The sequence below is a fragment of the Corythoichthys intestinalis genome, chromosome 13 (assembly GCF_030265065.1).
Source record: "Corythoichthys intestinalis isolate RoL2023-P3 chromosome 13, ASM3026506v1, whole genome shotgun sequence".
In the NCBI taxonomy this organism is placed as follows: domain Eukaryota; kingdom Metazoa; phylum Chordata; class Actinopteri; order Syngnathiformes; family Syngnathidae; genus Corythoichthys; species Corythoichthys intestinalis.
The window spans coordinates 25671951-25744039 of NC_080407.1; the positions used below are offsets into that span (position 1 = coordinate 25671951).

General features: G+C 40.5%; 1 pseudogene; it reads left to right on the forward strand.

Annotated features, from left to right (window-relative positions):
• The first annotated feature begins 2551 nt into the window (after positions 1 to 2551).
• Positions 2552 to 55471, forward strand: LOC130928000 (zinc finger protein Xfin-like; annotated as a pseudogene).
• The last annotated feature ends 16618 nt before the right edge of the window (positions 55472 to 72089 follow it).

Sequence of the window (72089 nt, forward strand, 5' to 3'; positions counted from 1 at the left end):
TCGACATGGCTAGCGCGAGACAGACTGTTGTCAATGACTCGTGTCGATGTGTTTTTGGTCATTTAAAACTGATTTTACCATGGATTGGAACATACTCTCGGCTCTACCGTTCACCATCTGTGTTGTTGAAGAGACGACTTTCGACGCGCAAGAGTGACGTTGCTCGTGAAGAACACGCCACACAAATAAACGAATCTGATTTGTCGATTGATTTTGTATCTGGTCGAAAAGGCCGTTAATGGGATGGTTCCCAGACTATTTCTCTCAGTGTTTGAAAAATACAGGGAGAATAGACCCTACCCACGTGACGTCACAACTCCGCTCTCCTGACTGGTGCCGCCCACTTGTCCGGCAACACATCGTGTTGACCTGTTACGGCTACGTACATTCCTCCTATTTACGGCGTGTTTTTCTGCTCGTTAACATTAATAATCAAAATGGTGAAGGCGTGTGTGGTGGTCGGTTGCAATAACAGAGAAGATAGACGGAGAAGACTGAGAGACTTGAAGTTCTACCGGATTCCGAGAGACCCGGAGAGAAGAGAGCGAGATGGGCTACTGCAATTCGACGAGAAAACTGGGCTCCAAACGATTACCACAGATTATGTAGTAGTCATTTTATATCTGGTAAGATGCATTTAATATATATTTAGAGGGTTTTGGGCTGACAACCACAATTAAGATCATTGCTACGCTAATCGCCGACAACATACACGTATGTATGTAGTGAGTGCTATCGCTAAACCATATAAACATTAAAAGCCCTAGCTCCATTGACAAATGACATGAAATACATTAGACTTGACAGTGGATGTTAGCAAGAACAAAAGATTTTGAATTGAAAATTTCGTAACTCACCTTTCCAAGCACAAGATTCCTGCCGAATTTTCGTGTACGAGGACCTGTTTCACCCAACCAGCAACGTAGCATTTATAAGCCTCCAAGCTCTTAAAGTTTTTCAAACTTTCGTGAGAATAGGCTGATTTTGTGTGGACAAGATAGTTGTAAATATCAGGGTCAGGCAGAGACGGTGAAGGCAGCCGGTCAAAAATCATCGATTTAGGCATCAAATATGGATCTGGCGACTGTATAGAACGAAGCTTTTCCACATAACGCCTTTTATGCAACACATCCAGTGAGTTTACGGCATCAGAAAGCACCGGGTCTTCTATGAAATGCATTTTAAATTCCTCGATCAATTGAAACCAATGCTAATAGAGAGACAAAATGACGGACAGGTGGGCGGAACCATACATCGAGCTCGTGGTTTTATGACGTCGGTGGGTAGGCTCTATAGTCTGGCAGAGCTCTTAAAGTTTGAAAAACTTTAAGAGCTTGGAGGCTTATAAATGCTACGTTGCTGGTTGGGTGAAACAGGTCCTCGTACACGAAAATTCGGCAGGAATCTTGTGCTCGGAAGGTGAGTTACGAAATTTTCAATTCAAAATCTTTTGTTCTTGCTAACATCCACTGTCAAGTCTAATGTATTTCATGTCATTTGTCAATGGAGCTAGGGCTTTTAATGTTTATATGGTTTAGCGATAGCACTCACTACATACATACGTGTATGTTGTCGGCGATTAGCCTAGCAATGATCTTAATTGTGGTTGTCAGCACAAAACCCTCTAAATATATATTAAATGCATCTTACAAGATATAAAATGACTACTACATAATCTGTGGTAATTGTTTGGAGCCCAGTTTTCTCGTCGAATTGCAGTAGCCCATCTCGCTCTCTTCTCTCCGGGTCTCTCGGAATCCGGTAGAACTTCAAGTCTCTCAGTCTTCTCCGTCTATCTTCTCTGTTATTGCAACCGACCACCACACACGCCTTCACCATTTTGATTATTAATGTTAACGAGCAGAAAAACACGCCGTAAATAGGAGGAATGTACGTAGCCGTAACAGGTCAACACGATGTGTTGCCGGTGTTGTGCCGAAAAATAGCCGCCCCGCGTGAAATGTCCCCCCTGACGGGAATGCTTATGTATAACGCTTTATTGAGCGTTTATTTGATTTATTTGTTTGTTTATTTTATTATTGAGCGCCCACACGTCACTCGTACAGCTTTTTCATACCAATCGATGGACATGGAAACGATTTTCTTGTCCCGTGAATATATGTATTATTTTACTCTGCTTAAACTAATAAATGTCATACCTGTGTAATTGTCATTGAGATATGGTCGTGAAAACCTGTAGACTAATACATTTCTGTTCAAAGATGGTTATGTGGCCCAGGCCACGATTTGTTACTAAAATAAAGTACTAGTATTTTGTCTAATTTATTTATTTAAAACTGATTTTACAGTCGTAAATCCATTACTGTAATGCGTCCATGAAAACATTTGATGTTTTCACCTCAATAAAGCGTTACAAATAAGCGTTCCCGACAGGGGGGGGACATTTCACGCGGGGCGGCTATTTTTCGGCACAACACCGGACAAGTGGGCGGCATCAGTCAGGAGAGCGGAGTTGTGACGTCACGTGGGTAGGGTCTACACATTTGCATATGCGCGCCGCCATCTGGTCGCCACACACACGTGAGTTACTCTTGCGGAAAAGAAAACGTTCTCAGCAACACGCAGCTTTCTGTGCGGAGTTAACCCACTGAGTAAGTTCGCGACGCAGGAGGTTCAGAACTACTTGACTGCAACCATCCATCTTCAAGTGGTCTTTGTGCGTGTTGAAGCTTCGGAGCATAGTTTGCTTAGCTTAGTTTAGCTTAGCTGGCGAACACAGTACAACGTGGTTCGACGCTTGAACATCAAGTTGGAGCCTCCTAAAGTGTGCAAAATGTGCACAAGAAGGACGCCAGCCACAAAGTTCAAGGCTGAACTTTGTGCCGCGAAAGATAAGCGACAACATCAACTCTCGACTGCTTGTAAAATGCAAGTAAAAGTTGTTCTTCGCAGACTACCAGGTTGGTTCACCGATTCGGGAAATACAGTACTATTCATTTTTTTTGTCCCCATGGTGTTGAATTTGAAATGAAAGATTAGCTTTCAATTCCAAACCTCTCTGTTTAAATAATAATTGTACATCTATCGTTTTGAATCATAAAGATAATTCTTGATTGATCCTCCAGAAGGGAAATTTGGGCATGGCGGAAAACACTCGGGTGGTTTGAAGTTCCGCTCTTCCGACCCTAAATTGACTAGATTGACTTAACTTTGATTTCCAAAAAGAGGACACTCGGTCTGGCCTCGAGATACTTCAATTTTTATTAAGTTCACTTTAAGGTGCTTTATTATTAAAGTTGGTAATCTTGGGGCACTAACCATTCGATTACGATTACTATTCAGAGGCTACGATTCGATTATAAATCAATTATTGATGCCCCTCCTCCCCCAGCTATTACCCGCTTTATTGTTTCGTACATTAGATACAAAATTAAATTTAAAAAAAATCCTCTTAGGCTTAAATAAACTTCTATTTTAGTATCAAGATAACTATTCTAAACAGTAAATAAAATACTTGAGTCCCCATTCTGTATCAGCAGCTTTAAACTACATTCAATTAATTTAACGTGAGTCAACCGTTACAGTTGCTAAAATTGCTCCTGTTATTTCATAATTTCCCTTCTGTCTACTTTGGACATGTGAAAGTTTTAAAATTGTTTTAAAGATATTCAAGTCAAGATTTTGCCGAGTTAGGATTATTTTAGATAAAAAATGAATTAGCTTCGCTTGGAAGGTTAGCTACAACAGAGCCTTTCTGAGAAATCTACAGATTTAAGATGGCGGCCGTTTACTAATGCCGGCGAGTCTGTCATTTTGCATCTAGTTCTATATGATGTAATATCTACCGTAGCACTATGTGGACGTAGTTATTAGCAACTGGGCGTTTTTCTGTAGCGGCTGTCGGCGATTTATGTGGATGTTTACTCTTGGTCCGTTCCTCATTTCATCCCAAAGACCGCACTGATGGTGTTTTAGTTCGGCTTTGTTAACCTTTTTTAAAAAAATCAGAATATGGATTTTTGTGAATTGTTCTCGAATCTTTAGCAGCTGAATCGCGAACAATCTAAGAATCGGAAATTTCACACAGCTTTACTTATTATGAAGGTGGATTTGTGTCTTTATTCAATCAACGAAAAAAGTTGCTTCAATCATAATAAGTCTAGTTTCCCTTGGCAAACCAGTTCGTTACATTACAGCGAGCTCGTCGATTTAACCGTGAAGGTGTTTTTCAGAGAAAAAAAAAACGCAATCTTGTGAGCATGTGTGAGTAAATGGAAAAACATACTCACACTGGCTCCAATTTTAATCGCAAAAAGCTCCCATTTGGGGGCAAACTGGAGCCATGGATTTAAAAACCAATTTTTTTTTTTTTTTATTGAAGGGATTTTTGTTTGTAAATATTTTTTCTTTGTTTGAAGCTACTGATTTTTTGATGGAATTACAAAGACACAAATGTCCTGCCCAAATTGTGGCCCAAAATCAACACAACATTCCCTCAATCAAAAAAGTTGTTCCAATAAAAAAAAAAAAAAAAAAAATCAAGGGCTGTCCTAAATGAGTATTTTTCTCCCGATTAGTCTGCAGACTTTAACGATGAGTGGACTACTGTAATTTCCCGTATATAGGCGGACCCGTGTATAACGCGCTCCCCAAATTTACTTGTAAAATCTAGGGGAAATTATTATACCCGTGTATTACACGCACCCTAATTTTAGCACCAATAAATAGAAGAATACAAGAAAACTGAGCTTGTGTACAGATAAAGAAATGTCATTTTACTGACTGGTGAAACACAGCACAAGCATAGCACATTGGTGGTTCAAAACATTACCGTAAACTGACAATATGTTCGGTAATAATATGATTTGACAACTTCTCCAACTTAACCGAATCCAGGAGAAAACAAAACAGATATGACTTTTCTTTTAAAGGCTGCTGTAGAACTTGCTCGTTTCATCATGATGATAAATGTTTCTTCCATGGATTGATACGGTAAAATAAAAGTGAGGACGTAAGTCGGAAATCGGAGAGCGCGCATCGCTGTAGACTAGACAGTAACAATAGGAACTATTGTTTTTTGGGTTTGAGTTTCTTGAGGGACAGATATAGTATACGGGCACGGGAAGTCTGTGTTGTTACATTTGTTATGGTCCGAGTTGCAATAAACGTAGACTCAAATGAGTTCAAGAAACAAAATTCTGTGCTTTATGAAAAGTGAATAAAGCAGAATTTAACACAGACGAGGGGTTGGTGGTGCGTCCCCTCATGCCATCCCTGAGGGCCGGTTGATGGGTACGTGGCCTGGATCCGGGGGGCGGGGGGCAATGGCTCCTTCGCCGGGCTGCGGGAGGAAGGATGGGCTGCGCTGTTTGGGCTTCTTTGTTTGAAGAAACTTATTTTTTTATTGAAATATAACATTACTTGAATCAAAAAGTGGTTTCAAACCCCCAAAAAATTCACTTCAATCTAGGGCAGTCCCAAACGATTATTTTTCCCCCAATTAGTCTGCAGACTTTAACGATTAGTCGACTACTTTAATAATATATATATATATATATATATATATATATATATATATATATATATATATATATAGTTTTTTTACTTGCATCTATATTTTTGTTGATGATTATTAATTCACATTAACATTTTGAAACACTTTAGTTCTTGAAGTACAAATAAACACATAAATGACAAACTATGAGGTCAAATGCTGCTGGCATTACTAGTGCAGAAGAACGGAATGCAAACACATTCAAAAGACTGACTTCCCTTTTACTTTCTCTTTTTGTGCTATGTTTATATTGTTGTCAGCATTACAGCGAGCACCAGCAGAGTAGATAGATAAATGTCACGTATCAGTGGAGTGAAGTACGTGAAAAAAAAAACTAATGATGCACGTTATATATTTTTTAAAATTACTATTACTACTCTTGGTTGAAAATTATGTTACGACAGATTAGGGCCAAATAAATAAATTAAAAAAAGGACTTCAATATTAAAGTCGTGTGATTGCTGTGAGGAAAAAAAAGTCCTCCATCCCAGCATCGTCGCTGCCGTCCTGCAGTTCCTGAGGGCGTCAGGGCCGTGTCGCTGTCATCTCCAGTACTTTTTGCACAGCGCCCTTTTCTCTGAGCAAAGTGACTCACCTGCCAGTAAAGCTGTAAAAGTCATTTAATATCGTAACAGCATTTAACACAACATACCTCACAGTCTTATTCTTTACTTGATCGTATTAATATGACATATAGTCCATGTTTTTGGACAGTTATTTTATATTTAGAGGTACTTAAAAGGTTCATTCACACATACGCAGAAATTCGGGTTACGTCACCAGCCTAGGAACGAAACTCATTCGTAACCCGGGAAATACCTGTATTTGCAGATTGAAAGATTTCTTTCTATGTAAAGGAATTTGCTTTGTTTGAAGTAATTACATGATGTAGATATATTACGTAATGCTGTGTGAAACACACTGGAGCCCAGTGGAACATTAAGTCATGCAGGATACACTTTTGTTTACTTACACTAAATCTGTTGACCCTTTGTTCGCCATTAAAGGGAAATAGATTTTCTCAGGGACTTAGGCAGCTTGTAGAGCGATGAAATTTGGCACACTTGGTCGAATTGGCCCAATTAGAAGGTATATTTTGGTTTGAATAAAGGCGTGGATGCACAGCTCAGTAGCGCCCCCTTTTTTGTAGGACCCTTTTCAATAGTGTTTTTTCTCCTAGGTGTGTGTGAATGTATTTGTAATCCCCAAAATAGAGGCGAGTTTCGAGGAAGTTAGGTTCTCATGAGATGACGAGAGGGGGCCGATCTACCACCACCCTGACCTGCGTGCCGTCTGAATTGCGTGACGTCCCAGTTGCGCCAAAATGCGCGGGCCCATTCAGTCCTGCTTGTAGGGTTAGTTTAAAATTGATTTCATTTCATTTATTTCTAATAAATGTCCTTTGCATTGGCAATATTCCGAGAAAATGTTTCCACCCTCTCAAAGCCTCCACTGTGTGCTGGGAGCAGTTTTGTTTTGGTCATTTTTTCATGTTGATGTCGTCACGATGATGCGCTGAAAACATGTCTTGGGAGAGACAAAAACATAACAAAACGGATGCGAGTTGTCATCTGACGAGACGAGATGAAAACTCGCCGCAGTTCCGTCATGAGTTCACAATCTGTGATTTTTTTTCTTATCGCATGTGTAGTTAGTACGCATCTTAGCAGCGATTGGTCGTGTCACTAATGTGCGCCTCCCCCGACCCACACACACGCTGACTCACCGGTGTTCTGCAATTCATTCAGTTCATTCTTGCGTGAACAGATAACACCCAGTGCGCTTGCTTGCACACATGCCCCACATTAGTTCCATTGGTGAATTCTGTTACGAGGAGGTAGCGGTCACTTCTTTGAGGCGCAAAAGCTCAGCGACGACATCAACTCTCGACTGCTTGCAAAATGCAAGTAAAAGTTGTTTTTCCCAGACTAGCTGGTTGGTTCACCGATTCGTAAAATACCATTCATTTTTCCGTCCCTATGATGTTGAATTTGACTCGAAAGATGAGCATTGAAGGCCAGGCCTCCCTGTTTGATTGAATTGTACGTCTATTGTTTGAATCATAAAGATAATGATTGATTAATCCCAGTGGCGTCGTAAGGGGTGTTTTAGCAGAGCTTCAGCCCCCCTAAAATATTCTTAAACCAACCCAAATAATTTGGTATTGTTTTCTTAAAAAATAGCATTTCAAAATATGCTAACATATTCACTATGAAGATGCCAGAATATAAATTTGAATCAATAATCATTTAATACGGAAGCGTATTGCATTCACATGAAAAATAATTAAATGGGGGGCTGTTTTTTGAATTAATTTTGTTTCAACTCCGTTTTTATTACTAATATATTTTAGAGGCTGTTATTTGAATTTATTTTTTCAACCCTCTCTTTTTCTGAGTAATTATTTTTTAGGTCGTTAATTGAATTAAGTTTTTTATCCAACCTTGTTTTTCAAAATAATTTATTTTCGTGTTTGTTTTTTGACATTTTTTTGCAACTTTGTTTTTCATAATAATTTATTTTTGGGTTAAAAAAAATCATTCAAAAACAGCCACCCATTTTTAAAAATTTTTCATGTGAATGCAGTACGCTTCCTTAAGATAACCTGTCATTATTAACTTAAATCTGACTATAAATACTTCATAGAGTAAGGTAGTGAGCCCCTTCAGTGCGACGCGATCCAATCCATTCCACTTGTGCATATAGAGAACGGCCACATCGCTGAATACCCAGTCCACATTTTCCCTATGACTTACAGTGCCTTGCAAAAGTATTCGGCCCCCTTGAACCTTGCGACCTTTCGCCACATTTCAGGCTTCAAACATAAAGATAAAAAAATTTAATTTTTTGTCAAGAATCAACAACAAGTGGGACACAATCGTGAAGTGGAACAAAATGTATTGGATAATTTAAACTTTTTTAACAAATAAAAAACTGAAAAGTCGGGCGTGCAATATTATTCGGCCCCCTTGCGTTAATACTTTGTAGCGCCACCTTTTGCTCCAATTACAGCTGCAAGTCGCTTGGGGTATGTTTCTATCAGTTTTGCACATCGAGAGACTGACATTCTTGCCCATTCTTCCTTGCAAAACAGCTCGAGCTCAGTGAGGTTGGATGGAGAGTGTTTGTGAACAGCAGTCTTCAGCTCTTTCCACAGATTCTCGATTGGATTCAGGTCTGGACTTTGACTTAGCCATTCTAAAACCTGGATACGTTTATTTTTGAACCATTCCATTGTAGATTTGGCTTTATGTTTTGGATCATTGTCCTGTTGGAAGATAAATCTCTGTCCCAGTCTCAGGTCTTGTGCAGATACCAACAGGTTTTCTTCCAGAATGTTCCTGTATTTGGCTGCATCCACCTTCCCGTCAATTTTAACCATCTTCCCTGTCCCTGATGAAGAAAAGCAGGCCCAAACCATGATGCTGCCACCACCATGTTTGACAGTGGGGATGGTGTGTTCAGGGTGATGAGCTGTGTTGCTTTTACGCCAAACATATCGTTTTGCATTGTGGCCAAAAAGTTCAATTTTGGTTTCATCTGACCAGAGCACCTTCTTCCACATGTTTGGTGTGTCTCCCAGGTGGCTTGTGGCAAACTTTAAACGAGACTTTTTATGGATATCTTTGAGAAATGGCTTTCTTCTTGCCCCTCTTCCATAAAGGCCAGATTTGTGCAGTGTACGACTGATTGTTGTCCTATGGACAGACTCTCCCACTTCAGCTGTAGATCTCTGCAGTTCATCCAGAGTGATCATGGGCCTCTTGGCTGCATCTCTGATCAGTTTTCTCCTTGTTTGAGAAGAAAGTTTGGAAGGACGGCCGGGTCTTGGTAGATTTGCAGTGGTCTGATGCTCCTTCCATTTCAATATGATGGCTTGCACAGTGCTCCTTGAGATGTTTAAAGCTTGGGAAATCTTTTTGTATCCAAATCCGGCTTTAAACTTCTCCACAACAGTATCTCGAACCTGCCTGGTGTGTTCCTTGGTTTTCATAATGCTCTCTGCACTTTAAATAGAACCCTGAGACTATCACAGAGCAGGTGCATTTATACGGAGACTTGATTACACACAGGTGGATTCTATTTATCATCATCGGTCATTTAGGACAACATTGGATCATTCAGAGATCCTCACTGAACTTCTGGAGTGAGTTTGCTGCACTGAAAGTAAAGGGGCCGAATAATATTGCACGCCCCACTTTTCAGTTTTTTATTTGTTAAAAAAGTTTAAATTATCCAATAAATGTTGTTCCACTTCACGATTGTGTCCCACTTGTTGTTGATTCTTGACAAAAAAAATTAATTTCATATCTTTGTTTGAAGCCTGAAATGTGGCGAAAGGTTGCAAGATTCAAGGGGGCCGAATACTTTTGCAAGGCACTGTAGCTAGCAGTCAGAACATGTGTGTGATTATGTACTTTGCAAAAAAGGTGAAATAACTCAAAACGTATAATATTCTAGTATGGCAGGTAGAACCAATGCACTGCAAATGGTCAACTGATTTCCCATATTGGTGCATACAGGCAACACACTGTGACTTCATCTTTCCAACATGATTCTAAACAATTCTTTAAAAAAAAAAAAAAAAAACATATTTAAAATATGTAGCATTACTATTATCGTATACTACTTCATGTTCAGTTGTGTAACTAATTATTGAACCCCCAAAGTAGATGGTGTTTTTGCAAGTTTGGCATTCATTATTAATCTTGTTTATTATCACATCAAATAATGACATGTCAAATAGAAAAATACACCTGATATAACCAAAATGTTCTTGGGAATATACCAATTTATGACCTTTCTGTGAATACTTAATTGACAAAATTATTTAACCCCTCAGGTATGTATAACTTTAGTACTTAGCACAACATCCTTTGCAACAATAACATTCTTTAGACGTGAAGCATAGCTTGACACAAGTTTCTTGCAGTGATCCACATATATCTTTGCCCATTCTTCTTGGGCAAAGGCCTCCAGTTCATTAACATTTATGGGCTTGCGTGCTAGGGATGTCCCGATCCAGGTTTTGCACTTCCGATACCGATATTGTTTTGCACTTCCGATCCGATACCGATACTGGCCGATACCGAGACCGGCCTCTCTGAGCATGTATTAAAGTTTAAAGTTATTTAGCCTCCTTACTTAGTTGTCAGACTCAAGTTGAAAAGGGTTTTAGTAATCTTGATGACAACTTGCCAGCTGAATTAGGTGAGTTGGAATAACACAATGGTTGGTAACAAGAAACTGACCTGTTTATTAAATGATAAACATTAGAAATAACAAACAGGATTGACATATTCAGACAGTAAAACATGCTAATAATTAGAGGTGTGCAAAATTTCCGATTCTTAGATTATTCGTGATTCGGCCGTGGAAGATTCGAGAACGATTCACAAACATCCAAATTCCGATTATTGAAATATGCCAAGTAAAGCGGAAGTACAACACACTCAGCGCGCCGCGCGGTCTTCGGGGCGCAACGAGGAAGAACGCAGCGAGAGTAGCTAAACATCATGCTTCTCATTACCCGGCCCCTCGGGTAATGCCAATGCTCAACTCACGGCTCTAGCTCAACTCATGCCACGAGATAAAAAAACACAACAACATACCTGACTGCTGCCGAAAACCTGCTACAAAGTACGCCATCCACATAATGTAATGGTAGATATCGTTTATATAGGACTAGATGCACCATTGATTCGGTAGCGTGAGCAGCACATCTACAAAAAGCTAGATGCGGCCGTTAGTAAACGGCCGCCATCTTAAAGCAGTACACTTCCCTGCAAGGCTGTTGTAGCGAACCTTCCAAGCAAACCTAATTAACTTTTTATCTAAAATACTCCTAAATCCGTAAAATATTGACTTGAATCTATCTTTAAAATAGTTTTAAGACTTTCACATGTCGAAAGTAGACAAAAGGGAAATTATGGAATAACGGGAGCAATTTTAACAACTTTAACAGTTGATTCACAACATTAAATTAATTGAATGTAGTTTAAAGCTGCTGTTACAGAACGGGGACTGGAGTTTTTTATTTACTGTTATTTTTGTATATTTGTTTACTGCTATATGTTAACTTGATACTGAAATAGTAGTTTGGTTTAGCCTGAGAGGATTTTTGAACAATTTTGGAACTAATGTACAAAACATTTAATTAAAAAAAAAAAAAAAAAAAAGGAGTGGTAGGCGCATCAATAATCGTTTTATAATCGAATCGGAGCCTCTGAATCGTAATCGAATCGTTAGGTGCCAAAAGATTCCCAGCTCTACCAATAATATTGTAAACTGTCTTAAAAAAGCAAAACACACAAACAACCTCAAACTATTAATCATTACACACTCCCTTTGATTTGCTTGCCCAGCCCGCAAACCCCTCAAAATGTTATGCTTTATTTGTAGGCACGAGCCCGAAAAAAACAAAATTTTATGCTTTATTTGTGAGGACTCAGGAGCGATGCGTGGTTACGTTTTGTGTGATCACGTTTGGTGACGCCAGTGCATATATGCATAATGATAGCAAATTATAGCCTGTCTTTTGTAACAAATTCTCCCAGTTAAGACTGTAAGATGGATATTCAATAACCATTTATATATTTTATATTTGCATGTGTGTTCTAACAGGTGGATAGTGGATTTGACCTTTATTTTAATCTCCTCCAGTTGGCAGAAAAAAAACGCAAGTTTTCTCAATGTTTAAATACTCTACATATTTTTATCATTATAAATGCATTTACACCGCGAAATAACGCTGTAAAGTACATACATACATACATACATCGTTTTAGGATGAATATATGATTTTTTTTTTTTTTTTTTTTTTTTTTAAAGTCTGCCCGATGCGTCTAAATCCCACTTTACTCACGAGAGATAATGGCTTGTCATCCAGAATGATTCCTTCGGCAATGACTCTTCCCTGGGCTTTGAAACGGTCAAGTGCCAGTTTGTCACGCATAGCAATAGTTTCTGCCAGTGTTCGTTGCGTATGACCTTTCTTTGTCTTCGGTTTTCTCCTTATACTCCTCATATACTCCTCATACGCCTTGTATTGTTTTTGGTGGTATTTCGATAAATGCTTGATTAGTTTGGTTGTATTAACACTTCTTACAGCTTTACCACCACGCTTGACTTTATTGTGGCATATGTTGCACTCTGCCTCTTCGTCTTTTTCGTCCTCTAAAGTGAAATAATCCCACACAGCTGACATTTTTACCTAGAGTCTCTCAGTCATTTGGGAGACGGTAATGTAGTGTGTTGAAGGTGTGCGTAAAATGCAGACCGGACTTTAGGGAAACCGAAGCAAAAACTGGAATGGATTATGCAAGGCGGTGCACGGGAAAACTCGGACCGGACTTGAAAAAAACTGGATTGGAAGTCTGGATTGGAATTTTTCCGTGTTGGCCGATCCGATACCGATATGCATTTTTTTGCCCATATCGGCGTCCGATCCGATCCAGATATCGGACATCTCTATTGCGTGCTGCAACTGCCTTCAAGTACCACACCAGAGATATTCAATGGGATTTAAGTCTGGTAATTGCAATGGCCACTCCAGAATCTTCCAGCACTTCTTATGCAACCAAGATGTGGTAGATAATGACGTTTGCTTAGGATCATTGTCCAACCTCACCCAAGCTTCAGCTTTGTCAATGACTACATGACATTTGCATCCAAGATCTCCTGGTGTTAAATTGAGTTCATAATACCTTGCACAGGCTGAAGATTCCCTGTAGCTGAAGAAGCAAAACAACCCCAGTGCATGACTGCCCCCCGCTGTGCTTCACAGTAGATAGGGTGTTCATTTCTTTATAATCATCATTCTTCCTCCTCCGCACGTACCGTTGATCACTTGACCCAAAAAGGTTGTTTGGTCCAATCACTCCAGAGAACCGTATCCCAAAACCTTTGTGGTTTGTCCACTTGGTTTTTGGCATACTTCTTGTGCTTTGGAGTCATCAAAGGGGTGCGCCTGGCAGTTCTTGCATGGAAACCATCATTTCCCAGTGTGCGTTTTATTGTCTGGGACAAAACTTGAATACCTTCCCACGACATGTCCTGTCATAATTCCTCAGCTGTAGGCATGTGCCGGTATGAGATTTTGACGGTACGATAACCGTGAGCAAAAATACCACGGTATCACGGTATTGCAATTATAGCTCCAAAACATTTTTTCCATTGAACAGGATTTTTTTTCAGACCATAGTTGCAAATTGGAACATGAATACATTGTTAAAATATCAATAAAAAATATATTTTAAATAAAATTAAAATAAATATAACTTATAAACTATACTCACAGCCACAGCTGAAGTTGCTCAAGATTAGAGCAAGAACAAAATAATTTCTACAAAAAAGTAAAAACACTTCTGAATAAAATTTTTTAAAATTTATACTGCATGACTTTTTTTTTTTTTTTTTTTTTTTTTTTTTTTTGAGGGTGGAAAAGCTTAAGTGAAGTGTCGCCATTTTCAGCCACTGTGTCAACTCTAGTCTACATGATGTCATGCCTTTTTGTTAAAAAGAACATAAAGAATTCATAAGTTAGTTAAAAATGTATAAGTTAGTTAAAATGACAATATTGTTGTAGAAAGGTTTCATCTAAAAATTAAAAAAACATTGGGAGTGAGACCTCTCCTTGATCCAGCGAACGTGGATTTGTGCTTAGGGCAAGATCATCTATCGCAATTAGCGATCTTTCACGCCATCACTTTTTCCCCTTCATTCAAGCGAATCAAGCTTGTTTTCTCACTCAGCTGTAACACTCAACGAAGTTGCTCTCCCAGCTAAGCCTAGGCTAACATTCATCTTTGTAAGCTTTTAGTTAGTTTGTATATTGAATTTGAAAGGAAATGTGTGTTTTATTTTTGGCGAACCTTTTCCATGGTGCTAATCTGTTGAAGCCAGTCACATGGAAAAATCTAATTGTACAACGTTTTAAATGTATTCATTTTGTATATTACACTTACCACGATTTGAGAGCTCAATAAATAGAAGAACAGTACGCCTTATGTTTGGAGAATTTGTTTTTGGGTTAGCTGGCTGTCTAGCCGATAGCGTCACTCACACACAGCAACAAACGGGAGGGGGTGAGTGCTGCTGCGCCAAGCCGCTTCTGGCTGCATTTTTGACACAAGAAAAATAGCGAATACCGTACTACGGTCTGACAGAAAACTAGTGGTTTTGAAACCGCGACGTTTTCACACCACGGTAAAACATGAAACCGGTAACCGGCACATGCCTACTGAGTTGTCACCTGGGGATTTTTCTCCACCTTTCGCTTCAGGTATCGCACAGCAGTTGCAGACAGTAACCTCTTTCTACCACGCCCAGGCAGCGTTTCCACTCTGCCTTTAACTTGCAGACTATGCTCCCAATTGTATCTCTTGAAATTTTAATCCTTTTGCTGTGCGTTTTTCTGTGAAAAATAACGAAATCCGGACATTTTCATGAATTTATAAAACCCCGCCTGGCACCCCGGTTAGGATGTAAAAACGGACATGTCCAGGCAAAAGAGGACGTTTGGTTCAAGCCTGGGCGATATGACAAAATTGTTATCGCAATAAAAAAAAATCTTATCAGTCGAAATCGTTAATTATCACACACAATCCTTTTTTCTTTCAAATATGAAGTCTGAAATCAGGGTTTCCCCTACATATATCAGATAAAAGCCGCTACTCCCTGCAAATGAGATGTTTTTATTTATTTTTTTAGGCCATTTCAAACTAGCGGCGGCCGATGTGTGAAGGGTTCAGCGGTAACCTATTCATTGTATATTGTAATGTATGTAACAAAGCGCGGCCCCCCTGAAGACTGGGAAGATGTGACGTAGGGACAAGCGAGTTGGGAGAATGGGCGAGATAACGATAGCATGTCGCAGCAGCCCACTGTTATTTTACTGTATTATTGTTTTTCTTTATCATTGTTGCCACAATAAAGTGTGTAAGCCAATACTGGCTCCTCTCTTTCTTCCCCCCCATCCGGGGTATTCCAGTATTTTGGATCGGACTTTTCGGTGAGAGTAAGCGGTGGACGGCTGTTTTGGACGGAACAGCAAGTTTGAATGAATTTGCGCCGAGAGGCGCTATAGAAGTACTGTCCATTTACCATTAACGTGGAAATGTAGTTCACGAACAAGAACAAAAAAACTATTCACCTTCTCACCGAAACTAGTAACTCTTTACACAGGTATTAGAATTTCCCACCACTCCTTGAAATGGGTTGTCCGTTAACAGAAGGACTATTGTTGTTGTGGTAATGTAGTACTATTAAATTCAATTTCAATTTATTCACACACAGATTAATATTCACAAAGCGTACATTAAGACAATCATAAGAAAAATTATAAGAGCAGAAAGGGTGAATTATCGCATATTATAGAGTCCTCATACAATAAAATACAAACAATAAAATTAAACACTAAATATATATATATATATATATAAAACACACACACACACACAAAGAAAGAAATACCTCCGGACAAGAGGGAAATGTATAACCTAGATATGTTGGAATTTTTATATTTACTGATCAGAATGCTTTTTAAGCATCATTTTAAAGGTGGAGATGGGTATCAACACTTTTAGCTTGTTGTCGAGCTCATTCCAAGTTAGGACCAAATAAAAGAAAAAAATAAGACTTCAACATGTAAGTCGTACTATTGCTACGAGAAAAAAGCCCTATTACTAGGAAGGGTAACGTAGCTGTAATTAGTTATGCACTGTCCGACTCCCGATGCAGCCCACCGCCACAACTTCAAAAATCCTAGGGGAAACCCTGGATTTATTTATTTGATCATTATTTATACTTCATTCGGGGACATTGTTGAGTCACTTCCTTTTCAGCAGAGGAGGGTAGAGTACACAAAAATTTGACTCGAGTAATAGTAGCGTTACTTCACAATAATATTACTCAAGTAAAAGTGATCATCCCAAAAAAAAATGTACTCAAATACAAGTATTTGGTGAAAGAAATAATCGTCATGATTAAAATTGTAACTGCTTACATTTTTTTTAAATCAATGAATAATAATATTAATAATATAAAAATTAATTTGCCACTGCTTGCGCCTGAAGAATTAAGGTGTGTCAATGCACGATGACTAACAGCCAATCGGTGCATCGTTGTCATGGGAATGACAGCCCAGAATGTATCTTGTACGCCCGTATATACTCAGCCAGTCTAACCTTACGGCCTAGTGGCTGGATAGACGGTCGATGAAACATATCATTGTCTTCTTTTGTCTTGCAGGTTTCAGCAAATATCTTGGTCCTGACGCTCAAAAGCTAAAGAGAGAAGTACAGCTTTTAATCAAAAAGGAGGAGGGCGAGCTGCCATACGTTAAAGACGAAGAAGAGCATATCACCATGTCGACTGGTGAGCCCTTGAAGAGCGAGGATGATCCGAGTGAGGCCAGCAGAGGGACGGAGCCTCCAAACAGCAGCTCAATGGAAGGATCGCTAGCACACATTTTCATCGCACCTTCAGATAGAAATAGCGCCACGTCACACTCGCCTTACAAAGATGATTGTCATAAGAAATCTCACCGTGACGACAAACTCTGCAAATGCTCTCAGTGTGGGAAAACCTTCGTTAATAACTATAGTTGTCATATGCATGTGAGGAGCCACGCTGGTGAAAATCCTCTTGTCCGCTTAGTTTGTGGTAAAAAATTCACTCAGAAGAGCCACTTAGACAGACACACAAGAACCCACACTGGTGAAAAACCTTTTTCCTGCTCAGTTTGTGGTCAGGGATTCACTCAGAAGAGCTCCTTAAACACACACACAAGAACCCACACTGGTGAAAAACCTTTTTCCTGCTCAGTTTGTGGTCAGGGATTCACTCAGAAGAGCTCCTTAAACACACACACAAGAACCCACACTGGTGAAAAACCTTTTTCCTGCTCAGTTTGTGGAAAAAGATTCACTCAGAAGAGCTCCTTAAACGCACACACAAGAACCCACACTGGTGAAAAACCTTTTTCCTGCTCAGTTTGTGGAAAAAGATTCCCTCAGAAGAGCTACTTAAACGCACACACAAGAACCCACACTGGTGAAAAACCTTTTTCCTGCTCAGTTTGTGGAAAAAGATTCCCTCAGAAGAGCTACTTAAACAGACACACAAGAATCCACACTGGCGAAACCCCTTTTTCCTGCTCAGATTGTGGCAAAGAATTCAGTTATAGGAGTGCCTTGAAAGCACACACAAGAACCCACACGGTTGAAAAACCTTTTTCCTGCTCAGTTTGTGGTCAAAGATTCGGTCAGAAGAGCACCTTAAAAAAACACACAAGAACCCACACTGGCGAAAAACCTTTTTCCTGTTCAGTTTGTGGTCAAAAATTCACCCAGAAGAGCAGCTTAAATTTACACACAAGAACCCACACTGGTGAAAAACCTTTTTCCTGCTCAGATTGTGGTAAAGAATTCAGTTATAAGAGTGTCTTAAACAAACACGCAAGAACCCACACTGGCGAAAAACCTTTTTCCTGCTCAGTTTGTGGTCAAAAATTCACCCAGAAGAGTCACTCAATTGGACACACAAGAACCCACACTGGTGAAAAACCTTTTTCCTGCTCAGATTGTGGTAAAGAATTCAGTTATAAGAGTGCCTTAAACAGACATGCAAGAACCCACACTGGTGAGTAACCTTTTTCCTGCTCAGTTTGTGGTCAAAAATTCAGCCGGAAGAGCGACTTTAATGGACACACAAGAACCCACACTGATGAAAAACCTTTTTCCTGCTCAGATTGTAGTAAAGAATTCAGTTATAAGAGTGCCTTAAACAAACACGCAAGAACCCACACTGGTGAAAAACCTTTTTCCTGCTCTGTGGTCAAAAATTAGCTCGCAAGGATCAGATTAAGAGACACGTGTTTATTGGTGTGAGAAGCAGTGGCCAATGACTGTTTTGCCTGTCATCCGTGCTGCCTTCATCAGATTGTGCACGCAAGTCAATTGTAGTCTGTAGAGTTTCCTCAAATCCTATTGAGGATTGGCAGTATTGGTGCCTTACATGTGCTTTGTCTAATCCTTGTATGATGTGGATCCACAGTATTGCCAAAAGTATTTGCTCACCTAATTTAACTCAAGTTGAGTGGCATTATTTATACAATACTCTCCCCATTTCAAACTACACTTTTCACAGCTAATATTTAAAACAGTAGACCCCAAATTACAAAAATTCTAAATCTTTTATCAATAATATAATTACAGAAATATGGAAAATTATGATTGTCTCACAAATATTAGTTTTTTGGGGAGGGGTGATTATATATAATTTAAAAAGTTAAAATTACTACTCTTGATTGACAGTGACATATTACGACAGAGTATTAGGGCCAAATAAAGGGAGGGAAAAGATGACTACCAGATTAAAGTTGTACTCTTACTACAAGAAAAAACATCAAGTCGGGGGAATGTAGCTGAACAAGGGGTTACACACTTTATGTACATGTACCTTAGCTGGGAGCGCTGACAAAGCATCAGTAAAATCCTTCCATTGATTATAAATTTATGTAGATGAGCTAAAAGATAACGGATTTCCTTATTTTGGAAACTGATTCTAAAAAAACAGCCTCACGAGATGCTTTTATTATTGTTGACTTTAGTGGAGGCGGCAAAGCGCTACAGAAAGTACGTGGCTGCTTATTCAGCTACATTACTCCTACTTAACAGGATGACTATTTTTTTCCTCCTAGTTACAGTACGATTATAATCTCGTAGTCCTCTTTTCTTTATTTTGGCCTAATACTTTTTCGTACAAATTGGACAATGATGATAAAAATTGTTAGCGCTTTCAATCATTCCATCCCACGTCGATAAAAATCTGTCGACTCTGCTTCGAATTTTAAAGTGCTTGTACTTCACTGTGCTTGTTAATTTTATTCATTATAAACAACTTGTTTTATTCAGTCCTTGCCTTCTCTTTGTTCAGAACAAGCCTATTTATAATATTACAACCCTAGCTTTGAGTTATAACTAAAACCGATACTTGGTTACCAATTTGATTCTAAGATTCAGAAAATGTGACGGGACTGCCTTTTCGGCAATACCCGAAGTATCGCCGGTACCGGCACGGCAGATCTGGCCGCTTCTTCTAAAATGGAGGTTGTAAATGAGCGGTTATATGGCAACCCACGCTGTGCTAAAGAATGAGAAAAACAGTCAACGTATGCAACATGGCAGTGACGTGCATTTACGCGTTTTTTTTTTTTTTTTTTAAAAAAAGCTTTTTTTAATTTAACACCTAAGCCTATTTTTTTTCCCAAATCTGCATACCTTTGATGTTGCCTTTATATTTCAAACGAAAACAAATCAATGCCCAGATTGGGTCCCTTTTTTTGGACACCATAACCCCCAAAAAATCAAAACATTTTTGTCAAAATTTGCAATATTGATGTCCCGTTGACAACCAAACATGCTCGATGAAACGTTTTTAAGCGTGATATTTATTCAACTTGTTCGGATAAACATTCAACAGAAAAAAATGAGACTGAAAGGTTTATATTTGATAATTCAACAAAAAAAAGCAGGTATAGTCAAAGGCAAGAATGCAAAATAGTGGCTATATATGTAAAAATATAAGACACAGTATGTAATACATTATATATTTATATACATATAAAATTTGTCAGATACATTTCCTTTCAATGTGCAAAACAGGCCATAAAATGAAAACTTAGTAGAATATGATATAATTCAACATTTAGTGAAGTTTGGTTCACTTCTGCGTAGCTTTTTGGGAGATATCATCATTCATTTTTTAGTCTTTGATTCCTCAGAAGCCTTGGTAGAAAGGAGACACAGGCCCACATTGCATGTCTCACACATCCAGGCAGTACTTGTCTACAGAGTTGGCGCTTCATGGCTCTCTGCGATTTTGGTCTATGACCATACTGGAATCTCCACAGTCCTCTCCAGGACATAGGTCAGGTAGAAGACGAGTACTTATTTCATTGCCATTTCAAAGCACATACACAGTATAGACCCTACCCACGTGACGTCACAACTCCTTCCTCCTGACTGGTGCCGCCCAATTGTCCGTCAACACATCATGTTTCCCTGTTACGGCTACGTACATTCCTCCTATTTACGACGTGTTTTTCTGCTCGTTAACATTATTAATCAAAATGGTGAAGGCGTGTGTGGCGGTCGGTTGCAATAACAGAGAAGATAGACGGAGAAGACGGAGAGACTTGAAGTTCTACCGGATTCCGAGAGACCCGGAGAGAAGAGAGCGAGATGGGCTGCTGCAATTCGACGAGAAAACTGGGCTCCAAACGATTACCACAGATTATGTAGTAGTCATTTTATATCTGGTAAGATGCATTTAATATATATTTAGAGGGTTTTGGGCTGACAACCACAATTAAGATCATTGCTAGGCTAATCGCCGACAACCAGGGGTCGCGTTAACCGGATATTTTCCGTCGTTGACCGGTTTTTTAAAACGGTGACGGAAAAAACTGAAATCCGTCCGTCATTTTGACAGGTTGCAATTCACACCCCAGACCACAGGGTGGCGAGTCAGCATATTAGCTATTGTCTCTTAATGCATGACGTCGTTGGCTCTTCTGTCAGAATATTGTAGCGTCACCGGGGTCTGGCGGCGGCACCGTGATAGACACATCAACGCGAGGTTCTTATTGGTGCACCCGGTGTGCCAGCGCGTCATCCAATCACCCAATCACATGACGTCACAACTCCGCCCCCCTGACTGGAGCCGCCATATTGTGTGTCAGCTAGTCATATTTACACATTACCGCTACGTACATTTTCGTGGACGAGGACCTGTTTCACCCAACCAGCAACGAAATATTTATAAACCTCCAAGCTCTTAAAGTTTTTCAAACTTTCGTGAGAATAGGCTGATTTTGTGTGGACAAGACAGTTGTACAGTTCAGGGTAGCTAGCAGATGTCAGGCAAATACGGTGGAGACAGCGGGTCGAAAAACATCGATTTAGGCATCAAATATGGATCTGGCGAATGGATAAACGGAAGCTTTTCCACATAACGCCTTTTATGTAACGCATCAAGTGAGTTTACGGCATCCGAAAGCACCGGGTCTTCCATGAAATGCATTATAAATTGCTCGATCAATTGAGACCATTGATAATACAGACACAAAATGACGGACAAGTGGGCGGAACCATACAGCGAGCACGTGATTTTGTGACGTCGGTGGGTAGGGTCTATATCTGTTCCTCATCACAACACAAACTGTAGCAAAGTAGTAGCAGGGGTGAGAGTGGCTAGAAATGTCTTGCCAGAACTCCCTGACATTAAGGTCGCCACGGAGCCAGAATCCTTTTTTTTTTTGTCAAACCTCGGAAAACCACTTAAATGCAGATAACACTGCTTTTGGCACAGTTATTCCTATAACACAAACACATTTTCATTCAAAATTGGATTTTTCCCCCCAATGATTTACAAAAATAAAAGTTAACAGAACAAGCTGTAACCCCAACCCCAAATCTAATTTTTCCTCACACATTTCCTAAATGCAAAACCTCCATTTTAACTACTTAAGAACATTGGATGTTCATTAAAATACCGTACGTAACACGTCACCTTTGCTCATTAATATCCATGACGTTAGTAACTGTTGCTGGGGAGGGGGGGGTCAAACATGCATTTGTCCCTCATGCTAGATGTTGCATGTCGTTTTTGTTGTTGTACAATATTTTACTTTAGTATTCTTTCCTACATACCCTTATGTTATTGGTCAGTTTATTTTTATATTTTTTCCTGCCTTTGTAGTTCTTTGTTTTATGAACTCTCTGTACAATGTATTTTTCTTAAAAGCATTTTTTAATCCCTTCGTGAACCATGGTCGATCTTTACTTTTTGTTTTCTGCTCTACCGTTGTATAGGACAGTTTTTATCATATAATGATGTGAATATATTAAATGTTTCATATACACAGTCGATGTCAATTCCATTACATACATTTTCCCAATTTTGTGCCAATAAATCCTTTTTAAATGAGTCACTCACTCGCCTGTACTTGACATTCTGCTCTAGCAACTTTCTTAGCTGGGTGCCGTGATAAACTGTAAAAACTGGGGGGGTGATCACTAATATTGTTAATTAACAGTTCGCTTACTGAATTACTGTTAATGTCATTGGTGAATATATTATCTATTAATGTAGCACTGTGGGTTGAGATTCGACTTGGTCTGGCGATTTTTGGATACAAACTCATACTGTACATGGTATTGATAAATCCATCAACTGATTGGTACTTGTTCAGATTGAGCAAATCAATAGACCCCAATCACGTGACGTCACAACTCAGCCCCCCTGACTGCCCATCGTGTTTACAATTACCGCTACGTACATTCCTCCTATTACTGGGTGTTTTTCTGCTTCTCAGGAATCACCGCGTAGTAAACGAACCCAAAAACCTTCCTGACAATCGTTAACATTGATTAATCAAAATGGTGAAGGCATGTGTGGTGGCTGGTTGCAGTAACAGAGACGATAAACTGTCATTTTAGTAGTTGCTGTGTGCCCATTGTTAAAAGGGCAAATCTCGAAAGCAGCACGGTTTGTTTATCTCGGTCCATGATGCGTTTGTGTCGACAGCCGTTAGACAGCGGCGAAAACATCAATATGATGCCAACACGATCGCAGACATCATCAGACAGAGACTGCGAAGCTCATCGCCACGGTCGCGCAGCAAGAAGGTGAGCGCAACAACAGGTGTTGTGCCGAAAGATAGCCGCCCTACGTGAAATATACCCCCTGACGGGAGCGTCCACACGGAAACGACTTTCTTGTACCGTGAATATGTATTATTTTACTCTGCTTGAAGTAATAAATGTCATACCTGTGTGATTGTCATTGGGATATGGTCGTGAAAACCTGTAGACTAATACATTTCTGTTCAATGACGGTTACGTGGCCCAGTCCACGATTTGTTACTAAAATACAGTACTAATATTTTGTGTAATTATTTAAAATTGATCTTACAGTCGTAAATCCATTACTGTAATGGGTCCATGAAAACATTTGATGTTTTCAAGCAGAAATGTGAAGTAATTTCATCACATGCCAAATAGGGTCACAATTAAAGTAATTAAACAGTGTCCAACAAATAAAGCATGAAAAAATAATTTATATGTTGTATATTTGACAAAATAATCGAATTTCCGAAGTTCGAGCCTGAAAGGGGACGAACGCGGAAGTTATACGTCAGACCGAGAACAGCGATGGCAGCGCTCCATACATACGGCCGCCATATAAAGCCCTTCAAACAGCGATATAAGCGATAGATCGAGCGCAAGGGAGGATATCCAAGTTTTTGAAGAGTTGGAGGAAGAAGAGGAGGTTGGAATTTTATGTTGGACCTAACATGTATTAGCCAGACGTTAATCAGGATGCAAACAATGTGCCTAGACTACCTGACATGGAATGGAGAAAAGACCCATCGAGATTACAAGATTGGTAAGATATAGGCTGTTATTATTTTCATGATTTGAAGCTGCAGGCTTTTGCAAATAATTTTATGTTTTTGTCTATCTGATGACATTGTTTAAAAAAATAATAATCAGACTTCATGTTCATTTTGGCAGATCCGGCAGCTCTCTTGCATATAAAATAATAATATAAAAATAATTTTAAAAAACTGGGGGGGAAAGAAGGAGATGAGTCGTTGATGGCTTTCTCCACTTTATTGTGGCAACAATAAGAAAACAAAATAATAGCGGACTGCCTTCACATTCGACCGCAAAGTTTTGCTTCTCACTCATCTCCGCCTCGCCTCGTACTACCAGCTACTACTACTTCCAGTCCCAGATCGTGCATAGTGTCTTTTTATGAGCTTTTTGTTGACAAAGGTATCGAACACACGACGCGCTGACAACTTTTGTTTCTTTATTAACACATGGAGCTAACAGTAATGGGGTGCGGAAATGTAGTTTTTTCACACAAGCGAACACATTACAAAGCACCACTTCAGTGATGTCCCGAGACTACATTTCCCATGATTGACTTGAGCCGCTCGCTGATTCGCTGCGAGATTGACTCAATACCAACACGCTCGTTGTCACCTGTCAGCGGCTCTCGTAAAACACAAACTAGAAGGCTATCAAGCGATCACCGTGAAAGAAACGCCGAACCGTACAAATGCAATGCAATGCTTGAAGCATGAAGGTGGAAATACAAATACAAATAAATGTGCACAAACTCACCGGCGGTGTGTGTCTCTTATGGCAACGTGACTGAATTACCGCGACGCCGACCCGCTTCTATGCACATCTACACCCCTTTCCCGATTGACAGTGGATTAACCCTTTCGGACAAGATCGTAGATGACGCACAATTTAAACACGCTTAACCTAGCGAACACAACAACAACTATGATCGGGGATTGCCACGAGTTGGCTTTCGGCTAACGTCGCTAGCTTCTACTGTACATTCCACAACAGTTGGCAGCTCTGCTTTGACAAAGTCATCAGTCATCTATCCAAAAACTTACTTTTTGGCAAATCCTTGATCATAAACAGACCGGTTAAGGAAGTAGGCATCTTCAAAGTGTTTGTAGCAGAGAACACTACTCGATGAAATTCATTCGCTTCGTGAGAACGAAAGATGTCCATTTATGTGCCCTGCTATCCTTTGGCCACTCAAACAACTTTTCGTTAGAGTGAGAACAAAACATCGCCACATACCGCCGTGGCATCTTACCGAGAAACAATGCAACAAAAAATACTGTTCTATGGCGGACTTCCTTCGCACTTCTAGGTGTGATGTAATTTCCGAAGATTGCCGAAGAAAAGCATTTTCGTTGTCAAGGGCGTTGCTATGGGTTAAACAAAGAATCTGGAAGGGTTGCGTTCAAGAAAATAACGAAAATATGCTTATAATTGCTTAGCCATTGATATTATTCAAAAACATGGTTGGCCAACCTTCACATTTCCGCTTTTTCAGATGATCTAAACCTGTTTATTAAAGTATGTCAATGACGATTTTGAAGTCTTCTTGAGTCTTTGTCTCTCTTAAGTACATAAAGACCTAGTGTTGGTTTTGATAATGAAAAGTACTTTTCTTTACCAATTACATTCAAACAATGTTGTGGAGATAAACACTGTATAGGAAATACGATGTTTAATAACAAAACAAGCATGACAGTTTTACTTTTTTTAGATATATAACTTTTACTAAAATTCTCAAAACAGCAGCAGCACAATGGTAAACAGAAAATAGCAATACAAGGAAATATAAAATATGTGCATACGAAGTAAAATAACACTAGCTGTAGAAGAACGTGTTCAAGTAAATTTGTCCCACTTCACATGACAAGTCCTGCATTGAGAGAAGTGCACATCTTTGCATGGTAATGTCAACACTGAAACAATATATTGTTCAATATAAATGAATTTGCATGTCATTATGACAGTTCCTTCACCTGTTTTAGTCATGTGATGTTTAAGATGATATTCAAGGTACAATTCATGTTCAACAATGTTCTTGTAAGAGCTGTATCATGTTTCTGAGCGGAGCAACGAGAGTGGCGGCTGTGTTGTCGCAGTCCTGCGGTCGAAAAGAGAAGAGATCCTGCACCCAGGCATTCGTTAAATGTCCGTGAGCTTCGAGAGATTTATAGTTTTTAAACTGTTCATTTGTGTAAGCGCTGATACCGTAAATGAGGTAGTTTGTTATATCCAGCGATGAAGTTGGAGGCAGTAATGTGGCGTCGGAGCTGTCATTTACATGCGCGGTACACTCAAAATGGCGCCTGGGGGCATGTGCGCTAGTTTGGGCACGTGACTGACAAAGACCAATAAAGCGCTATAAATAAGTGCTCCGTCAATGGGGACATTTCACGCGGGGCAGCAATAGACCCTACTCCCCTACGTCACAAAATGACGTGTCGCTGTTTCCGGCCGCCATATTGTCCGTCATTTTTTAGCCCTATAGGGAATGGGACGTACTACGTCATTGTTTGGACGCGCCTCCATGCTGGCAATATGATTCACTTCCGGGTCGGCAGACTCAATGCGGATCGTAACGTGTGGTCGTGCAAAGCTAACTCTTTCAGTGTTTTAGAAAGAAATTATGGGTGTGTATTGTTGTGTTACCAGGTGCAACAGCTTCTCCTACGACTAAAAAAAGGGCGAGGAAAACTGGACTCACTTTTCACCGTTTTCCTGCATGGAGGACCAAATATCAGATCACGAAGGCACGCCGGATGGCTGGGTTGCAGCGGTTCGTCGGAAAAGCATTTCTTTTGACCATATTTCTGCTGGAATGAGAGCGTGTTCCCGTCATCTCGACTCTTGTAAGTTGAAATATTTATCCGTTTTGGTTTCAATACGTTTTTTTATTTTTTTTACCGTTGTGTAAATCTGCCTCGGTAGCAATGCTAACCTTCTCCTCCTCCTCACCTACCTGTTGTGTTACTAGGAAAACCTGCATATGAAATGCTGACAACACATCCCGATTGGTCACCATATCTCTTCTTGGGTTATTCTGAGGTCAAGCGCACCACATCGGAGCGTTATGAGAGGTTGGAAAGGCGAAGAGTGCACGCTGAAACTTCAGTTTGCTCTGCTCTTACAAACACGATCCCAAGTGTTGTTGTGAAAAGTCAATAAAATATGAATACCAAAACATGACTTGAACAACTTCTTGACGAACTGTAACTGCTTGTTGTTTACTTCAGGTCTTCATAATAAACAGGTGTAATAATTACAAAGTCAGGTGACTTAATTTTGTTATTCTATTTGGAATATGCATTGACAATTTTTGGACAGTGTTGTAGACAAGAACTGGGACTGATAAGTTGCAATAGATTTATTTCAAGTAATGCAATTTCTCCAATACGATATTTGAATTGACAGTTTAAAATCTTTAAATTAGTGCAAACAAGGCCCACCCTCTGACGGTGGCAGCAAATATTATATAATTATAAGTAATACACAAATACAAGATCACAATAAACGTGTCTTTGTCAAAGCAGTTTAAAACACTATTTACTGGCCTTGGGTAAATTGCCAGACAGGATAAATATGTGCTTTAAAGTTCTTGCATTTCCATTTTAAGTATTGCAAGTACTAGTCTCCAACACAGTATTTGAACTGACAGTTTAAAATCCTTTTAGTACAAAATGGCCCACACTCTGGCAGGGGGCAGCAAATATTATAATACATAATACATTATAAAAAGCTATATACTATATAAATACAAGATCACAACAAAACCTGTATTTTTTCAAAGCAGTTAAAAAACATCCAGTGGCCTTAGGTAAATAAAGGTGTATAAATATGTACTTTACAGTTCTTGCATTTCTATTTTAGGTATTGCAACTTTTCCAACACTATTTGAATTGACAGTCTAAAGTCTCCATAAGTGCAAATAAGAATATTATAATTAAAAAATAATAATAGAATATATAAATTCAACATTACAATGAAACGTGTCTTTGTCAAAGTGGTTTACAAAAAAAAATAATAATAATAATACGTCACTGGCCATAGTTAAATAGCCAGGCAGAATAAATATGTGCATTACAGTTCTTGCATTTTCACAAGTTAAAAGCCCGCAGTTCATCGACGAGAAGGGCAGACCCAGATGGCGTCTGCAGCAGGGGCTTGTTTGAGTCCGACACAGGGCAAATGGAACCACTCCATTGAACAAATGTTCTTTGTCAAATGATCCAAGAAGAGAGATGGTGACCAATCGGGATGTGTTGTCAGCAGGTTTACCTAGGAACACAACAGGTAGGTGAGTAGTAGTAGGCGAGCATTGCTACCGAGGCAGATTTACACAACGGTGTAAAAAAAGAAAAACGTATTGAAACCAAAAGTGGATAAATCGTTCAACTTACAAGAGTAGAGATGACAGGAACACACTCTCATTCCAGCAGAAATATGATCATAAGAAATGCTTTTCCGACGAACCGCTGCAATCCAGCCATCCGTCGTACCTTCGTGATCTGATATTTGGTCCTCCATGCAGGAAAACGGTGAAAAGTGAGTCCATTTTTCCTAACCCCTTTTTTTGTCGTAGGAGACGCTGTTGCACCCGGTAACACAACAATACACACCCATAATTTCTTTCTAAAACACCGAAAGAGTTAGCTTTGCACTACCACACGTTACAATCCGCATTGACTCTGCCGAACCGGAAGTAAATCATATTGCCAGCATGGAGGCGCGTCCAAACAGTGACGTAGTACGTCCCATTCCCTATTCTCAATGGTTTCAATTAGTCGTGCAATTTATAGAGCAATTCATGGAAGCCCCCGTGTTATCTGATGCTGTAAACTCATTGGATGCGTTGCATAAAAGGCGTTATGTGGAAAAGCTTCAGTTTATCCATTCGCCAGATCCATATTTGATGCCTAAATCGATGTTTTTCGACCCACTGTCTTCGCCGTCTCTGCCTGACTTCTGCTACCCTGATATTTATAACTATCTTGTCCACACAAAATCAGCCTATTCTCACGAAAGTTTGAAAAACTTTAAGAGCTTGGAAGCTTATAAATACTTCGTTGCTGGTTGGGTGAAACAGGTCCTCGTCCACGAAAAATCGGCAGGAATCTATCTTGTGCTCGGGAAGGTGAGTTACGAAATTTTCAATTCAAAATCTTTTGTTCTTGCTAACATCCACTGTCAAGTCTAATGTATTTCATATCATTTGTCAATGGAGCTAGGGCTTTTAATGTTTATATGGTTTAGCGATAGCACTCTCACTATATACATATATAATACGTATTAAATATGAAGTGCGATAGCACTACTCCAGATTGTCCCTAGTTGAATTTATTTTTTGGCTTTTGACCTCAATAGTGAAATTGTAAATTAATTGTATGACAACTGTCTGATTATCCCCTTATAATTATATATTTTCAGGTAGTTCATTCACAACGTCTGAGTGTATGTTGTCGGCGATTAGCCTAGCAATGATCTTAATTGTGGTTGTCAGCCCAAAACCCTCTAAATATATATTAAATGCATCTTACCAGATATAAAATGACTACTACATAATCTGTGGTAGTCGTTTGGATCCCAGTTTTCTCGTCGAATTGCAGCAGTCAATCTCGGTCTCCTCTTCGGGTCTCTCGGAATACGGTAAAAATTCAAATCTCTCCGTCTATCTTCTCTGTTTTTGCAACCGACCGCCACACACGACTTCACCATTTTGATTATTAATGTTAACGAGCAGAAAAACACGCCATAATTGGAGGAATTTACGAACGCTAATGCATTAACATGACTAGTATCCGGACAACATGGCGCGGGGGCGTGGCTGTGACGTCACGTGAGTAGGGTCTATAGACCCTACCCACCGACGTCACAAAATCACGTGATCGCTGTATTGTTCCGCCCCCTTGTCCGTCATTTTGTGTCTGTATTATCAATGGTCTCAATTGATCGAGCAATTTATAATGCATTTCATGGAAGACCCGGTGCTTTCGGATGCCGTAAACTCACTTGATGCATTGCATAAAAGGCGTTATGTGGAAAAGCTTCAGTTTATCCATTCGCCAGATCCATATTTGATGCCTAAATCGATGTTTTTCGACCCGCTGTCTGCGCCATATTTGCCTAACATCTGCTAGCTACACTGATATTTACAACTATCTTGTCCACACAAAATCAGCCTCTTCTCACGAAAGTTTGAAAAACTTTAAGAGCTTGGAGGCTTATAAATACTTCGTTGCTGGTTGGGTGAAACAGGTCCTCGTCCACAAAAATTCGGCAGGAATCTATCTTGTGCTTGGAAAGGTGAGTTACGAAATTTTCATTTCAAAATCTTTTGTTCTTGCTAACATCCACTGTCAAGTCTAATGTATTTCATGTCATTTGTCAATGGAGCTAAGGCTTTTAATGTTTATATGGTTTAGCGCAGGGGTCGGCAACCTATGACACGCGTGTCAGCATTGGCACGCGAAGGGTTAACCAGTGACACGCGAGCGCATGGCAAAAAGAAAAAAAAGAAAAAAAAAGAAAAAAACGCCTTTTTACCTGAATTTCAGACATTTTCTGTTGCGCGCCCTGTTATTTAAGCCACACACACATCCAAGGGAATTCATGTGTAAAGAGACATGGGATTTACTCACGTCATTGCTTTCAAGTATAAAAAGATGTCCCGAGAATGGAGCGGGTTGGACGCTTTCACAGACTTGTCCCGTTTTGCCCACTGGCGCTCTCTGTGCGGGAAGGGCCGCTGGCGCGATTTTATAACCTCTGACATTACGTCATTTTTGGTAGGCATCGGCTGTCACAATGTTGGTCAAATCGTGTTTTATTCCAGAGTCAGCTTTCCCAACGTCGTAACTGCAGCCAATTCAATCTCATCAAGACTGTATTTAAGAGTGTTATTCCCCCACCAAGATCTGCACCCGCGGCTCCACCCGGGCTGGTATGGGGCTAGATCAGTCTTCTAGCCCCACACGCCCGCGCCTTCCTTGGGCACCACGAGAGCTCCACCCGGGCCCGCGCCCGAGGCTTCCATGCGCACCATGAGAGCCAGCCTCCTCGGGGAGAGGCGGCTCCACTCGGGTTCTCGCCCGAGGCTTGCGTGCGCACCGCGATAGGGAAGCTTTCTCTCCCCGGGGAAAGGCTCGCTCCTCGCGGCTCCACCCGGGCCCGCGCCCGAGGCTTCCATGCGCACCACGAGAGGGGGCTCCACTCGGGTTCTCGCCCGAGGCTTCCGTGCGCACCGCGATAGGGAAGCTTTCTCTCCCCGGGGAAAGGCTCGCTCCTCGCGGCTCCACCCGGGCCCGCGCCCGAGCCTTTCGTGCACACCGCAAGAGCCAGCCTCCCGGGGGCCGCGGCGGCTCCACCCGGGCCCGTGCCTCTCCCCGGGGAGAACAAGTGTCAAACGTCATTACGAGACAAAACATGAAAATTCATTCAAGGAGGAGTCTGACAAGGCAGAGACATTAAAACGTGCTGTGTCCAGGTAGTGTAAACAAAAACACCCTGAAAACCTTTTGTCACTGCTAAAAACACCGCCACCGAAGCAAGCTATCACTTTGCTCACTGCATTGCAAAGCAAGGAAAACCTGATGAAAAAAAGAAAAACTGATGGCGAATATATCAAAGAGGCGATCTTGTCAAGCTCAGAGGTTTTGGTTGATGGCTTGACTAACAAAGAGACACTCAAAAAAAAGGGATAAGCAGCTAAAAGTCACAAAGTAAAACCCCGAAATCAGAGCGGAGCCAAGGAAAACAGGGCCAGGGATCACATTAAGGTAGGCATCTTTTATCTTTGTAATATAAAAGAATATCTAAAATGCTGCATATAATTTACTGTTTTAGTTGATAGTGAACAACTAGCTAGTGAACTGTTGCACTTATTTTCAAGTTTTGACATTTTCTACAATATGCATTTATTTTTTATTTGAATGGTAGTTATACGATTTCAATATATGTTCATGTTGTTTTCTTTGGGGTAAAATTACAGCGCTGTTGGATATAAAAAATTGGATGTGCGTCATTAATCTCGGTGTGGCACACTGATTGACAAGAAAATTTGAAAGTGGCACTCCACACCAAAAAGGTTACTGACCCCTGGTTTAGCGATAGCACTCTCACTACATACATACGTGTATGTTGTCGGCGATTAGCCTAGCAATGATCTTAATTGTGGTTGTCAGCCCAAAACCCTCTAAATATATATATTAAATGCATCTTACCAGATATAAAATGACTACTACATAATCTGTGGTAATCGTTTGGAGCCCAGTTTTCTCGTCGAATTGCAGCAGCCCATCTCGCTCTCTCCTCTCCGGGTCTCTCGGAATCCGGTAGAACTTCAAGTCTCTCCATCTATCTTCTCTGTTATTGCAACCGACCGCCACACACGCCTTCACCATTTTGATTATTAATGTTAACGAGCAGCAAAACACGCCGTAAATAGGAGGAATGTACGTAGCCGTAACAGGTAAACACGATGTGTTGACGGACAATTGGGCGGCACCAGTCAGGAGGGCGGAGTTGTGACGTCACGTGGGTAGGGTTTATTGCCTCGCTTTTGCTCCTTCAGCTGTCAGCCAGGTAAGAACGCGCATGGCTGTGAACTTTTTATTGTTGAATAAAATGCACCGATCGCTTTAGTTTTGTGACGACCAGCGAGAATCTCCTCCTGCTGCCGGTGGTGTAAATGTGTGACATCTGGCGCTATTTAGCGTGAGACAAAGTTGAATCCACCTCCTAACTTTGTCATGCAGGATCACTGACTCGGATCGATACGTCTGGCGTCTTTTAATCAAAGCTGGTCTAAAATAATTTAACACCATTCGTTTTGATTTTCTTTTGGCATGGAGTGATTGCAGGCTGGCCATGTTACGTGGCGACTGCTAATAACAAGACACTGCTGCTTTGCTCAACGTTAATTTTCCTTCATCTAATTATTCCGGGTTGGTGGAGCGGACGTCATTGCCGTGCTGCGCGGACGTCATCGCCGTGTTGAGCGGACAGGTTGCGGGTGCGCACTGCTCTGCCGCCCCCGAAAAGCGGGTATTTCACGGACGGTATCTCCAGGCTGCGCCTTGAGTACGGGCATATGCGTTCCTGTGCTCCCAGTTCGGGACATTATAGCCTAAACGAGACTATTACCCTTTTTAATGTGCATGACTATAACTGTTTGTCCCGTTTCTCTGTTCAGGGCTGAGGGCTTGCAGTGGGTGTGGTGGCAGCCCCCCGTGTGCCGTGAGTTTTTGTTTTGGTTGTGTTCATTTGCAGTGTTTTGGGGGTTCGCCCCCACTGGTCCCAGCCCTGCGGATTCAGCTATTTTAAAATCTTTTTATTTTGTTTATTTTATTTACAAAATAAAGAATTTGTACTTTGCAGACTGCCTCTTGCTCTCCTTGTAGCACAAACCGTGAAGCCTTTCTCGTGTTTTTAACCTTAATTTCCTGGTGCAAACCCAGGGTGGCGTTGTTGAGCAAAATTTTTAAACACATTTTGAACACCCCTACCACGTGTTGCCACACTTGTAAGGACTAAGTGTAAACAGGATAGTGTGCCGATCGGAGCACAGGTAGAAAGGTGACATGAATCCACAGAATTCAAATGGCTTTAATTTGCCTTATATTCACCCAAATCTTCCTTGCTGTGAAAAAAATGAGGAATTGTAACTCCACGGGGCATAAGGTATGCGATCAATCTGTAAACAATACAACAAAAAAGGAATAAACTAAACTACCATAAATTTCAATTTAATCAGGAAAATACAGTCAAGTGCACATGTCACAAAGAAGCATATAGTTTGACTGAATTCGTTTACAACAAATGGACGAATGCTGACATCTAGCGGCCGTAATTGGAAACTACCGTACACGTCAAATAATACAGATGCAACATCAACATTGTATAGAGCCCACTCACCTACGTCACACAATGACGTGTCGCTGTATTCGGCCGCCATATTGTCCGTCATTGTTTATCCGTATTCTCAATGGTTTCAATTTGTCATGCAATTCATGGAAGCCCCGGTACTTTCAGACGCTGTAAACTCATTGGATGCGTTGCATAAAAGGCGTCATGTGGAAAAGCTTCAGTCTATCCATTCGCCAGATCCATATTTGATGCCTAAATCGATATTTTTCGACCCGCTGTCTTCGCCGTCTCTGCCAGACATCTGCTACCCTGATATCTACAACTATCTTGTCCACAGAAACTCAGCCTATTCTCACGAAAGTTTGAAAAACTTTAAGAACAGCTCTCGAAGCAACATTACCCCGTGTGACCCTTTACTTCCAATTTTCTAAAATGGCGACAATCAATAAAAAAAAAAAAGTTGACTGCGATGGCCGACGCTTCAAGGATAGGTGGATATTGGACCATTTCTTCAATAAAATACGCAACAACTGTGTCTGCCTCATTTGCAAAGAAACAGTCGCTGTTTTCAAAGAGTTCGATGTGAGATTTTACCAAACAAGACACGCTGACTGGTACGACAAGATTACAGGGAAAATATGCAGCGAGAAATTAAAGCAACTTAAAGCCAGTTTAATTTCACAGTAGCAGTATTTCGCAAGAGCCCGAGGGTCGAAAAAGAACGCCACAAAGGCGAGATTGTTGAAATTATGAATTAAAAAATAATAATAATAAAGCAAATGTGACTCACAGAAGGGCTTGCTAAAATTTGTTTAAATATATTGTTCTACGTAAATCAGCCAAGGTAGCCCACCAAATATTTACCACACCAAATCTGGCCCCCTTTGCAAAAAGTTCGGACACCCCTGTTTAACTGATGATCCGTAGACGAGGCCAGCTTCTTTCACTTGGTACCAGCTAAATATTATTCAAAAAATAATGATGGTGGAAGAAATAAGCATCTTGAATTTGAAACTGTATGTTGTCTGCGATTAGCCTCACAATGATCTTAATTGTGGTTGTCAGCCGAAACCCTCTAAATATACGTATATTAAATGCATCTTACCAGATATAAAATGACTACTACATAATCTGTGGTGATCGTTTGGTGCCCAGTTTTCTCGTCGAATTGCAGCAGTCCATCTCGCTCTCCTATCCGGGTCTCTCGGAATTCGGTAGAACTTCGAGTCTCTCCATCTATCTTCTCTGTTAATGCAACCAATCGCCACAAACGCCTTCACCATTTTGATTATCAATGTTAACGAGCAGAAAAACACGCCATAATAGGAGGAATTTACGTAGCGGTAATGCGTAAACACGACGAGCTGACGGATATTATGGTGCGGAGGCGTGGTTGTGATGTCATGTGAGTGGGGTCTGTAGACCCCAATCACCAACGTCACACAATGACGTGTCGCTGTATTGGTCCGCCATATTGTCCGTCATTGTGTGTCCGTATTCTCAATGGTCTCAATTTATCGTGCGATTTATAGTGCAATTCATGGAAGCCCCGGTGCTTTCAGACGCTGTAAACTCATTGGATGTGTTGCATAAAAGGCGTTATGTGGAAAAGCTTCGGTCGATCCATTCGCCAGATCCATATTTGATGCCTAAATCGATATTTTTCGACCCGCTGTCTTCGCCGTCTCTGCCTGACATCTGCTACCCTGATATCTACAACTATCTTGTCCACAGAAACTCAGCCTATTCTCACGAAAGTTTGAAAAACTTTAAGAACAGCTCTCGAAGCAACATTACCCCGTGTGACCCTTTACTTCCAATTTTCTAAGATGGCGACAATCAATAAAAAAAAAAAAAAGTTGACAGCGATGGCCGACGCTTTAAGGATAGGTGGATATTGGACCATTTCTTCAATAAAATACGCAACAACTGTGTCTGCCTCATTTGCAAAGAAACAGTCGCTGTTTTCAAAGAGTTCGATGTGAGATTTTACCAAACAAGACACGCTGACTGGTACGACAAGATTACAGGGAAAATATGCAGCGAGAAATTAAAGCAACTTAAAGCCAGTTTAATTTCACAGTAGCAGTATTTCGCAAGAGCCCGAGGGTCGAAAAAGAACGCCACAAAGGCGAGATTGTTGAAATTATGAATTAAAAAATAATAATAATAAAGCAAATGTGACTCACAGAAGGGCTTGCTAAAATTTGTTTAAATATATTGTTCTACGTAAATCAGCCAAGGTAGCCCACCAAATTTTTACCACACCAAATCTGGCCCCCTTTGCAAAAAGTTCGGACACCCCTGTTTAACTGATGATCCGTAGACGAGGCCAGCTTCTTTCACTTGGTACCAGCTAAATATTATTCAAAAAATAATGATGGTGGAAGAAATAAACATCTTGAATTTGAAACTGTATGTTGTCGGCGATTAGCCTCGCAATTATCTTAATTGTGGTTGTCAGCCCAAAACTCTCTAAATATATATTAAATGCATCTTACCAGATATAAAATGACTACTACACAGTATGTTGTGATCGTTTGGTGCCCAGTATTCTCGTTGAATTGCAGCAGTCCATCTCGCTCTTCTCTTCGGGTCTCTCGGAATACGGTAGAACTTCAAGTCTCTCCATCTTATCTTCCCTGTTACTGCAAACAACCGCCACACACGCCTTCACCATTTTGATTATGAATGTTAACGAGCAGAAAAACACGCCATAATAAGAGGAATGTACGTAGCGGTAATGTGTAAACACAACGAATTGACGGATGGCGGATCAAGTCAGGGGGTTGGAGTTGTGACGTCATGTGATTGGGGTCTATATGCATGGACCAAGTCGGCGTGATGTCATGATGACGTCGCCTCGCATAGCAACGAGTCGCCATTTTGAAAAGGGGCCAAGCGCAGGTAAACATCCATAGGAAACCATTGTGTGTAAGTCATATATTTCAGCTGTATTTTGCCTCTTTTTTTCAGAAAAACGTCTGAAACATGACGTTTTGTTATCAAGAATCACTACCGACAGACGCCAGGAAGCGATACAATTTAAAATTAGCCCGTATTGGCTTTGAAATCTGCCCATACAAAGTCGCAGCTGTTAGCTGGGTGAACAATCCTAAGTGGAGTATGGAAACATATATGACTACCTCATAAAGTCACCCAGTAAGCTGACCTTTATCAATTAGGCGTTTTTGTTTTTAAACAAATGAAAATAAATGGGAAGGATATTTCATTTAGATGCAATCTGTTTTTCTCAGGGTTATTTAGCAGAGAAGCCATGGAAAACTACAAGTCCTTGGAGGCTCATTCATTTTTTACATCTGGTTATGTTCAGACTGTTGAACACATAAAGTCAACGAATGACATATACATCTTAAGAGCTTCTGTGCGACATTCATGGCGGATAACAGATGAGCCTCATCATACCTGGGTGGCTGTGAAAAAAAATGGGACAGTAGTCACAGCTCATTGCACGTGCATGGCAGGGTAAGTATCAGTGAAAAAAAATCCACATCAAACTGTTATTTATATATACTTATATATATGTTATATACTTTGTTTATAATCCCCTATATGTTTGCAGCCTAGGTGAGACGTGCAGCCATGTAGGTGCCATGCTTTTCAAGATTGAAGCTGCAGTTCGACTGGGCTACACTTCCTTGGCATGCACTGATGTGCCATGTAAATGGAATGACTGCTTCACTAAAAACGTCAATGCAAGGCTCATTTCAGAGATCAAGTTCTACAATGACTCGACGAAGGAAAAAAATTCTGCAAAAAAAAAAAAAAAAAAAGATTTGCCTTGGACCTCCTACTGTGGAACAGCAGTAAGAATTTTTGAAGGAATTGGCCTCTGTTGAGCCAAGGTCAGTTGGACTCAGTTGTTTTGCAAACCTCAATAGCAGTTTTTTGAGCCAGACACCATTAGAGCCAAGCACACAAATCCCTAAACCCGTTTGTGAGTTGTATGCTTCATCCAACTTTGAGACTGTTAAACTAACTCAACCTCAAGTTGACTGTTTAAATCAGTGGTCTCCAAACTATTCCACATAGGGCCGCAGTGGGTGCAGGATTTCATTCCAACAAAACAAGACCACACCTTTTCACCAATCTGGTGTTTTATAAGTGTAATCAGTTGATTGCAATCAGGTGCTGCTTGTTTTAGTAGCAACCACATTGGTTAAAAGGTCTGTGCTTGATCGGTATGAACAAAAACCAGGACCCACAGCGGCCCTCGAGGACCGGTTTGGAGACCCCTGGTTTAAATGAAGCGACCATGGCTCAGGCTGCTACTCTGGTATGGCACGAGCAGAGAGTTGGCCGTGTCACAGCCTCAACTGCCCACAGTGTTCTCCACACATCATTATTAAACCCATCGCCGAGTATTATTGATAAAGTGTGTGGTCTGAAGGGTGAAGACCTCAAGGTGCCAGCTGTGTTGTGGGGAAGAAAATATGAACAAAAAGCAATGCAACTGTATCGCTACCTACGTACTGGACAAGGTGATTCTCCTGATATCCCTAAGGTAACGGCAGTCATGGCACCAGGGCTCCATGAAGAAATTAACATTTCTCATTCAGGTCTGCAAGTCCCCAAGGACAAGCCTTTTATTGGAGCATCCCCAGATGGACTAGTCCAGTGTAATTGTTGTGGACATGGGGTTGTTGAAATAAAGTGCCCCTACAAGTACAGGGATTCTGAACTCAGTGATGCTACCGCAGATATCAAATTCCTTTTGAATACCAAACTTGACTTGAATCCAGGTCATATGCATTTCACACAAATACAGTTTCAGATGTACGTGTGCAATGCTACATATGGTGACCTTATCTATTGGTCACCAAAGTTCTGTGTAGTGAAACGTGTACATCGCAAAGAGAATTTCATTGCCAGCATGATAGACAGGGTTGAGGCTTTTTGGAGGAAGCACATCCACAGCAGACTCTTGGCCCCAGAAGAAAAAGAGAACGTTACGCCTGACACTTCCCAAATGGACCAGACACTTTATTGTGTGTGCAAAACTAACTCAGAAGAAGGGCCTATGGTGGGATGTGACTCATGCAATAACTGGTTTCACCTGCCATGTTTGAAACTTAAAAGGCAGCCAAAAGCAAAGAAATGGCATTGCCAAGACTGCCGTAAAAAGAAATGAGCTTGTTTACATTTTGTTGTTTTTGTTTACATATCATCTAAATATTTTTATGGTGTTTGCACTTTATTTTTATGTACTTGTGTTCTACCTCATCTTTGTGCAATAAAATCTATACTTAGTTTATATCTTGTTTTATGTACCATTTCATTTTCAAATAAGACAAGTAATAATAAGAATGAAGCTGCTATGTACTGTTCAGAACTTTATTAATGTAAATTTACCAAAAAAAATATTTAAAAAATAGAGTAAATTTGCTGCAACAGTCAAAACAGACACCAATCTAAAAGAATACATTTGAACAGTCAAAAATCCAGAAATTAAATGAGATTTTGAGTAAGAAACTAATAAAAATATTAACAAAAAAAATGATCTCAGCTTAATGTTCATCATACACAATGCTGGGGCACATGTTGCTCAAAATGGCACACACTTGCACAATCTTATCACAGTTCGATAAAGTGCAGTCCAGCGCTTCATCTTTCACATTCTGAACACAACGAATTGGCAGTGTACCTTTCAGAACATTAAATCTATTTTTCATGAGGCCAATAACACGTTCGACTTGTATCCTCACGGAGGAAATTTTCCTTGATATCTCTACTTCCCTGGCGGATAGCTGTTTCTTACCTTTGGTAAATGCTGGAGTCAAAAGTTCACAGCTGCAACGAGTAGCAAAATCTGCATGAAGGGTAAACCCCCAGTCAGCAAGTATTTGGTCACCAGGCATGTGATACTTGGAATCAATAAAGCCAGACTCGCGAACTATCTGCACATCAGAAGCCCTCCCACCCCAACAACTAGACAAAAATGTGACAGTTCCTAATGGGTTGCAAGCAACAAATACTTTAACAGTGCAATGTTTTTTGTAGCTACTGTAGCACTGAGCTCTGGCTAGCAGGTTCTTTAGCGATTCAATGAAGATCTCAAAGCAGTCAACAATTGCGATTAGTCTAGGAAATTTGCCACGGAAAACAGGTGGGTTGGTGTCATGAATATTTTCCCTGTCAGGCCATTTAATCATGAAACCAAGATTTTCATTCACCAAGTCTATCCAGCGCCAGAAACAATTAATACCAGTCGTTTTGGGAAGTCCTTTCAAATATGCAATTAACTCAAATGACAAACTGTGCCTCAGTTTCACCAAAGTTAAGAAGAGTTGCTCTTGCAGTGGTATACTTGATTTGTTTGTGCTCTTGTTGCCCACAAACCTGCATAAAAGCATGAAGATTTTCATGAATGTGGCCCACTTGATTCCTGTCATCATTTGGCATTTTTCATCATTTCATTCCACAGACTCTGAACACATATTTGTTTCTCTCAGGAGTTTTTCAAGGTAAGCAACTCGCTGAAGAGCATTGTCCCGTTCTGTTCGCAAATTCTGGATTTCCTCATACAACTGGGCTTGCTCAGTGGTCGACATTGGCGCATCAGCTACCATCTCCTTTTCTTGATCAAAACTGTCATTTGTTGTTTCTACAATCTTCTCGCTTTCTTGGCTCACAGTGCCACTTGCACACTCCCGAGACACAGACTTACTAGTACAATCAAGAGAATTTTCAAGATTTATGGCAACTCTGGCAGGTGATGAATCCGTTTGATCTTGAGGAGCGACACTGGGAGGCGATTCCGTTTCATTCAAAGTGGTAGATGGGCAGGCTTTGAATGATGCTCTTTGGCGGCGCATCAAGGGCTGACATCCGCCAGGAACTGTAATGCATGAAGAAAATAAAATTACTTCACGATCCTGTATGCATAGGCTTGCCACCTGCCCCTTAAAATAAGGAAGAGTTATGAATTGGGAATTAAAATTTGTGTTCCGTATTGAACCAAGATGGAATATTTTTAAATAGATGCATTTCTATGCACTGTAGGAGTTTTTGGGATGTCCCTTTTTTTTTTTCATGCCTGCACGGGTTTGGGCGTGAGGGGGGGGGCGTCCCTTATTTCTATTTCTGAAAGGTGGCAAGCCTATATGCATGATATAGTAGGGTGACCAAACGTCCTGTTTTGCCCGGACAAGTCCTACTTTCACGTAGTGTCCTCGTGGTCCGGGCGGATTTTATAAATTCATAAAAATGTCCGGTTTTTATGATTTTTTAAATGATTTTTCACGGGACCAATTTGAAGAGAATCCCTCCGACCGCTGGGTGGCAGTAGTTGACATGGCTCCTACGAGAATGGAGGGAAGTAGTAGTTCTTCTTGTTTTTGTTGGCAGTTTACCCCTATCATGAGGCATTACCGCCATCTACTGGGCTGACGATTTGGCCACAATGCCTGAAGTTTTTTATTTTTATTTTTATGATAAATACGAGTATAATGGCAACTGTTGACTTCTGTCGGAGCTTTGACTGTAAAATCCCGTTTGGTGTCGCATCGGCGCGCTGCCGATGATTATAAACTTTTATAGCAAAGTTAGATTTTTGCCTCAGCCAGCTATCAGTAGGCTAAACCGCGCTAGGCATTATGGGAAACGTAGTTTTGAACTGCTACTCTTGGAAACATGCTGATTGAATAGTTTGTCAGTTTATTTCGGATTTTGTTTGTGTGCAATCTAGAACATTGAATGAGAACATCAATTGAATGGGAATAACAATTTGTCAAGGACAATTGTCGTGATAGTAATTTATAAAAATGTTTACTTGGCACATAGCCTACTGTGTGTATGTGTATTGACTGGACTACATTTCTATGGGTCTGCATTTTATATATATGTATATATATATATATATATATATATATATATATATATATACATATATATCAGGGGTCGCGTTAACCGAATATTTTCCGTCGTTGACCGTTTTTTTAAAACGGTGACGCAAAAAACTGAAGCCCGTCCGTCATTTTGACAGGTTGCAATTCACACCCCAGACCACAGGGTGGCGATTGAGCATATTAATTAGCTATTGTCTCTCTTAATGCATGACGTCGTTGGCTATTCTGTCAGAATATTGTAGCGTCACCGGGGTCTGGCGGCGGCACCGTGATTGACACATCAACGCGAGGTTCTTATTGGTGCACCCGGTGTGCCAGCGCGTCATCCAATTGGTGGACTAGATTGCCGCCTGTGTATAGACCCCAATCACATGACGTCACAACTCCGCCCCCCTGACTGGAGCCGCCATATTGTGTGTCAGCTTGTCGTGTTTACATATTACCGCTACGTACATCCCTCCTATTACGGTGTGTTTTTCTGCTCGTTAACATTAATAATCAAAATGGTGAAGGCGTGTGTGGCGGTTGGTTGCAGTAACAGAGAAGATAGACGGAGAGACTTGAAGTTCTACCGTATTCTGAGAGATCCGAAGAGGAGAGCGAGATGGACTGCTGTAATTCGACAAGAAATCGGGGCACCAAACGATCACCACAGATTATGTAGTAGTCGTTTTATATCTGCTAAGATGCATTTAATATATATTTAGAAGATTTGGGGCTGACAACCACAATTAAGATCATTGTGTGACGTTGGTGATTGGGGTCTATATAGACCCTACCCACGTGACGTCACAACTCCTTCCTCCTGACTGGTGCCGCCCAATTGTCCGTCAACACATCATGTTTACCTGTTACGGCTACGTACATTCCTCCTATTTACGACGTGTTTTTCTGCTCGTTAACATTAATAAGCAAAATGGTGAAGGCGTGTGTGGCGGTCGGTTGCAATAACAGAGAAGATAGACGGAGAAGACGGAGAGACTTGAAGTTTTACCGGATTCCGAGAGACCCAGAGAGAAGAGAGCTAGATGGGCTGCTGCAATTCGACGAGAAAACTGGGCTCCAAACGATTACTACAGATTATGTAGTAGTCATTTTATATCTGGTAAGATGCATTTAATATATATTTAGAGGGTTTTGGGCTGACAACCACAATTAAGATCATTGCTAGGCTAATCGCCGACAACATACACGTATGTATGTAGTGAGAGTGCTATCGCTAAACCATATAAACATTAAAAGCCCTAACTCCATTGACAAACGACATGAAATACATTAGACTTGACAGTGGATGTTAGCAATAACAAAAGATTTTGAATTGAAAATTTCGTAACTCACCTTTCCAAGCACAAGATAGATTCCTGCCGAATTTTCGTGGACGAGGACCTGTTTCACCCAACCAGCAACGAAGTATTTATAAGCCTCCAAGCTCTTAAAGTTTTTCAAACTTTCGTGAGAATAGGCTGATTTTGTGTGGACAAGATAGTTGTACATATCAGGGTAGCTAGCAGATGTCAGGCAAATACGGCGGAGACAGCGGGTCGAAAAACATCGATTTAGGCATCAATTATGGATCTGGCGAATGGATAAACTGAAGCTTTTCCACATAACGCCTTTTATGTAACGCATCAAGTGAGTTTACGGCATCCGAAAGCACCGGGTCTTCCATGAAATGCATTATAAATTGCTCGATCAATTGAGACCATTGATAATACAGACACAAAATGACGGACAAGGGGGCGGAACCATACAGCGAGCACGTGATTTTGTGACGTCGGTGGGTAGGGTCTATAGTTGCCTCTTTTTCTTTTGGGGCGGAGTTGTTGTTTTGTTGGTGTTGGCGGTAAGCGCAGAGTAAAAAGAGGGAGAAAAATACCACGACTTCCGTGTCTAATTTTTCGCCGCCAAGCAAGCGTTACAATATTAATTAAAAATGAATGAAAACTAAATACTATTGAATATGTCATCATTATCATTTTAAAAATTTAAGTGATAGGTAAAAATAGATTATGACCGTTTTTTTATGACCCTGTCAGTCAAAATGACAGACAACGAAAATGTCTAGCTCTAGCGCAACCTCTGATATATATATTTTTTTATTTTTTAAAGTCATTATTTTTTTTCAAACTGCACTTTTCCATCCAGAGTGAGGGGGCACACTTTAAATATATTAAAGTTATATAGGCATCTTTGAGTGAACTTCGAGTAAAATTCAAGTATCTTGAGGCCGGGCTGAGCTGAGTGTCCTCTTTTTTAGAAATCAAAATATGGTCACCCTATGATATAGTAATCGTGTACCTGTTTGAGATCTCCGTGATGCTCTCTCAAATCGTGCCACCTTACACAAAGAGCCAGTACTGGATTTATCTTCTTTCTTTTGGAAGATGGAGGGTACATAATCTGGATGGCTCTCCGTGTTGACCTTAGCACCTAGAAAAAACATGACGATTTTTAATTTGGGACCACAATAATGACTTACAATAATACGTGGAATATGTACTGTGTGGAACTGAGAAAGTTGGTAGTATATTTAGGGAGTGATTATTTCTGCTGTGACCGGTAATTCGCCTCCAAGCGTTATTTAGCCGTGAACCGTTGTAGTAGAACTAAATGGGGTTGTCACGAGGCAAGAACGCAGTGCATCACGGCAAAATAACCAATTCCCACCAGGCCAATAACATACCGATTGACTTGGGGGCAAAACAAAATCGATTTAAGTTTACTCACCAGTAATAAAATGCAGGCTGCAAACGTAAACGTGCCTGGATTTAGGTTGCCACAGGCAAGAATGGTCCACGGAACCATCTTTTCTTACTATTCCTCGATTAATGGCTTTCAACCATTTAGTCCTCCTTTTCTTCTCGCGAGGAAGAATAAGGAGCTTTAAATGCGGCTCCGCACTCTTCCTTGTGTGACAACCCGCAACACAGCAACTTCTTCCCATTCTGACAGACAAAAAAGACCGCAAAAAAGAAGAAAGTCCAGCACGTTTGTATTAAAATGCATTACAGAGCACTCGTCTTTTGGCTCCTTTTCAATATATATATATATTTTTTCAAACAATAACATACACACATGATACAAACTCTGCAAGACAAACATCAAAACCTACATGAGAAAAGAAAAAAAAAGATCACAAATAACTGAGGCACTTTGTACATAGTGTACTACTCGTGAGTCGTGGCAGAATGCTATCACAAACATAAGGCACTTCAATTGCCGTATTCACAACAACATTATTACAAAAAAATACAAACATTAAGAGTCCGCCCCTTTTCAATATTTTTTTTTAAACAAACTTTATTAACACAAAAACAAATACAAACATAGAGTGAACAATTCACATACAATCAACATACATACATTAACAACAACAAAAACAATAAATAAAAAGGTGGGGGTCAATTTTAACACAAGCTGTACTGTTTGCAAAGTCTCTTGGTCCTTATAGCCTTGGGGTTCAAACAGGAACTTAAATCGTCCAAATATAAAGAAAACATTATCCCAAAAACTTGAAAATTTGGTCTTTGATTCCCCTTTTCAAAATGGCGACGCTATCTTTTGGCTGGTGACGTCATAAATCCCCGGATGTCCGACTTGGTCCATATGCATCGCGAAGGCATAAAAAATAAATACAATGCACATATACAACTCCATAAGCGACCGTTAGTGATAACGAGCGATGCTAATATGCTAACGAATTCACAAACGTAAATCTTCCATAAAAGTGTCTTAATGTAAAGTGCTTCGGCAACGATGAACAGCCCTCCTCTTCCGCAATCGGACCACGCTCGTGATTGGCTGCCAAGATTTTGACTTTTTGGTGCTAATCTCGTGATTGGCTGTGCGATGTTGAGTCGCATGCAACAGCTGCGCTCCCGATTGGCTTCTTAGAAGAGAAAGAGATCAAAGAAATAAAGACATCGGAAGATGAAAGATAAAAACACGCCATATTTCCTCATTTCTCGACGACGTGTCCAGCATTATGATCTAAAAGATCATTAGCTAATCTTCGTCTCAGCATTCAGAAATCAAGTGGAGAAAATGTCTGCGGGACCGGAGGAACTTTGTGGAGTGAAAGAGGAGCTCCAGCGTCATCGACACTGGACTGAGTGCAAATTAATGCACGCTCAGGTTGTTCTTCACAGACTAGAAGGTTGGTTTACTTTCGATGATAAATACACTGTACATGACAAATCGCGGTGATGAGAATTCATTTTTAATGTTAACAGTAGTGCTGTCAAGGGATTCCAATTTTTAATTGCAGTGAATGTGATGTCTCGCACTTTGAAATGACTTTTGTGCTGGATTGGAAGACAACAAAAAAACGAATACAAAAAAAGAAAAATGGCAAGGATGAATTTTCTCCAACAGAAATCAACTTTGGGGACACAAGTTTGCCAGTGGCGCCTCCAGAAATTTTTCATAGGGGTGGCCAGATGGGGCCACTTAAAATCTTGGGGTGGCACACCAAAACTAAATGCCATAATTTCAGTTTTTCATTATATTTTTGCTGTAAAAAGGTCTGGGGAAAAATATAAGAAAGACTTAAGGCAGGGGTCTCCAAACCGGTCCTCGAGGGCTGCTGTGGGTCCTGGTTTTTGTTCATACCAATCAAGGAAAGAGCTTTTAACCAATGTGGTTTCTACTAAAACAAGCAGCACCTGACTGCAATCAACTGATTAGGCTTATAAAACACCAGATTGTTGAAAAGGTGTGGTCTTGTTTTGTTGGAGTGAAATCCTGCACCCACTGCGGCCCTATGTGGAATACATTGGAGACCACTGACTTAAGGACACGGCTACTGATACACTTTGGTGTATTGTGTAATATTTGATGTTACTAATGATTTAATGTGCATAGTCCATAACTGTCCAGTCAACATTTTGAGTTCCACAAGAATTCTGTTTTATTGTGTTATATTAGGCATAAGGTGTACATTTAACAAAACAAAATAATTACTGGGGAAAAGCAGATACAAATAAAAGCAAGTACAGAGGCAATCATATCTTAACTGGATATTTCCCAACACAATGTTAATGTGACACAAAAATAATTATTACTGAATAAAAAAACATAAAAAGTACTTCCCAACAGGGATCAACAGATTACCAGGCTATAACAATCTAACGATATACTGGCAAGCGGGGGTGGCCAACAAATTTATAGGGGGGGCCGTGGCGCCACTGAAGTTTGCAAATGAAGAAATAAGATTTGTTTGTGGTCTTGCAGATCTATATGTCAGCCAAGCCCATTATCCTGAGCACCCGGAGTCTGCACGCATCAAGGACGAGGAGGAAGAGTCGCCATCCATTAAGAATGAGGAAGAGTTCGTATCCATTAAAGGTCATCCCGAGCAATGCTTTTTCCTCATCAGTACAGATATGTTTATCAGTCTAATGAAGTATTTTCTATTCCTTTTATATCGTGGTGTTGCTTACTTAGTAGCCGTGCAATGCACTCGATAGCTGACATAAGGTTGTACCATTGCGTCGACAAATTGAAAGATTTCCTTCTATGTAAATGATTGTATATACACACACACACACACACACACACACACACACACACACACACACACACACACACACACACACACACACACTCATATATATACAGTGGGGAGAACAAGTATTTGATACACAGTCAATGGGAAAACCCATTGGCAGTGTATCAAATACTTGTTCTCCCCACTGTATATATATATCTACACACACACATAAACATACATGTACATATGTATATGGAGGAAAACACTCGGGTGACTTGAAGTTCCGCTCTGAGACCCCTAGTTTGGCCAAATTTCAAAATTGTCCGATATGCATGTGTGATACATCATTGGAAAGCTTAAAATCTAAATTTTCTGGGGGAAGAAAAATTTTGGACAGGAGGGCATTTAAAAAAAAAAAAAAGTTTTTAAACAGCAAAACCCTATATGGAGGTGAGAGCACACGAGAGCAGAATTGCAGACGCCATGACTTTAACGAGACATTATCGCATACTTACCTTGTTTCGATCCAAAAACTCCATGTTGCATGTATCACTGAGTGTCAAAATACAGCTGTGAATGGCCACAGCTGGATTTTTTTGGGGATTTTATGGGTGAAACATGGTGATATAACAAGGGTCGCGATGCAGAAATCGCAGACTTTAAAGAGTGGTCAAGATTTTCTTTTTCATATATTTTGGTGAAATATGGTAATATAACAAGGGTCAGGATGCAGAAATCGCAGACATGAAGGAGTGGTCGAGATTTTCTTTTTCATATATTTACCCATTTAAACATTTTTTTTTTTCAATTTTTTCTTTGTTTGGATCGATTATTTATCATCTAACATGTTGGGGAAAATGCAACAGTATCAAAAAAATACAATTAAGCGATAGTTATGAGGTAGATATCCGTGACTTTTTTACAGATGCCCTTTTTTTCATTGTGACATAATTTGTTTAAAAGTTTAAAATATGTGAGCGAATAATTTTTTTAAGTCGTTTTTTTTTTTTTTTTTTAAACGAAATATGAAACATCAATTAATTATTCTAAGCTAAAAAAGACAGACTTTTGAATAATAAATATAATTACTAAAGATACACGATAATATCGGTTACCGATAATTATCGGCCGATAATGGCAATTATGACGTCACACAGATATTACAGATTAAAAAAAAATCAACCGATAATGCAATCCGATAATTATATACTTGATTTAGCCTCCAAATGTGCGCAACCAATTAGTTTTCTCCACTTCTCCACTGCCGCCTGCTCAACCCCTCCCCTCTCTGAAGCCCCTGTGGGAGGAGGGGTTTAGGAGTACGGCGTCATAGAGGAGGCGGTGTTACACATCAGTGTTGAGGCGCTCTCACTAGCGTGCGTTGCGTTTCCCGTGTGTGAAATGAAATAAACGACGCTCTCGTCATCTACAAAACAGTTCCACGAGGCGTAAAGAAAACGTCCTCATTGAACACCACTAGCACTAACCCAGCAGCCATTTAAAACTGCATCACAATGATTTTTGGAACGAATACGAGGCTGCTGCTAGCGCGAATTCTAAAGCTATTGTAAACACAAATAAACTATAAAGGAAGCTACGGGGCTTGTGACGATACAGAGATGCTGCGGTCCTCCCGGAGTCGGGTTGTTTGGGAATGCAGCCCAAAGCGGCCAGTAGCCGTCTTCCGACGAAGCCCGCCGGTCCGACAGGCCGCCGCCGCCTCGCCCTAGGCGGGCAGAGCATGAGAGCAGAGCAGAGCCATGCACCGAATGCGCCGCAGCGAGCCGACCGGGGCGGGCGGATATCCGGTACGAACTTAGCTGCCGCCGCCACTCCGGTTCAAGACCGATGCCTGGGGCGGGTGCTAATTTGGCAGCTGGGCGGACTGAAGGGCACAGGCGGGAGGAAATTCCCGAAGTGACCCGATAGCCAAACCCCTGGATGAAAAAATAATGCAGTTTATACGACCACGATTCTTTGTGAAAGACATGCCGATCACATCAGTTTTACCACGGACATTTACACAAGTGATGACGACAAAGCATGTTTATCATGACGGCACAGTGGTTAGTTGATAATTATAAGGTGCACCAAACGACACAAAGAAGTCATCCAGTCAGTAATGCATTCAGTACGCTTTAAATTTATGACGTCTTAATCAGATCATTCTTCTTAAATCTAGTCAAGTAATTTTCCCCATCTTGTTTGAGTGTTGAAGACTAGTTAACAGATGAATTTGCCAGATAATTCCACTTACTTGAACTAAATATTGCCATTTGTTCTTAAGCCCAAACATCTAAAAAAAAAAAAAAAGGTCATTTTTCATCTAAATCAAGAAAAAATTGCTTTCAAATAATGTTTTGAACCATACATATTCTTGAATAAAGAACATTTCTGACAAATTTTTTTTCTTTTTTTTTTTTTTTTAGGATTATGTATTATAATTTATTGCTTAAAATAAGGCTGTTAAGCTTATTTTCAGCTGGCCATTTTTCTTCAAGAAATCTGAGTGAAATATACTTGAAGTGCTGGCAGTTAATATAACTTATTTCCAATAGATTTACCCTGAAAACAAGGGAATTTAACTAGTTTTAAGGAGTTGTGTTTTTGCTGTGTTGTAATGTTATACTTTAGTTAGCCATTTTTGTGCAACTTATGTATTTACTCTGTAAGTAATTGTTGCCAAAAGTTTACCATTACACAATGTCAGACAATTTGTCTTTATTTAGATGTTGGAATTTACTACTTGTTCACATTTGATGTTGGAAAAAAAAGAGCAATATTATTTTTGCACAGTAATATTTTCTCTTGTGTATACTTTAAAATTTTACATGAATCTTTTAATAAAATTATCGGCTTGACATTATCGGTTATCGGTTGGAACGAGGAGGAAATTATCGGTTATCGGTATCGGCTGAAAAATGCATTATCGTGCATCACTAATAATTACCTTCGTTTTTATGGCGGGGTTGAAACAAAAGTGGTTGCGCGACGTCTGTAAACGGGGGTTTTCAGGGTAAAACGGACCAATTAAAAATAGTTCTGGGGCTTAATGCGCCATGAATCTGCTATGGCAGCATATAGACATATTGTTCTATCTAACACAACAGTTGTTTTGGCTTAAAATACAGCAGTTTCTTTTAAAGAGGAGTGCAAGAGCAGAAACTGCTTATATTTTTGTTGGATTTTTAAACAATGCAGTTTTTTTTCTGAGCACAAAATTATCTATATGGACTGTTGTTATAATGATACTGTACAATAACCCATTACATAACTACATTAAGCCAAAGAAATCTAGAAAAAAAAATCTTTGAATTCCGACGAGAAGGGATAAAAATAAATAAATCAATGAAGCATTATTACCCGCTAGTGGAGCAAATACTTCCGAGTTTGAATAGTGAAGTGTTCCTTCATAATTACTATTTTGAAATTAAAAAGATGATCGCTTCGGTTTTCCGTGGTCAATCGGTGCCAAATTAAAAACTGGGAGAGAGGTTCAAATCCGCGCTTTTGAGTCATGTTGAGGTCAGCAATCTATATCAAATACTTCTCATTTGACGGTGCTTTAGAGACACCACATGATTGAATAGGCAGGCGTGAAGGTTGCATCTGATTGGTCTAATGGAGTATTGGGATTATTGTTGTGACGTCTCATTGTTGAAATCGGTAGAGGTAGCCTGGTTATACACCAGGCACGTCTCGACTCTTAACATCGCTGGCAAAAAACAATAATAAATCTAATATGTAGAATAAAGAGGAAAAATGTGACGACTCTTGTGTAGCCCAAAGTAGCGGAGTAAGTGTAGTGTTTTTTCTTCACAAATCTACTCAAGTAAAAGTAAAAAGTAGAGCTTAGTGAAACTACTCTTTGAACTACATTTTTCTCAAAAAGTTACTCAAGTAAATGTAACTGAGTACATGTAACGCGTTACTACCCATCTCTGGTATTAGGGTAACCACGGTAGGTCGATATCACAATTTAGGTACCGTTATTTTCGGACTACAAACCACTACATTTTTTCCCTTATTTTGAATCCTGCAGCTTATAGTCCAATGCGGTGTATTTGTTGATTTATTAGGTTGATAGGAAACACTTTATTTGACAGTGACGTCATAAGACTGCCGTAATAACTATGACATGACACTATCATGGGTGTTAATGAGTGCATATGAAAGATGTCATTAAGTGTTATCCGGCAAATTATGTCACTAACTCCATTTATGTCCAGCTCGGATCTTTTACATCCATTCAAAACACAAAATGATATCTGTGATAAGCATTGGATAACAGTTATACGTAGCAGTGTCATGTCATACTTGGTCATATGACAGTCTTATGGCGCCACTGTCTAATAACGTGTCACCAAATACCATAACTAGCAATTCATGAAACAACTGGAACAGTGACTGAATAAATAATTAGCACAAAACATGAATTTTGACTGTTAACTCCTCCTGTAGCGCTGTAATGCATGCTAGGAGGCAGGTTGGAGGACAACAGTGTTGACAGCTGTGGCAGCAGAGGTTGATTGTCTTCCCCAAGGGAGCAGTGATGGCAAAATGAAGCTTCTTGAAGAAATGAAGCTTTGCAGCCAATTTGTTCAAAGCTTCATGGAGGTTCACTTGGTCTTATGACAGTCTTATGATGCCGCTGTCACATGAAGTGTTACCGGTTAATATTTTTTGGTGTAAATATCTTATAAAACAGTGAGAACAACTGTAGTTTATAGTCCTGTGTGGCTTATCTATGAACAAACACCGTTTTTGTGTCAAACTTTCATGGGTGGCGGCTTATAGTCAGGTATGCCTTATAGTCCGAAAATTACGATCATTGGGTTATTAGTCTAATCATTTCATTTAGTCGGAATAAAATGCTGATATTCAACCAATACATATTAGACAAGCACGTTATTGACTTTACCAGTGACCACTGCAGTCAGCCAGTTTTGTTTTTTTGGCATATGCACTGTTAAAGGATCAATTAGTTTTCCCCGAGACCAACGTGACAGTGTTACATTTCATTTGATTCGTAACCATAAACTTGAATTCGTCCACAGAAAAGATCCCTAGTCGTCAAAAAGAGAGTTGTATTTACACACTCACAAAAAAAAAAAAAATCTGATGTCAGAATTTGGTGGTTTAAGATACAAATGCCTAAATACAAACACGAATGCGTAAATATGAGGACCATTTTTTTAAAATATACGAAGCAAATACAAGTATGAATCTTTTTGCTTCAATAATGCTTGCAGTAGGCTGTTTTAATGACGTCATCACAAGAGGACTGTGGTTCTTTACACGTTTCGTCTTCAAAGCACTTCAAATTGCACTTTTAGCTATTTTTTAGCCGATAGTTTTTAGCGCAGAATTTGCGGACGCATCTCTATCCGAAACAATGTCTCTTGCGCCTCAAAATTAAACCGCATCTTTTTTTGATGAATACTTTTTAAAACCGCACCATGCACTGAATCCACGATACCGCAAGGGATCAATGTACTTGTTTCAGACGTGGTGGTAGTCCACAAAACATATCAATGGTTTTCTTGTTCTGGTAGGTTTGAGAAGATATCTTGTTGCTGAGTGGCACGAGCCAAAATCTCCTGGCATTAAAGAGGATGTTGAGCTCTCCCAAATCAAAGAGGAGGAGCCAGAGCCCTGTCAACAGAAGCAACTTCCGATCAAAAAGGAGGAGGAAGCGCTGCCATGCGTTAAAGAGGAGGAAGAGGAGGAGCATATCACTAGGTCAAATGGTGAGCCCTTGAAGAGTGAAGATGGTCTGAGTGAGGCTGGCAGAGGGGCAGAGCCTCCAAGCGGCTGCAGCAGCAGCTCAACAGAAGGATTGCAGGCGGGCATTTTCATCGCTCCATCAAACAGAAGTAGCACCACATCACACTCACCTTACAAAGATGATGGTCAAAAGAAATCTCACACTGACGACAAACTCCGCAAATGCTCTCAATGTGGGAAAACTTTTCTTACCAAGCAAACTTGTAATGTGCATATGAGGATCCACACTGGTGAAAAACCTTTTTCCTGCTCAGTTTGTGACCAAAGATTTGCTCGGGAGCAACACTTAAAACAACACACAAGAATTCACACTGGCGAAAAACCTTTTTCCTGCTCAGATTGTGGTCAAAGATTCAGTCACAAGAGCACCTTAAAAAAACACACAAGAACCCACACTGGCGAAAAACCTTTTTCCTGCTCAGTTTGTGATCAAAGATTCACTCAGAAGCAACACTTGAAAGTACACATAAGAACCCACACTGGCGAAAAACCTTTTTCCTGCTCAGTTTGTGACCAAAGATTCTCTCAAAAGCAACACTTAAAACAACACACAAGAATCCACACTGGCGAAAAACCTTTTTCCTGCTCAGTTTGTGACCAAAGATTCGCTTGGAAGCAACTGTTAAAACAACACACAAGAACCCACACTGGCGAAGAAAAACTTTTTTCCTGCTCAGTCTGTGGTCAAAGATTCGCTCAAAAGCAATACTTGGAAGTACACAGAAGAACCCACACTGGCGAAAAACCTTTTTCCTGCTCAGTTTGTGATCAAAGATTCAGTCACAAGGGCAGCTTAAAAAGACACACAAGAACCCACACTGGTGAAAAACCTTTTTCCTGCTCAGTTTGTGACCAAAGATTCGCTCGGAAGCAACACTTAAAGCAACACACAAGAATCCACACTGGCGAAAAACCTTTTTCCTGCTCAGTTTGTGATCAAAGATTCAGTCACAAGAGCTCGTTAAAAATACACACAAGAACCCACACTGGTGAAAAACCTTTTTCCTGCTCAGTTTGTGACCAAAGATTTGCTCTAAAGGGAAATCTAACAAGACACATAAGAACCCACACTGGCGAAAAATCTTTTTCCTGCTCAGTTTGTGATCAAAGATTTGCTCTAAAGGGAAATCTAACAAAACACATAAGAACCCACACTGGCGAAAAACCTTTTTCCTGCTCAATTTGTAGTCAAAGATTCGCTTGGAAGAATCGGATGAAGAGACACGTGTGTGCTGCTGTGGGAAGCAGTGGCCGATGACTGTTTTGTCAGTCATCCATGCTGGCTCCATCAGATTTTGCATGCAGGTTAGGTTAGGGTTGGGGTTCCATTCGTATTTGTGGTACACTTTATTTTTGTGATGGCATTTTTGTTTGGCCTTTGCCATTTTGTGGTTTACCTTTTCTGGCCGTCAACATCTTTCCCTTGGTTCTCTCGCCGACTGGCATTATTCATATCATACTCTCCCTTTCAAACTGCACTTTTCACATTTAATATTTGAAACCACAGACCCCAAATTCAAAATCATTCATAAATATTGTCATTAAATGAATACAGAAATCTAGAATATATTGTTCAATATTGCAAAAATAAATAAATAAATAAATACTGGCTCACAAATGAGTTTTTTGTGTGGGGGTTAATCTAAATATATATTTTTTTTCAATTACTATTACTACTCGTGATTGACAGAGTATGAGGGCCAAATAAAGAAAAATGAAGAACAAGAAAAAAGGACTATGACAGTAAAGTCCTGTTCTCACGACAATAATTGTTTTTTTGTTTTTTTTCTTGTAGCAAGTCAAGTTTTGGTATATCATTTTTGTTAAAAATAAATATCTAAAGAAATAAAACTACACGGACTCATTTCTGTATTTAATTTAGCAGCTTTTAAGAAAATCGCATTATGACGTAGGGCTAATGTCGCTGAATATGCAGCGACGTCCTTTATGTAGCATATTGCTGCCTCTGTTAAAATAAAGAATATTGAAGGTATCTTGTGTTTTCGAATCAGTTTTACAAATAAGGAAATCCTACATATTTTGACTTTGACTATAAATGGACCACCTATTGCCGATTTCCTTAATGAACGAGCCCTCAAATAGTTTTTTTAAAAAATCCAGGAAAATCGTGTTCCCAGTAGAGGTGTGCAAAATTTCCGATTGTTAGATTATTCGCGATTCGGCCGTGGAAGATTCGAGAACGATTCACAAACATCCAAATTCCGATTATTGAACTATGCCAAGTAAAGCGGAAGTACAACACACTCAGCGCGCCGCGCGGTCAATGAGCAACGGAGCGAGAGTAGCTAAACATCATGCTTCTCATTACCCGGCCCCTCGGGTAATGCCAATGCTCAACTCAACGGCTCTAGCTCAACTCATGCCACGAGATAAAAAAACACAACAACATACCTGAAGCTGCTACAAAAGTACGTCATCCACATAATGTTACGGTAGATATCATTTATATAAGACTAGATGCACTACGGTAGCGGTAGCATTTGCAGCACATCTACAAAAACCTAGATGCAGACGTAGTAAACGGCTGCCATCTTAAAGCAGTACACTTCTCTGCAAGGCTGTTGTAGCGAACCTTCCAAGCAAACCTAATTAACTTTTTATCTAAAATACTCCTAAATCGGTAAAATATTGACTTGAATCTATCTTTAAAATAGTTTTAAAACTTTCACATGTCGAAAGTTGACAAAAGGGAAATTATGGATTAACGGGAGCAATTTTAACAACTTTAACGGTTGATTCACAACATTAAATTATTTGAATGTAGTTTAAAGCTGCTGATACAGAATGGGGACTGGAATTTTTTATTTACTGTTATTTTCGTATATGTGTTTACTGCTATATGTTAACTTGATACTGAAATAGTAGTTTGGTTTAGCCTGAGAGTATTTTTGAACAATTTTGGAACAAATGTACAAAATATTAAAAAAAAAAAAAAAAAAAGGGGGGGTGCATCAATAATCGTTTTAGAATCGAATCGGACCATCTGAATCGTAATCGTAATCGAATTGTTAGGTGCCCAAAGATTCCCAGCTCTAGTTCCCAGGCAGAATGACATTTTGCAAATAGATCTTTTTATGGTTCTTATTTGGAAAAAAATAAGGTTGTGCATAATATGAGGCTAAAAGCTAGCAACGAGGCAACAAAACTGAATGCACTGAGAGCATCTTGCCTGCGACCAAGTTTTAAGAAAGGCCGCTGTTAAAAAAAAAAAAAAAAAAAAAAAAGTAGACTCTGCGTATGGAGAGCTACATTTTCCCTGCACTTAATGTTCGTTTTCAGCCCCTTCGTGTTTATTTTACTGTCATTTTCTGCCGCAAATTGCCGGTCCAGGAAAATAAGGCGCACATCACACTAGTCTGTAGCGTAAAAAGCTTAGGGAACACTGGTGTATAATAGAGGAAGTCGGACATCCGGGCATTTAATGACATCACCAGCCACAACAAAGCGTCGCCATATTGACAATGGGGCAAAAGACGAGTCACAAGCAGTTGCTCTGTCATGCATTGTAATACAAACGGGTTTAACTTTCATTTTATTTGTGGTCTTTTTTTCGTCGGAATGACTAAAAGTTGCTGTGTTGCGGGTTGTCACACAAGGAAGAGTTCAGAGCCGCATTTGAAGTTATTCATTCTTCCACGTGAGAAGAAAAGGAGAAACAAATGGCTGACAGCAATTAATCGAGGAACAGTAAAAGAAGACAGTTCCGTGGACTATTTTCGCCTTTAACTTTAATTTTTGCCCCAATTAGCTGCTTGGATTCAATAGAGTAGGCAGTGGTTATTATTACCGTAACCGGCAACTCGCAAAGCGTTATTTTTCTTTTGCCGTGAACTGCTTTGATTAGTCAATCGGTATATCATTGGCCTGGTGGGAATTGGTTATTTTGCCGTGACGTGCTCACGGCTAAATAACGCTTGGAGGCAAATTACTGGTTACGGCAGAAATAATCACTTCGTATATACTACCAATTTTCTCAGTTCCACTCAGTACATATTTCACGTAAATGATAAAGGTCAACTTACTGGGTGACTTTATGAGGTAGTTGTAGATGTTTCCGAACTCCACTGCAGGCCATTCCTTTGTTTATCCAGCTATCAGCTGCGACTTTGTATCTGCAGCTTTGTAAGCCAATAAACGCTAATTTCAAACTGCATCGCCTCCTCGCATCTGTCAGCAGTGACTCCTGATAATAGTAAGCCACGTTTAAGACGTTTTGAGGAAAAAAGACGCAAAACACACCTGAAATATATCAATTTCAGACGTTTGTCTATGGAATGTTTAGCTGTGCATTCCCCCTTCACAAAATGGCGACATGTTGCTAAGCAAGGTGACGTCATCGTGACATCACGCCGACTTCCTCCATACATATCATCGAAAGTGAGCCAACCTTCTAGTCTGCGAAGAACAACCTTTGCGTGCATTATTTTGCACACAGTCGAATCTTGGTGACGCGGTGGCTCGTCTTTCACTCCACAAAGTTACTCTTGGAACTTTTCTGCAGCCGGTGTAGTTCTCGCGAACATATTTTTATTTCCGAATGCTTGACAACTTGCCTTGCAACTTTGTTAGCGGTTGGCTAGCTAGGGTAGGCTAAAGTAGGCGACAAAACTTCAACGAGTGCCGAGACTTGAAGACTGATGGCAAGGCAAGGCAAGGCAAATTTATTTATATAGCACAATTCAACACAAGGCAATTCAAAGTGCTTTACATCACATGAAAACCATAAAAATCACATTTAAATCAACACAACGTAAAAACCAAGACAAAAGATCGCATTTAATCACAGAATAAAAATAAATAAATGAAAATAAAACAAAAATAGAAATAAAGCCAAAACTACTACTAATAATAATCATTGAAATCAGCAATGGAGATATGCACAAGAGGAATAGAAGGCAGGTAGATTGAAATATATAGACAGTTATGGATATGCAGTGCTAAACAAAAGCGTTTTTAGCCCTGATTTAAAGGAGCTAACGGTTTGAGCATACTTCAGACGTTCGGGTAACTTGTTCCAGAGGTGAGGAGCATAATAACTAAAAGCTGCCTCACCCTGCTTGGTTCTGGTTCTTGGAACATGCAGAAGACCCGTTCCAGACGACCTTAGGGGTCTAGATGTCTCATAGGAATCTAACAAGTCAAGCATGTATTTTGGTCCAAGGCCATTAAGTGTTTTGTAGACGAGCAGTAGTATTTTATAGTCTATCCTTTGACTCACTGGAAGCCAGTGTAGCGATTTCAAAACCGGTGTAATGTGGTCCAGCTTCCTTGTATTTGTGAGGACTCTGGCTGCAGCATTCTGTACTAGCTGCAGCTTCCTGACTGATTTTTTATCAAGACCTGTAAATATACCGTTGCAGTAGTCCAATCTGCTGAAAACGAATGCATGCATAAGTTTTTCCATGTCTTGTTGAGTCAGAAGCCCCTTAATTCTGGTTATATTTTTTAGGTGGTAATAAGCGGATTTAGTGACGGACTTTAGATGGCTATCAAATTTTAGGTCTGAGTCAATAATTACGCCAAGGTTTCTGACTTGATTTGTAGTTGTAAGTGACATTGTGCTAAGTTGGCTGCTTATCTTTGACCTTTCCTTTTTTGGCCCAAAAATGATCACCTCTGTTTTCTCCACATTTAACTGGAGAAAATTCTGGCACATCCATTCATTGATTTGATGAATGCATTTACTCAGGGAGACTAAGGGACTATAATCATGTGGGGACACAGAAATGTACAGTTGTGTGTCATCTGCATAGGCGTGATAGGAGATGTCATACTGTTCCATTATCTGAGCTAACGGAAGCATATAGATGTTAAATAAGAGTGGTCCAAGAATTGACCCTTGAGGGACTCCACACGTGAATTTGGTTCGTTCTGACTGATAATTTCCGATTGACACAAAGAAATCCCTATCATGTAAATAGGATGTGAACCACTGAAGAATAGTGTCAGTAAGCCCTACCCACTGTTCCAATCTGCTGAGTAGTATGTTGTGATCAACCGTGTCAAATGCGGCGCTGAGATCCAATAGTAGCAGAACAGATGATTTGCCTGCATCGGTATTCTGACGAATATCATTTAGGACTTTGATAAGCACGGTCTCGGTGCTGTGTTGTGGCCGAAATCCAGACTGAAATGAGTCAAAAAGATTGTTTTGGATCATAAAAGTCTGGATCTGTTCAAACACAACCCTTTCGATAATTTTCCCCAGGAATGTCAGATTTGATATTGGCCTGTAATTACTAATGGTTGAGGCATCCAGATTAGGTTTTTTTAGGAGAGGTTTTATTACTGAAGTTTTTAAAGTCTGAGGAAACTCTCCTGTTTGGAGGGAAGTATTTATAATCTGAAGTATGTCTGGGGCTATGCAATGAAAAACAGTTTTGAAAAAGTTTGAAGGAAGGATGTCAAGGCAGCATGTTGTGGGCTTTAGTTTCGACACAATTTCTGTTAAAGTGGCATAGTCCAAGAGGCTAAACTGTCTAAGATTGACGTGGGGGACATGTTGGGAGGCATTTAGTGTAACATTTGTTAATCCGGAGTTGCACACAGTCTGTCTAATCATTAGTACTTTGTGTGTAAAAAATGCTGCGAAATTATTACAGGACACCTCAGATGCCAATTCCTGAGGTATTGATGCTTGTGGGTTTGTCAGTTTGTCAACAACAGAAAATAGTGTGCGAGTATTGTTGGTGTTTCTACTAATGATCTCTGAAAAATATGATTGTCTAGCATTTTTCAGTTCCTGGTTGTATTTGCGAAGACTCTCTTTGTAGATATCATAAAAAACTAGGAGTTTGTTTTTTCGCCATCTGCGTTCTGCTCGTCTACAAACTTGCTTTTGTTTTATAGCTAGTATGGCATTTCTCCAGGGTGACCTCTTCTTTCTTGACAAAGTTTTTGTCTTAATCGGGGCAATAGTGTCCATTACAGTCATCACACCGGAACTGAAACTATTTACAAGTTCTTCCACTGGAGCTATAGAGCCTACCCACGTACCACGTGTTCGCTGTAGGGTTCCGCCCACTTGTCCGTCAAAACATAGTGTTAACCTATTACGGCTACGTACATTTCTCCTATTTACGGCGTGTTTTTCTGCTCCTTAACATTAATAATCAAAATGTTGAAGGCGTGTGTGGCTGTTGGTTGCACTAACAGAGAAGATGGAAGGAGAGACTTGAAGTTTTACCGTATTCCGAGGGATCCAAAGAGAAGAGCGAAATGGACGGCTGCAATTCGACGTGAAAACTGGACACAAAAAAATCACCACAGACTATGTAGTAGTCATTTTATATCCGGTAAGATGCATTTAATATATATTTAGAGGGTTTTGGCCTGACAACCACAATTAAGATCATTGCTAGGCTAATCGCCGACAACATACGACGTAGTACGACATAGTTTCAAATTCAAGATGTTTGTGACTTCCCTTTCTTTCACCATCGTTATTTTTTGACTAATATTTAGCTGGTACCAAGTAAAAGAAACTGGCCTCGTCTACGGGGCTGACAAATAACCACAATTAAGATCATTGCTAGGCTAATCGCCGACAACATACACGTATGTATGTAGTGAGTGCTATCGCTAAACCATATAAACATTAAAAGCCTTAACTCCATTGACAAACGACATGAAATACATTAGACTTGACAGTGGATGTTAGCAATAACAAAATAATTCGAATTGAAAATTTCGTAACTCACCTTTCCAAGCACAAGATAGATTCCTGCCAAACGAGGACCTGTTTCACCCAACCAGCAACGAAGTATTTATAAGTGTCCAAGCTCTTGAAGTTTTTCGTGAGAATAGGCTGATTTTGTGTGGACAAGATCATTGTAAATATCAGCGTAGCAGATGTCAGGCAGACAGGACGAAGACAGTGGGTCGAAAAACATCGATTTGGGCATCAAATATGGATCTGGCGACTGTATAGAACGAAGCTTTTCCTCATAACGCCTTTTATGCAACAGATCCAGTGAGTTTGCGGCATCAGAAAGCACCGGGTCTTCCATGAAATGCATTTTAAATTCCGCCATCAATTGAAAACAATGCAAATACAGAGTCAAAATGACGGACAAGTGGGCGGAACCCTACAGCGAACACGTGGTACGTGGGTAGACTCTATTGTAGGGGTTAATAATGAGGCATAGGCCTGTGTGAATAACGCACATGTGTTATCACTTATGTAACGCTTCCTAATAAACTCTGTTTCCCTTTTCAGAGGATGGACAGGGGTGGTCATTTTAAACATAATGCTGTAGTGATCAGACAGAGCAACATCATTCACTGTGACCTCAGAGATGTTAAGACCTTTGGATATTATTAAGTCCAGTATGTGCCCTCTGTTATGTGTTGGAACTGTGACATGCTGAGATAAACCAAATGTATCAAAAATATTTAAAAGCTCTCTAGCACATCTTTCTGTTGAGTTGTTTGAGTCCGTAATGTGGCTAATGCTGGACACGTCGAAACTTTGATTTAGTTAAGTAACTGAAATCTAGGAAAAACAATAGGTGCACAAAGAAAAAAACTGCTCCGCCTTGGCCAGTCTTTTTCATTTCCGACCAGCACTGCATGATGGGAAAGACAGTCTCTAGCCCAATCACAACGTAAAACCCGTCTATTTCAATAATAAACAACAAAAGCAGCTCAAATTACAACTTCTCTTTCAAAATAAAAAAATATATATAAAATATTTACAACTTCTTATACAAATCTAAAGTTTTGACATGATAGACGAAAAAATTAAGAGTGGGATCGTAGCATTATCATTTCTCCTACAAGGATCATGGGAGGTGTGGTTCTTCACAGGTATCATTCAGTGCGGTCAGTGGCGGTCCTGGCTACTTTCGCGCCCTGGGCGAACCACCCCATCAGCGCCCCCCCCCGCCCCACCGACATCAAACACACAAACTGGGCACCTGATGGTTTTTTGGTCCATGATGCAGCACCCTTGACTCGACTCGACATCATCACCTTTTCTATCCGTCAACCACCAGAGTCAAGATTGACGTGATGTAAACAAATACGCAGGCACAGATTCGTTGTTCTTTTTTTTTTTTTTTTTTTTTGTAACATTTTACAAAGACATTTATTGGGTTATGTCATAACCCGATACATTTAATAATATCTATGTTAATTTCATGAATTAAATACAATTTATTTGGAAGCAGGAGTTTGTGTTGTGTGGCCTGGGATCATGAGAGGTCAGTCTATCCCCCGCCCCCCTCCTTGCTTTTCCTCTGAGAGTGAGTGAGACTCATCCTGCTCACTCACTCTGCAGTTGCGAGCAGCTGATCCCCCTCCCGTCTCCCCCTGCCTTTTCTTCTGACACACACGACTCTCAGCAGCAGTTGACATTAGAGATGCCCCGATCATGTTTTTTTGCTCCCGATCCAATCGTTTTAGTTTGAGTATCTGCCGATCCCGATATTTCCCGATCCGATTGCTTTTTTTTTTGCTCCCGATTCAATTCCAATCATTCCCGATAATTTTTCCCGATCATATACATTTTGGCAATGCATTAAGAAAAAAATGAATAAAACTCAATTCAATTGCTCCAAGTATCTTTTTTTATCGTCCAACATGACAATGCTGACAATGTTCCAAGTTTTTTTTCGGTGCCACACTTTGTGAGTGCGACAATAAATGGCAGGGGAGGATGTTTGTTGTTATTATGAACCAATCTTTAAACTAAAACTAAGGACTCTGGATGAGTGTAAGACATTTTGTCTGTAACATTAAATACAATTAGAAAACGATTTAATTAAAACATATAGGCTCCAGCACCTCCGCGACCCTCGTGAGGAAAAAAGCGGCATGGAAAATGAATGAATGAATATTAGGGGTTTCAAACGATTATAATTTTTAATCGAGTTAATTACAGCTTAAAAAATAGTTAATCGTAATTAATCGCAATTCAAACCATTATTATAATTCTTTCTGTGAAAGGGATCCACTGATAGAAAGACTTTCATTCATTCATTCATTCATTTTCCATGCCGCTTTTCCTCACGAGGGTCGCGGAGGTGCTGGAGCCTAACCCAGCTAACTCGGGGCAGTCGGCAGGGGACATCCTGAACTGGTTGCCAGCCAATTGCAGGGCACAAGGAGACATACAACCATTCACGCACACACTCATACCTACGGGCAATTTAGAGTGTTCAATCAGCCTACCATGCATGTTTTTGGGATGTGGGAGGAAACCGGAGTTCCCGGAGGAAACCCACGCAGGCACGGGGAGAACATGCAAACTCCACACAGGAAGGCCGAAGCCCGGGATTGAACCCTTGATCTCAGAACTGTGAGGCAGACGTGCTAACCACTCAGCCACCGTGCCGCCTGATAGAAAGACTTTCTTTGATAGAAAGACTTGTAATTATTAAAGGATAAATGTGTTTGTATATTGCGAGTAAATACTGCCATCTAGTGTATTTGTTGAGCTTTTAGTAAATGATACTGAAGCCCAAAAGCATGATGGGAAGTTGCCATGTGGCTATGTGGCAGTGCTGCAACCATGACTGTGTCTGGTTGGAGAAAATCTTATATCTTCTCTGCTTAAAGGGTAGTGCAGTAGTCAAGAAAATTATCAAATTGTATCCTATTGTTCTATGATAACTCCCACAGCATGCATAGTCTCTTTAAGAGTAATGGTTAAATACGAAACATGATTTGTATTGCTGTAACAAAACTTGAATGCATTTGGCTTCTTTGGAGTTAGATCATATAATGCTTACTAGATAGACCAACGAGTTCCAAAGCTGTAATAGTGACATGCAAATGGATCATTCCGCGCAGGCGTTAATTTTGTTAAAGTCTGATATATATCTGACGATATTGATGCTTTGAGAATAACGTGATCAGGGCATCTTGTGTTTACATCAGTACTTCTCAAATGGTGGGACGCGCCCCCCCAGGGGGGCGCAGAGCAATGCCATGGGGGGCGCGAGTGACCTCGGGGAACATGCCTTTTTTTTTTTTTTTTTTTTTGCCGTACTAGAATAAAGTGTACTTGCACATCCACTCCGTGGGTGACAGTGGCGCTCTCATTTTCAAAGTGCGTGCAGTATTTTTGAAGTAAGCAAGAGCACACGGAAGAGACTCATGCAGAGCTGGACTCACGCAGCGACCCACTGTCTTCGGTTCTCACGTGTCCGGCCGAGAAGTGCCGTTTTCGGCTTGGGATCGTCACGACCACCGCCCTCACCTACGGTTCTCCCTCGGCCGCCGAGAATGCGCTTTTTTCGGGCCGTTTGCCTTTGACTTTTAATATAGTGGGAAATGAGGAAAGACCACTGTTTACTGAGTCTAAAAATGATTATAGCGGAGAAGCCAAATCAGTTAAGACGCCACTTAAAGACATTAGACCTCAATCTCATTGATAAGCTGCTTGACTGTTTTTCAGCGAAAATGTGCCGAATATTGCCAATTGTCACAATCGTCCCGCTTGTCAGTGTTATATCAGTAAACCAGTGAGCACTGTGGTGAATCAGCGAAAATAAAAACTTTCCTTCTGTCCAAAGACTTTTCCCCCCCCCTTCTATTCAGTTTTGTTTTTTTTTTCGGTCAAATTTTTTGGCATGTTGTCCTGAAGAGTAAATGTTTCTAATCAATTTGAATTTGTTATTATTTACTGATTTTATTACATTTTATTTTTCAGTATCAAATGGTAAAAAATGTACCTTGAGTGTATTTTTACAGTTTGGATGTGACTTTTTTTTTTTTTTTAACTTCAGGCAAATTGATGCGCGTTAAGTCTTTTCTGTTACAAGCAACACAATGTTAAAAAAGTTATAGTTTATTATAAGTTGATCTATGTTACTTTTTTTCTTTAATAGAAAAAAAAGGAGACAATGTTAGGCTGAGGCGTACTTATAATAGTAATATAGACGAATGATACTATTTACAGTGGCGGCAGAGAGTTGGGGGGGGGGCGCGAAACATTTACGTCTTCCTTGGGGGGGCGTAACACAAAATAATTGAGAAGCACTGGTTTACATGATAGTAAGAGGCGCCCTAGCGCCCACTCTACTAACTTGACGTGGAAATGAGCGGTATTAATCTAAAAAACTAGCGTTTTTTTTTTTTTTTTCCTCGAGGGCGCCCCAAATAGATTGCGCCCTGGGCGGTCGCCCACATTGCCCATAGCAAAAACCGCCTGTGAGTGCGGTCAGCAATGCTCTCTGGCGGTCTTATTCTCAAATAAAGAAATAAAATAATACTTGACGGTCTAGTTATTCATTATCAAACATCTAAATGACATGTTTGTCAATACAAATCACCGCAGAAGTACAACTTTGACAATATTTTCCAGAGCCAATTCATCCTGTATTTTGAGAACATTTTTTCTAAAGATTGGTCTCAAAAGCTGAAGCAAATCCACCTGTCACGAGTCAATGCTTCAAAAACCAAATCACAATACGCAAAATAAATAAATAAAAAGGAAAAAAAAACACTGCCTCTAACACTAATGTAATGTCATTTTTAGAATGATTTTGTTGAGTTTGACTTTGTAGCTAAAAATTAAGAATAAGCAGTTTACAGCTCACGCAATGCGAGGCTCTAAAATAAAAGTTCAGCTCATTTTTTGAGTGAAGATGCTGCTGGAAGTAATCCACTTTGCTGAACTTCAAGATGTGAACATACAAGAACGGGTATATGGGGGGCATTGGACTTTGCCAGGACTCAAAGTACTCTCATATAAATCTGATGAGGCACTAAATAAAGTACGCTGATGTGGCTAAAATGCCTGTTATTTAGCGTTTTTTCAAGTAATGTATTATTAAAATCATGTGAGATACACAATTTATCTCTATATATATTATCTTTATTTGTGAGTGTTGAGTTCAAATTAACATCCTTAGGATGACATTTATAAAATTACCCAAAAAAGGAGAGAAGGCACTCAGCTTTTGTGAACTTGCACAAGGAGAACAGGAGGGTACTATACAATGTAATACTATTGCCTCTGCAAAGCCCTTTGAGACAACCTTGTTGTGATATAGGCTGTACAAATAAAATTGAATTGAATAGACTACACTTTACAGTTTCCAAGATCGTTCTAACCTACCCCTCCCGAGCCCTTTCTTTTTATTTGGGTTGGCCCAAACAACAGATGGGTGCCTTGCCCCAAAAGGGAAAAGGGGAAGCAAGCTGGCGATACTCCTTGAACTTGTTTGACTATGTGTGTGCAAGTTGGTGAATTTAGATACATGTGTGCTAATACATTTCATGAAGCAATGAGCATTTGGCAAGTAATAAAATGCAACAATATTATTTCTTAAATGTACCAGACAGCTTAGGTTCCTAATGTCTGTGGCTTGTCCTTAAAGTTGACCTGTGCAACCTAGGCCGGTTTGAACCGGTCAGAATGACAAGGCAGTTTTATCAAGAGCTAAACATGTCTGTAGTAATCAATCCCAAAAATATCTCTTTATTGCAATCAATCATGGAACATCGTATTCTAGCATTCAATCATCAACAACTTTATTGTGAGCATTCACTGGTAAAAGCAAATATTTAATAACCATTTGATAAGTATCTTATCAATGAGTATTAGCAGGTGACCGGTGTTGTGACTTGTGAGCTCGACTTTGCAAGCTGTGACTGTATCACCCTCATCAAGTAAGTAAGTAGAATCAGTGTATGGAAACCTGTATACTTTACATTATAACGTTTGGTATATTTACATTGGTATTTTTTGTGACATATTTTTCATAATCTGTATTTCGTGTGCACTGAAGCGATAAACCTATGCAGCCCTTAGTTTGTAGCATGATGGAAGTTTAAAGCGAAATGAGAAACTTGCCAACTGTAATGACCCCGGTAAAGAATAAAACAGTTGTTGGTGCAAAGTAGACAACATAATTATAATCACAACATGTCAGATCTGGTAAGCTCCAGAAAAAATTCATTTCTCATGTTCCTTTTTCCTGATATTAGCATCGTCGGAGATGGCTATATCGATCACAACGGCCGTCCTGTGCTGCTTAGGGGGACAACAGGAAGAAAGCATGTCAAGAGCTTCTTACAAGAGTGCAAGCTAGTCAGTAGCAACTCCGTGTTTGGACCAAACAAGGTGACTGGAATTCGGCTAGCTTTGCTGGCGCTTTAGCAATTGTGAGAAACGGGAAGCCATTCACAGATGGGAAGTACGCCAAAGCATTCATGCTTGATGTTGCCAATGAACTTTTGGACGACTTTTCGGATAAAGACAAGACTATTAATCGGATAAAAGATATGCCCCTGTCAGCAAGAACTGTTCACGATCGTACCATCATGATGTCAAATCAAATTGAGGCAACGCAAGTGAAGGACATTTTATCACAGTTCAGCGTGATCGCAAGGTATGTTGTCGGTGACACACTACATGAGGAAAGTCTGGCAGTTTTGGCTATGCAAGGGACAACAAGAGGGGAGGTCCCATGTCATTCATTGAGTTTGCTGAAGAAAAAAATCTAACAATGGACAAACTTGCTTCGGTGTGCACCGATAATGCTCCTTGTATGGTTGGAAAAAACAGGATTCATGTCGCTTCTTCGTGAACATGAAAAGAGACGTATCCTAAGTTTCTCAATGCCTGCATGACGCTTGTGTGCGCCCTCTAGAAGTTGAATAACGCCTCCTGACAGTCTTTTGTCCACGTAAACTGCTGATTGTTCTGAAGGAGGCGGAACAAGCGCAAGAACCACTTCACGCACCTCCGGTAATAAGAAGGCAGTACCAAAAACATTTGAGCTGCGTCTGTTGAAACTGGCCAGTCTTTCATCGCGCAAATTTTCTCCTCCAATGTTCTGATGCACCTGTAATCCACCTTGTGCCTCAGAAATTCCACCTCTCGCACTAAGAGGTGGCATTTCTCTGAAAGGAGGTCCAGTCCAGCCGTTGCAATTCTCCCCAACACCAGTCTCAGGGACTGGCCTGGAAAGACTGGCGTGGATGAGGACAACATCCAGGTAAACCAAGCACTCCTGCCTGGGGATGTCCACAAGCAGTGAGTCTATCAAGCACGCAAACATCCCTGGGAGATTACACAGGCCATTACCCATTACCTTAAACTGCCAGTGTCCTCTGGAGGTGCAGAATGCAGTCTTCGGCCTTGAGGGGAACTTGCCAGTATATACTGCGCAGGACGAGCGACGAGAACCACGCAGACACCAATACTAGGTCTCGCATCTCATCCCACGGAAGGGGGTAACAGTCCTTCCACGTCACTTTATCAAGCGGCCTGCAGTCCACACAGACCCACGGCCTGGACCCTTTTTGCGGCTAACATTACCACGCTAGACGCCTAGGGGCTGACAGACGGCTCAATGATCCCTGCGTCCAGCATGGCATGGACCTCCTTGTTCGTAACTTCCTGCAGGGCCATTGGCAGATGCCGTGGCCGCAACTTGATTGGTCGTGCATCTCCAGTGTGGATGTGATGCTCCATTAAGTGCGTCAGACCCATCCTATTTTCACCGTGGGCAAAAATGTCCTTAAAGTCCCACAGCACTCGCCATTACTGCTCCCATTGCTCACCATCCAGGCCTATGCATTTGGCTTCGCAGATGGAGCGGATAGCCTCCGTCCGGTCCTCCAGCTGCTGTGGTGCTAAACTTTCCACTGTCACAATAGGGCCATGCTATTCTGGTCGAACGGACTGGACTCTGTCCCAGTCAACAGCAACTGTGCAGTTGGTGTGTTGATGGACACTACAGAAGTGGTTCGTTGTGAAGGAGCAATCAGCTTTACATAGTTTTGTATTCTTCAAAAAGTCCCGCCCGCATATACAAGTGTCACTCACTGATGAATTCTTGAGGACAAACACAAATGTCCCTTTCCCATTCATCCGAGCCGTTTCGCCCGTCACAGCTCTCAGCTTTCTTAATTGTGGTTTCCAGCACAGTTGTGGCAGAAGACCCCGAGTCCACCAGGGTACTGCAGGAAACATCCCCAATCAGCATTGGGATATGGCTGGGGTACCCAACCTCTGTCCAACCCATCCTGGCAACAGCATCATGCTCTCGAGCTCCTCCATCCACGGTATCCACCAGGGGGGGTTGCTGGTCCCGGGAAATGGCAGAGTGGGCCCACATTGTCCGGCCTACGTGGACTCCTTCCAGTTTCCCTGCTACTCCATCCTCTTGAAAGGTGGTAAAGCACTATATAAGTATAACACCATTTACCATTTGGCCAACATCCCACCAGATGCCCAAGCTGTTCACACCCCAAGCAGATGGCAAGCCACGCCCGGCGGTTGTTCTTGTCCATGCGCTGGTCCGTGTGGGTTTTTAAAGCACACACCATCTCCTCCAGCCATGGTGGGCTTTGCTCCACCCCAACGATAGTGCTGTGACTGGGCCTGGTGGACTGGTGACTGTAGCACCCCCTTGGCTGCAATCTCCCTTTCCATCGCAAAAAGCAAACGCCACACCCAGGTTGGGGTGTGTTTGAGCTGCACAGAGGGTGTGGAAGGAGACGAGTCATTAACGACTTACTCACTTTAATGTGGCAACAATGGAAAAATCATGACAAAACAACAGCGGGCTGCTGCAACATGCGACCACCAACTCTAGCTTCCAGGCTGCTCTCTCTTTACTGGCTCGCTCACTTCCCACTACGTAACAGCCCATAAGTCCCAAGCATCTCTTAAAGGGGCCACACATATTTACGGCCATTACAAAATTATCATATACTATACAATATATGCAACAATACATACCTTGAATATTAGTAATATCCTCCTGAGACCCACATTTTATTAGGGCCCGAGCACTAAGCGTGCGAAGGCCCTATTGTTTTGCAAAGGATTATTATTATTTATTTATTTATTTTTTAATTTTTTTTTTTTTTTTTCAGGGCAAATGAAAACGTTCAATTTGGAGGCCTGAATATGCACGAAAAGTCACCAAAACTTTTACATACGTGCGGCTCCGCGTAAATTTCGATAATCTTGCGTCATTACGAAAAACTGTCAAAAAATGGCTCAGTGGCGCCCCCTTGACCCTTAAAATTTTCAAAAAGGCCTCTCCTCTCAGGTTTTCAATGTAGAACGATGAAATTTGGGGAGTAGATACCTAATGCCTAACTGCTCAAAAAAGCCTCTTGCACCCATATTCCAAATCCAACAGGAAATCGGGTATTTTGGATCAAATGTGAAATTTTTATCGGTTCACAGTTGGAGTTTACATTTGGAGGCCTGAACATGCACGAAAACTCACCAAAATTTGCACATACATGCAACTTTGCGTAAATTTTGATAATCTATGAAAAAAATTAACAAAATGGCTCAGTGGCGTCCCCTTGAAATTTTCAAAAAGGCCTCTCCTATTAGGTTTTTTCAATGTAGAACAATGAAATTTGGTGAGTCGATACATTGTGCAAAACTGCTCCAAAAAGTCTCTTGCACCCATATTCCAAACCCAACAGGAAGCCGGAACATTTGGATCAAATGTGATATTTTATCAATTTACATTTGAGACCTTGTCGCTGAAGGAAATAGTTGGATCGTCTTCAAAATTGGTCATACTATTCAGGAGACATATGAGATCTTAAGTTTTCAAAATGGTGAGTTTTCATTTAAGGGTCTGACCTGGGCGTGTTCCCAAAGTCGGCCATTTTTGGGCAAAACACCAAATTCAGAAAATGATTAAAAACTCTGTGATACAACGTTCAATCTTTTTCATTTCTAGCATGTATATGAGATATCTCAACCTGAACACGACTGCATTGAATTATTATCCATTAGGCCAGGCGCCCCCTAGTGGGAACAGGAAATGGCCTTCTTTATGAGACAGGCTCCTCCTCCAAGGGGAAAAAAATCTATTGACCTCAAACCTGTTTCAGGGGAGCCTCAAGACATGTGTTCAGGTGCCTGATGAAAAATGTTAAGGTTTCGGTGAAGCGGAGAGGTCCATACCGGAAGTGAAAATGACCGTCAACAATTTGTCTCGCCAAAAACTTTGAACAGTCATAACTCGGCAGATATACAACATATCTGTGGCAAACTTCCCGTGTTTGTTGAGCGGCATACCTTGAAGGGTCTTGTAGGGGTCATTTGCATCAACTCTACAGTGCCAACTAGTGGCGACAGAAAGAAGTTTTTAAAAAGGCCTCTCCTATAGAGCCTACCCACGTACCACGTGCTCGCTGTATGGTTCCGCCCACTTGTCCGTCAAAACATAGTGTTAACCTGTTACGGCTACGTACATTTCTCCTATTTACGGCGTGTTTTTCTGCTCCTTAACATTAATAATTAAAATGGTGAAGGCATGTGTGGCTGTTGGTTGCACTAACAGAGAAGATGGAAGGAGAGACTTGAAGTTTTACCGTATTCCGAGGGATCCAAAGAGGAGAGCGAAATGGACGGCTGCAATTCGACGTGAAAACTGGACACCAAAAAATCACCACAGACTATGTAGTAGTCATTTTATATCCGGTAAGATGCATTTAATATATATTTAGAGGGTTTTGGCCTGACAACCACAATTAAGATCATTGCTAGGCTAATCGCCGACAACATACGACGTAGTACGACATAGTTTCAAATTCAAGATGTTTGTGACTTCCCTTTCTTCCACCATCGTTATTTTTTGAATAATATTTAGCTGGTACCAAGTGAAAGAAACTGGCTTCGTCTACGGGGCTGACAAATAACCACAATTAAGATCATTGCGAGGCTAATCGCCGACAACATACGACGTAGTACGACATAGTTTCAAATTCAAGATGTTTGTGACTTCCCTTTCTTCCACAATCGTTATTTTTTGAATAATATTTAGCTGGTACCAAGTGAAAGAAACTGGCCTCGTCTACGGAGCTGACAAATAACCACAATTAAGATCATTGCGAGGCTAATCGCCGACAACATACGACGTTGTACGACATAGTTTCAAATTCAAGATGTTTTTCATATTTTCGTGAGAATAGGCTGATTTAGTGTGGACAAGATAATTGTAAATATCTGCATAGCAGATGTCGGGCAGACAGGGCGAAGACAGTGGGTCGAAAAACATCGATTTGGGCATCAAATATGGATCTGGCGACTGTATAGAACGAAGCTTTTCCTCATAACGCCTTTTATGCAACAGATCCAGTGAGTTTGCGGCATCAGAAAGCACCGGGTC